Source organism: Panthera leo, chromosome A3, assembly GCF_018350215.1.
Source record: "Panthera leo isolate Ple1 chromosome A3, P.leo_Ple1_pat1.1, whole genome shotgun sequence".
Lineage (NCBI taxonomy): Eukaryota > Metazoa > Chordata > Mammalia > Carnivora > Felidae > Panthera > Panthera leo.
The window spans coordinates 82,410,909-82,482,534 of NC_056681.1; the positions used below are offsets into that span (position 1 = coordinate 82,410,909).

Sequence of the window (71,626 nt, forward strand, 5' to 3'; positions counted from 1 at the left end):
GAGTACGGGAGGCTCCCTCCAAACTGGATATTCAGATGCTGGGTAGCCAATAGGAACTCCATGACAGTCCATCCTTAAGTCTGCCCAATGCAACCATCTCTCCTACAACAACAACAAAGGCACTCATCCTCTCTGCAAAAGACGACAGCTCAGTCTCATGAATTATTTTATCTGCCCCCAAGTCCACATCTGTAGGTGATGATCCATTTTTCCCCTTTCAGGGGATTTCAGGTGGTTCCTCAAAGGTAAGATTACTTGTCAAGCAAAAACAAAAGATGCTCAACAGAAAATTACAAAATGTCAGAGCTGAAAAGAACCTTGGGAGTCATCCATCCTACCCCCTCTTATTGATGAGTAAACCATACAGGGTAGAAAATGATAAAGGCCATAGGAAAGGTACACACCAAGTGCTGCAAATTTCAAAGGAGGGGCAGTGCAGGTCTCCTTGAAATTAAGGGGAGGCTTGATGAAGGTAGGGGGACCTAAGCTCGGACCTGACACACAGTGGGTGGACTATCCTGGTCTTTTGCTAAATTCTGAAGTACTTTTCTGCTCATAGTCTGCTTCTCTTAAATTCCTCCAGCCATAACTTACTTGGCTTTTTGAGATCTTACTCGTTTGGCCGTGATTTTTTTCCACATTCCCTTCATTCGGATTTTGGTGTCCTTGACCTGGTTGCCTATTTGGACTTGGCCCGGTTCTCTTTCCAGCTACGTGTCTTGGCTGGAAAACACCTGAGTCTCAGTCCCTGGGATTAGGTGACTCCCCCAGAAGTCTTAGGAGATTCAGAGAAGTCCAAGGGTCACAAACGCAAATGCCTTCTGATTTCAAGCAGGTAACAAATGTGTGAAGTGGCTGGCTGTTCATTAATACACAAGTGGTGCTCACGGGATTTAAATTTTTATTGAAAACCAAAAGCAAATAAAATTAATGTGCTGCCCAAACAAAACCATCTGTAGGCTAGTTTCTGCTTTTGCTGTCAAAAGTTCCTGACTCTTGGTTCAGACAAAACCTGTAGCTATCAGGGCAGGTTCAGGAAAACCCAACAAGTCTTTATGTCCTAAACTGCCTGCGGCCCAGGAGTTCCGTGATAAGGAATTTATTACGCTGTCCACAGCTGAGGTTCAGACATTTACAGACCTGTTTTATAAATTAGTGAGGCATTCAATGTAACCCATATTGCCGAAAGTGCTGTTGATGCAAAAGGATCAGAAAGGAGGAACAAGTCTATGGGTTACAATGTGACCCCTTCCCTACCCCACGGTGGTAGTTCCTCTAAGCCCCAGGATTCCGCTGGGCAGTAGACGCTAGAGAGCTGGGTCATTAGACTCCTAAGTCTCACTGCTGACGAGGGTGATGCATCATAGCCTTCCACAATCAGGATCTCACTTCCCCTCGGACTTCATCACCGATTTCCTATCAGACCGGGCTGCTCCCAGAGCCTCTGAGTGTCTGCCGGCCCATTATCCAACCCTTCCCACACTTTCCGAGCCTGCCTAGGTCCCACCTCACTGCTGAAGCTGTCCCCATCCACTCGTCCTGGACACTGCCCTCCCAACCCCGCGCGCTGGTGCCCGGTGGCACCTTTTGGGCCAGGGTCACACGCCTGCGTGTTAAGATGCGAATGCGAACACGCACAGAAAAAAAACTTTGAGACCGCCCCCTCCCCCCCCCGCCCCGCCCCGAGGCGGCGCTCCAGAAACAGAGCCGCGTGCCCTGCGCAAAAATGAATGAATGAACACGTGACTCAGGGTGCGACCTACACGCGGGGAAAGAGCACCCTTCCACACACCTCCAAGACTTCATGCACCCGCAGGACCTGACTCGCCCAAAACAGGCGAACCTGACCCCTGAGCGCGGAAGGCGAGGGAAGAAGGTTGCACGAAAATCAGGCTTCCCACAGGCCAGAACGGCACGAGGGGCGGGCTCTTTTTCGAACAGGTCGCATATTGGTTGAGCCTCCAGCCTTAGGGCTGGGATTGGCCGCGACGCGCCAAAGGATGCCTCCGCGCGGAGATGGGGCGGTCCCGAAGGGCGTGGCCGGGGCTCGGTCCCGCCCCGGGCGTAGCGGGCTCAGGCGTGAGGGCCTCGGTCTCCACCTGGGACCCCCGCGTCGGGGCCGCAGCGTCGTGTTGCTGGCGCCGCAGGCCCGGTCAGGGAGTCCGAAGCGCTTGAGGCAAGGTAGGCAGCTTCCCGCACGGGGGTCGGGGTTCTGCAGCTCCCGCCCGCCCGGACCCTCTGCCCAGCGGTCGCTCCAGGTCTGCGAGGCCGGGCTGGGCGCGTCGCCGGGCCCCGAGTACCCCGCCGGGAAGGGCACAAAGGCTCCCTGGCGGGGGGGGGGGGGCAGGGGGCAGGGGCGCCTCTTGCCTTCGCCTCCATCTTGCAGGCGGCCCGGCGGGTGCGGGGCGCGGCGGCAGGAGGCCCGGGTTGGAAAAGCCTGAGCTCGGTGAGGCCGAGCCGAGGGGGCGCGCGTGTCCACGTATCCTCCGGTCCGAGCAGCTGCGCGTCTGGTTGGCCCCGGGCGAATTCACTTTCCCTCGCGGCCTCTCCCGGGCGTGTGCTGTTTACCCTGTGCGCTCGCCGGGGCCCGGGGAGTAAGGGGCTCGCGCTGCTCCGGTCGGGGCTAACGCCGAGACCCTCTGTCACTAGCTCACGGCCCTTCCCACGAGAAAGATGGAGACGAATGATGCTTTCTTCGTGCCGTGAATGCAGCAGCCCCCGGCTGCCGAGGGGAAAGCGCAAAATGTCTTGCTTTTTTGCCTAGAAAGGCCACCCTTTTCGGCTGTCATCACTAGAAGTGTTCTCAGCAGCCTGGAGGCACATGCTCAGGCCCTTTGTAATTATTTGGTTGGGTTCGGTGTATTGTTTGTAATAAAAATCAGCGGAAACCTGCCAGTGCGGGAGCAGATTGGACCTCACTGGGAATTCCTCGGGGGGTGGGGAGTGGGGCCTGCACGATATGCTGTATTCATAAATACCCTAACAGCTCCCAGATCTAGGGTGGGAAGGATGTTGTTAAAATGCCAGGCAAAATGTACTAGATCAGTTTGCCTAGGGTTTGGTTAAAAGAAGTACAGGTCACCACTTCTCATCCTGTTGCCTCCATCACCTGGGTCAATGCTAGACCACTCAGTACTGAAAAGAGCAAAGAACTCCGTTTCACCTCTTCTGAAAAGCTTTTAAAGCTCTTCCCCACCCCACAGCTAATAATCTCTTGTTCCTTTAGGCTACCTTCTATTGCCTCTTTTTTTTACAAGCGTCAAGTTGTGTGGTTTCCTCAGCTCCTCGCACAGTGCTTGGAACAGAGAAGGCACTCAGTGGACGAAGCCAAAAGAAAACAGAAAAACAGCAGTGTAGCCAAAAGTTGGCAAAGCAAAAATTTTCATTCCTTTAATTTGTTGGACCAGTTATTATTACTGGTTAGGGAAGCTGTTGACTTCTGGCTCTCTTAAGTCAAATCAGGCTTTATCTGCCAAGTTACTAACTCTGGATACATTATTTAACTTCTCTGTGCCTCAGCTTCCTTATCTGTAAGATAGGAGTTATAATAGTACCTGCTCCATGGGTTCTGAGGATTAAATAAGATATTGACATAGGGGTGCCTGGGTGGCTCAGTTGGTTGAGCGTCCAACTCTTGGTTTCAGCCCAGGTCATGATCCCAGGGCCCTTGGTCGAGCTGTGCCTAGGGCTCCACAGTGAGTGTGGAGCCTGCTTAATATTCTCTCTTTCCCTCTGCCCCTCCCAGGGTTCCTGTGCTCTTCCCTCTCTCTCAAAAAATAGTACAAAAAAAAAAAAAAAAAAAGATACTGATATAAAGTGCTTAGCATAGTTCATGGCTCAAAGAAAACGTTCAGGAGCAGTTAGCAGTTGTTAGGATAAAAATAAACAGATACTTCAATAGATTTACTAGAATTAAGTATCTATATAGTACTTGACCCTTCAGGGTCTCTCTGCCTTTTAGTCCTTATCTGTGGCTTGATTTTAAAAAGTCCTTAAGCCTTTCGTGATTTTCCCCCCATAGCAAAAGTATTCCATAGGAGACTGTTATTCATTTAGAGCCTTACCACCCACTACAGATTGATGAAGTGCCAGATAATAACTTGGCCAAGTACTGCAGTAGGAGCTGATACACTCTTAATGTGGTCTGATACCCAGAATGGTCCTGTAAGAGCAGAGGAGTAAAACAGATGGGGCCTATTGTGGCTAACAGGAAATCTTCAGGATGATTGCTTCAGCCAGAATGGCAGAGCTTGTGGAGATGGACTTGGGGTGGCTTCTTTTCTTAGAACTTTGTTCACATGAAGAAACTGTCTCCTGTCTTTGAAGTTGTTCACAAACACTGTGAAAAGTGGAAGAAGCCTTCTCATTGGCTTTAGACCTGTTTGCCAGACCTAGAGGTGGCAGATACAACCCCTAGGGGCTATTGCCTCACTTCCAGGTTTTCCTGTACCACCTTCTGGGGGCAGGAAGCAGGCCAAGTTGTACATTTCCTTTCAGCTGGAGGTCCCCTTGAACTGTGTTGATTTCTCTTAAATTATTTGGAGTCATCAAGACAAATGCTGTCTCTTTTTCACTTGTAACTATCACAGGAGAATTCTGGTCTCTGATTCTGTTTTTAATGTAGGCATAATGAATCTTGAATCTTTTCTAGGGAATACGGTTCTTTCTGGATATGCCTTTCCAGCTGTAACATACTTATAATTAGCTATTATATTAAAAACCTGCCACAGATGTGAACTTTTTCTAGTGTCCTATTGCAAAGACTTTAAGGACATGGATCATAAATTTCCTTCCCAAGTGTACCTGGCATAAGATAGGCAATCACTGGGGCACCTCGTTGGCTCAGTCAGTAGAGCATGCAACTCTCGATCTTGGGGTTGTAAGTTCGAGCCCCACATTTGGTGTAGAGATTACTTGAAAATAAAGCCTTAAAAAAAAAAAAAAAAAAAAGAGAAGCACTCAGTGAATGGTTACAAAGCCACTGTAGTGGTTCCTTTCCAGCCTGCTGAAACAGGCTTACTGATTAACCTGGTGCTCCTGAAACATTACTAATCGCTTGAGATCTTGCTCAAATGCAAATTCTGATTCCAAGACTCTGGGGTGGAACTTTAACATCTACATTCCCAACAAGCTCTGAGGTGATGCACATACTGCTCATCTGTAGACCACACTTTGTAGAAGAAAGGTACTAACATAAGTACTTGCATTTGGTTTTTAGAAGTATTGCTAAAAACAGATTATGTTTCCTTATGGGCTTGGATTTACGATCTTTTTTTTTCTATTATGTTATTCTATTTTTAACAATTCTATTTTAATTTTTAACTTTATTTATTTATTTTTATTTTAGAGCATGCAAGTGGGGGAGGAGGCAGAGGGAGACAAAGAATCTCAAGCAAGCTCCACACTCGGTGTGGAGCCTGAGCTCTAACTCACAACTGTGAGATCATGACCTGAGCCAAAATCAAGAGTTGGAGGATGCCCAATCGATTGAGCCACCCAGGCGCCCGTTTTTAACAGTTGTTATATTTTGTTCCAAAAAATGATTCGAGAAGTCATTCCAAGGTACTTTCAGTATAACAAGATTTTTCAATAAAAGTAATTGAGGCAGATAGGTTGAAAGAAAAGTAGGAGGAAGTCAGGGGTGAGAATAGTATAAAAGGTGAGTGCCTTTCTGTCCTAAGCTTTTTGCTTGAGGAGGATTGCAGATTTGGCCCTGAGCTTCCTAGTAGTCAATGCAAAGAGGAAAATTTTATCAGTTTTGCCAATACCTATGAAGTGAAAACAAACTGGCTGTTCAGTGAAACAGTTGTTTTTGTTACTGAGACCAGAGAATTCTCCAGTGGTTTCTCCAAAAGAGGATCCTTTGGTACAGTGAGTGACATTGTTATCAGTCTTCATACATGTGACCTGACTACCTCACAGAAAATGCCCAGGACAGTAAAAGCAGTGGCCTCTGGAGCTGCAACCCTGTATGCCAGGGCCAGCTTCCTTAGACAGCAGGAGAGATTTTTGTTACAGGAAAGCTGGTTTTCTGCCTGCTCTATGGTGGGAATAGAGGATACGGTTGTTAACATGTTGAGTCCTCCACATCCTTGTAGTTTTTTTGAGTTTTGTTGGATGGGGACAGTTTGCAGAGGAGGCCAGAGAGCTTGCGTTCCAGTGGACAGGAGGCTGGGAGCTCAGCCAAGCTCCTTGTAGGTGTGGTAGTTGCATCTCTTTTGAGGCCTTCTGAAGACCTGCTTGATGAGTTAGAAGACTGGCCTTGCTGCACGGCTATCTGGTGGTCCCAGTCAGCCTGTGAGTGAGCGAGTGAGAAAGTGAGGGGAGCAGCCTGGCCACAGCCCTCCCACCAAATTGATTTAGAGGGAGCCAGTGGCTCCTCCTCAGGCCCTGGAGGACTGTCTCTAACTCTAAGCAGAACAGAGGGAAGTCGCCCTAGGAGGAAAAAGAAAGGGGCTGCTGGTGCCCGAGCATCCTGAGGATGGCATCAGCCCATTACCAATCACGGGAAACACGTTTACCCTCCATAGCTTTGAACCTCTTCTTCCTTTTCACTTGGCTTGAACCTTCAAAGGAGGTGGACGCGGCGCTCAGGGTGACCTGCCCCACAGGGAAAGACAGGGTCGGTGTGGAGGACTAAGGGACTTGGGGTCTTCAGCAGCCAGGGAAGGAGCAGGTAGAATGGCGGTTGCTCTTGGCTGTTGACCTCCCAGTCTCAAACCTGTGGCTCAAAGCCACAGCATTCCTGGCACCCACCCCGCTCTGAGGCAGGCCCTGGCCTCTTGTGACTGCCCCTTTTGTTGGCCTCCCCCACATATATATTTACCCCCAACATGGTGCTTCCCACGCCTGGATTGGCTTCTGCCTTTAAGCTTCTTTCTCCCATAAATTAGTTCCCCCAGAAGCTTTCCAGCAACCTGACGATGTTGGATCCTACCTTGCCCCCTCCCCTGTTCCTTGTGGGCAGTTTTATGTTTTTAGGGAAAGAGCAATAGTACTAAGAGCCTCTTTGTCTGGTTCTCTGGCCAGATTCTGCCGCAATGTGTGCATGGCATTTGCCGCCTATACCTGTGGCCTCCTGTGAAAACACAAGGAGTTTGAAGCCTTTGGCCCCTAAACTGGTAGGGCTTGCTCTGTCAAGTAATACGTAGTCTGCGTGGCTGGTACAGGTGGCTGGCTGTGTGCTTGGGTACAGAGATGGGCCTTGCCTGTACACAGCTTCCCTGGCAAAGTTGGTATAAATCAGATTATCTCAGAGGGAGGTTGTGATTTAATGAGTCCTGGAGATAGTCTTTTTTTTTTTTTTTTTGGCAGGTAGTCCTTTTTTGATTGGAGGAGGATTGATCCCTGGTTGACCATTCCTCTCTCAGAATGGTTTAGTTAAGAGAGGGGCATCATCCCTCCCCCTAATTCCCAGCCCTCCTTTGTCCATCCTGGATGGGAGTGAGTGGGAGGAAGGCCTGGCAGCTGTGACAGGGCTGCACGAGAAGGGTCAGATGTCCAGGCTTACAGAGTCAGCGTTGCCACATACGTGACGTATGAGCGTATTTTTACTGTAGGGCAAGCGGATGCCAAGCCTACATCACTCCTAATTATATATATCTGGTAGGTCATATGGCCTGTGCCGGAGACTAATGAAGAATTTTAATAGAGTCCAGGTGGTTGCTACACTATCCTGAAGCTTATGTGGTTTGTCTCTTGGTTTGGCCAAGGACAGGGCAGTTCTGGGACGTACAGATTTTTCAGATGGAGGGTTGAATTCATTGTTCGTTGTCTATGCTCCGAGGGCTCCAGGCACTCATTCCAACCTTGTGGTTCTTCCCTGGTAGGGAGGAGGCCGGCTAGCTCGCAGGAACTCTGTAAGATACGTTATCTCTGAGCAAGGAGGCCCCCCACAGAGTAAGTAGTAGGTTTTGTAAAGCTGTTGACCTGGGAGACAGTGTTGGTTCAACACCACAAGTCATATTCATGGTCCAGAGCAGACCATTTTGAAATGGTCTTTGAAATGGGTGCTTTGAAAAGGAGTTAAGCTGCTTCTCATTGGAAGTGTCTAAGTGGAACCCCTACCTCCGTCCTCACCCCAGAAAGTTAGAAGAAATGATGTGTAATGAAGCTATAGAAATGAGGGCTGGACCTTCATGCAGTATTACAGCTGCCCACCTGGCAAGCGTGGATGGAGTTGAGGCTCAGAAATCTAGAACTTGTGCATTTTCTAGGCCACTTCATCATGTTTGATGTTTTAAAAATGCCTTTGCTTCCAACAGTCATCACTTTCAGTTTTCCCTGATTATTTCTATCCCGGTTGACTTCTACTTTTGTATTCTGTAGCATCTTATATACAACTTGAAATGCACTCTTACAGACTTTGAAATCTTTTCTTTCACATGTATCTGTCTCCTCATAACTTGTGGAGCCAAGGGGAGAGCATGATTTGGTAGGCAGATTAATAAGTAAGATTAGGAAAAGACTGTTTATCCAGACTGAGGAAATAAACCTGCCTTTTATGCAGTACTGTTTCCATGAAAATCATTCAGTCTCAGACCATCTTACCTGGTTGCTCAAGGGCCTCTGGCGACAGTGTTAACCTAGTTCAGGTTTGTCTGTACACTTGAAAGTTACCTAGGGTGTCTTCTAAGTAGCTTATAATTCTAGCTCACCACTCCCAACCCCCAGAATAAATGGATAGCTTCTTTTTGAATAATGAGGTCCAGACAGGACAAATTAAAACTACATCATCAAAACAAAGACCGATCATTTGCACCCTTTTTTTGCCCCAGCATCATCTTATTTCAGCCCTCGTTGCAAGACCACACCCTTTTGGTGGAGGGAGAATTAGCCACCCATCAGGCCTGACTCTAGCCATTGAGAGAGTTTCTAGGAATGGAGCAACAGTAGAAGTTGGGGGCTACAGGTTAGATTTTCCCAGTTCATGGTCTCCACGTATTTCTCTAGTTGTGAAAACAGAATTTGCCTGTCAACAGCTTCATGTGTAGTTTTTTAACTAGCCACAAGGTGAGGATGTGGCTCCATGAACATGTTGCAGCAGGACTTGGTCACTCATCTCTTTGTCCTGTCATTCTCTTCCTTCCTTCATGTACTTTTCTGCTTTGTAACTTGTTGCCTTTGATGGTTCAGAAAGAGCTTGGGTTCTGGAGTCACACAGTCCTGGATTTAAATCTCTCTGAGCCTTGGTCTCCCCCTCTGTGAGGGAAGATAAGAGGACCTGCCTCCCGTGGGAAACTCACTCTGGCATGCTGCTGGTTGGGGTATAAATTGATGCCATGCCTTAGAGGGCCACTTGGTAACGTATGCTGAGGTATGTGCAGGTACCCTTCGCCTCAGCAGCTTTTCTTCTGGATGTTTCTGCTGTGCACGTGCTAGCATGCATGCAAGAGATGTGTGCCCTTGATGGTTCTGTTTGGTCAGTTGTTCGTTGAAGCATGGGTTGTAATAAGGAAAGATTGGAAATAATCCCAGTATTCACAGATAAAGGGACAGTGACACTTTTAAGGTGGACTATGGTACTGGGCAGTGACGTCAAAGAAAGAGGAAGCTCTCTGGGTATTGTTGAGAACAGATGTCCAAGATACTGTGTGTGTGTGTGTGTGTGTGTGTGTGTGTGTTTTAGAGGGAAAAAAGGAAAGAAAGCGTTCTGAACAGGGTGTCCTGTACAGTGCTACTTTTATGAAAAGAGGGAGAAGGGTGAAATAGATTGTTGTGTTTGCATGTACATCAAGAGCTCAGTGAGAGACCTATGTACAGAATCAATGAGACTGTTTACCTGTTTTTATGGGAGTATCTAGTAGTAAATATTTTGCTTGAGTTATATGAGAAATTGGCTGCTTTTTCTCTCTCTGTTGGACTCCTTTGTTGCCTGTAAGGTGACTTGTTACACTGATTCTGTGCCCTACACTCCCCCCATGACACTGTTGGCACCAGCTGACCCACAGCACACTCCGTGTGCCAGGCAGTGTCTTAATGCCCTGCATCATGCAGGAGCTTGTTACAGTGAGGAATGGGGACAAGGACAGAAGGAGACTTATATCTGCAGTGCATTTTATATTTCATCCACAGATTACCTGTCAAAAAAATTGTTCTGCCCCATGCAGCGGTTGTGAGAAGAGAGTCAATGTGAATTGTGTGCTCTGCTTTAGAGTCACCTCCGAATGGGTCTGGAGCCTCGTGTGCCCAGGCAAGCAGAGTAGGACCCTTTTCCAGTACCGGGCGGGGTGTTCTGAAGACATAACTGTGCCCCGCCTGGTTTCCCCGGTGTGCAAGCTGAGCAGGATGAGCCCCAGTCTTCAGCCTCCGCCTTCCCCGCTCCTCCTGGCACCTCCTCTTGCTATCACTGCTTCTCCTGGTCTCTGAGGAAACAAGGCTATTTTTGTCCAGGTTCTAGCTTTGAGGTTCACCCAGTGCATTCCAGGTGACCGCCAAAATCCTGGGCACTTTTGCTTCCCTTGTTCCCCTTCCAAATCTTCTGGGAGTCGTTCCCTCCTTCCAGCTTTTTGGCCTGGCCCCGTCCACCGGTGCCCCCAGGGGCAGTTGTTGCGTATACTGTTAGGCTGAGGGGAGCTAGTCTCTGTCTGTAATCCCTGAAGCTCTTACTGGAACAGGCCTATTTCACTTTCAGCTCCCAGATTGTTCCGTCTTCCCTCCGTGAGTGCTCGCCCAGGTTGTCCCTCACCTGCCTGCCCGCCAGCCGGCCCAGGGCTCTCACTGTCATATGCATGCATGCTTTGTGGCCATTACCACTGTCACCCACCTGGATTTCCCTCAGTGCGAGTTAATCATAACCCGAGCTAGTGGGAGAAGAGCTGCTGCTTGCTCTCTCTCTGGCAGGAATAAATCGCTACCTGCTCCACCGCCTGGGATGTGGTTTCTGTGCTTTGAGAGAGGGTCCTGCCTCCTCTGCCAGGCAAAAGCAGGCACTGTATGAAGACCCTGGGCTCAGCCAAGGCCCGAGCCTGCCCTGACTTGCTGTTCCCTATGGCAGAGCGGTCAGAGCCAGGCCAGAGCTGCCTGCTGATGGGAGTATTGCAGCAAAAGAACTGTCGTGGGGCTGGCCCAGGGAGGGCCCAGGCCAGGCCCCTTACCCCAGTGGCACTAGGCCAAAGGGACGGGGACGAAAATGTGGATTTAAGCCTGGTCTCTGATTTGGACCTGTATTGACCCTCCTGGGCACCTGGTGCTGGGGCTGGTACAGGCCATATAAAAGCAGAGGACAAAATGGTTTGCTCCTGCATCCCCTTTGGAAGGCTCTGGGGCCAAGGAAAAGCCAGACCTGTGTTCTCTTCAGAGGAAATAGACACCATTTGTTCTTTCTTTTCTTTGGCCAAAACAGGGAGAGAGGGAGGGAGGAAAGAGGTTGTCCTTAATTTTCTTTTTTTAATGAAATATAGTTGACATATTAGTTTTAGGTATACAACATAGTGATTCAACAATTGTATACTTAACAAAATGCTTACCACAATAAGTGGATAAGTATGGTCACCATACAACATTATTTCAGTATATAGATTATATTACAATATTATAGACTATATTCCCTATGCTGTGCTTTTCATCCCTGTGACTTACTTACTTTATGACTGGAAGTCTGTACTTCTTAATCCCCTTTATCTATTTCACCCATCAACCCCACCCGCCGCCTCTCTGGCCGCCACTAGTTCTCTATATTTATGAGTCTGTTTCTTTTTGTTGTTGTTTTGTTTTTTAGACTCCACATATAAATGAAAACATATGGTATTTGTCTTTCTCTGAGTTCTTTCACTTAGCATAATACCCTCTAGGTCCATCCATGTTGTCATAAATGGCACAGTCTCATTCTTTGTTTATGGCTGAATATTCTTGGTAATATTCCATTGTATGTATGCACCATATCTTCTCTGTCCATTCACTATGGATGGACACTTAAGTTGTTTCTGTGTAATGCTGCAATAAACATGGGGGTGCATGCATCTTTTCAAATTAATGTTTTCAGTTTTCCTCAGTAAATATCCAGAAGTGGAATAACTGGGTCATCTAGTACTTCTATTTTTGGTTTTTTGAGGAGCCTCCATACTGTTTTCCCCAGTGGCTGCCCCAGTTTCAATAATTTACATACACTGCACAAGGGTTCCCTTTTCTTCACCTTGTTGCCAACACTTGTTATTTCTTGTCCTTTTTGTTCTAGCTGTTCTGACTGGTGTGAGGTGATGTGTCATGGTTGTTTTTTGTTTTTTTTTTTAATGTTTTGTTTATTTATTTTGAGAAGGAGAGAGAGGATCCCTAGCAGGCTCCTTGGTGTCCGTGCAGAGCCCAACAGGGGGCTCCATCTCAGGAACCATGAGATCATGACCTGAGCCGAAATCAAGCCAGATGCTTAACTGACTGAGCCACCCAGGCCGCCCTGTCATGGCGGTTTTGCTGTGCATTTCTCTGATTAGTGATGTTGAGCATCTTTTCATGAGTCCATTTACCATCTGTGTCTTTTTTGGAAAAATCTCTATTCAGGTCCTCTACCCATTTTTTAAATCACATTATTTGGTTTTTTGGTATTGAGCTGTATGAGTTCTTTATATATTTGGATATTAAACCCTTATAGGATACATGATTTGCAAATATCTTCTCCCATTCAGTAGGTTACCTTTTCTTTTTGTTGGTGGTTTCCTTCACTGTGCAAATGTCTGTCTTAATCATTAAAAAGCAAGGTTTCCTGGACACAGATGCAGAAAATACATCTTTTTTTTTTTCTTTCCCATTTTGTAGAGAGCTGAAGGCCTCAGGGGAACACTGACCTAGTGACATCTCAATGGCTTTGGGAGAAGAAAAGGCGGAGGTGGAGGCCCCCGCAGACACCAAGGCCCTGTCCTATGGGCAGTGGAGCTGCAGGGAGCAGGAAGTGGACACCCCAGGGCTCACGAGCGGGGAGCAGGAGCAGCCACCACACCTGGAAGCTGAGGGAGGGCTTGCATCCCCGGCGTGGGGAACAGAGAGGCTACCTGCCCCTGCCTGCTGTGACAGGGCTGGCCCCAGCCCCTCTGGAGCCTACCAGCCACAGGCCAACAACACCAGAAGGGAGCCAGTAGCTGGTAGATCTCAGCCTGCTCTTGGTTGCCTGCTTCCTTCTGCTGGCCCGGGGACTGGAGACCTTTTGCACTCTGTGGAAAGCCAGGTAGGTGATAAGGCAAATGGGACTTTAGATTTAACTAATGTGGTCATTTGGCAGTATGTTCTAGCATTCTTCTCACCCTCTTACCTGCTTTCCCAGCTTCTGTACAAGGTGGGGACTTAAGGGAGTCTGGGTGTGATGATTTCTGATTTACAGGCTCACCTGGAGAGTTGGGCCCTGGGGACTCTGTCCACAGTGTCTCCTGTTCCTCAAAAGTGTGACTGGTGACCTTGTGAAGACTGGGGATGCTATGGCCAAGATCTGTTGCCCAGAGGGCTAGACCACGGGGCCGTGTCTTGTTTCTGACTTGGTGATCTGAAGTCTTCAGGGGGAGCCCTGAGGAGACTTGGGTCCAGGGCTGTGGGCTCCGAGACTGGATCCCCTGGGACCCAAGGAACCTGGCAGAGGCTTGGAGCCCCCGTAGTAGGCGGCACCGTCCTTGGGGAAGAATTTCTTGTGCCTCCCTGACTGCAGGGAAGCCTTGCCTAGTACGAGTCACATGGATCAAGGAGTCCTCCTTGACTCTGTGACCTCAGACGTATCACCAAGTCTTTCAGGCCCTCAGAAAGGTGAGGGCCTTGGGAAGGTGACCTGAATGATCTGTCCCTTCCGGCTCTGGCATCCTATTATGTTCTGCTTGCCAAGGCCTTCCACAGAATGGCTTTGATCTTGTTAGTATCACTCTGGCCTCGGCTGCTGAATACTGCCCCCATGCAGTTCTGTCCTGTGAGGATGCTCTGAGTATGCCTGTCTGGGAGAAAACAGAAACTGGACCCATCTGCCTGGGAACCAGGGGTGGTGGGAAGTTCAGGGCACCCGTGAGAGATTCAGTGAGGCAGGAAGCACATAAGCAAACATAGAAATGGGCTATTTTGTGAGCTTACTAAAAATGGGCTGCTTGTTGTAGTACCTGTTGTTTGTTGAGCTCTTACCCTGTGCTTTTCACACGTGAGCTCCTTTCATCCTCGTGTCCTGAGGAAGTGGTACCGTTACCATCCCCGTTTTACAGATGAGGGAAGTGAGGCCCAAAGTCATACATCTGGAAGGTGGAAGTTAGGGGTTGGCATCGAGTCTGTCTGGTTCCAAAGCCCACGCCTTTAACTGGTGTGCTATCCCGCCTCCCCCGGGGCAGGTTCTTCACTGAGCAGATTAAAAACTCAGAGGGAAGAGGCCGAAACGCGTGACTCGCTTTGCCAGCATTCAGTTCCCGCAGGTGTGAGCGGAGCAGGGTGTGGCCTGGTGGATCCCTGCCCGTTGGTTTGGATGTGTTTCCTTCACACAGTCAGAGGTTTCTTCTGCCCGGGATGCGCTTCTCAGAAGTTAGGTGGCGGGCTCTGTAGCACGACAGAGCTGTCGGAGTTGCACCTGCTCTCTGCTTGCATGGAGGCCAGAGGGCGAGATCGGTTTGGGGAGGGCAGTCTGCTTCCCGGAGCACGCAGAGTTTCCGTGCCGGAAACTAGCCGCACGCTGTCCGGTTCTTGCATCGGATAGCAGACTCTAATTTCAAGACCTTTCCTGAATATCGTCTAGGCCCCCAAGGAACATTCCAAAGTTGTCCTTTAAGAACGAAATTTGGTTTGCTTGCTTTTACTTGACTGCTTTTTCTTCCCTCTGTCATTACAGATGGAGGAGACCAGGCTTTCTGCCTCAGAGGAGCTACCTCAGACTCTTACTGTTCCCAGAGCCACAGGTCTCTGCTCAGGACATGATGCTGATACCGAAGATGACCCGTCCCCAGTTGAGTCGCCACGGGCGCTGGACCTCAGCCAGCAGCCTCACAGCTCAGGTTTCCCTTTCCCGACAAGATGGAGGTCTGTGGTGAGCCAAGGGACGGCTGTTCCTCAGTTCTCCAGCCGCAGCGTCTCTGCCTCCTCCCCGGGCAGCAGTCTCCAGGGTCACCAGGAGAAGGCGGAACCTCAGAGTTGCTCCATTGCCAAGGTCTCATCCTCCCTGGAGCTGGCCATGCCCCACTCAGCCCCCTCTGTGGGGTCAGTGCCACGGCTCCAGTGGTCACCACAGCCTGCGTCCTCTGGGGTTGATGCTCCTGGGCTGGGGAGGAGGCGCCTCTCCTTCCAGGCCGAGTACTGGGCCTGTGTGCTTCCAGACTCCTTACCTCCTTCCCCCGACCGCCACTCCCCACTCTGGAACCCGAATAAAGAGTACGAAGACCTGCTGGACTATACTTACCCACTCAGGCCCAAGCCTCACCTCCCAAAGCACCTTGACAGCCACATGCTGGCTGACCCTGTGCTGCAGGACTCAGGTGTAGACCTGGATAGCTTTTCTGTTTCCCCCGCGAGCACCCTGAAGTCACCCACTAATGGCTCCCAGAATTGCCCATCAGCAGAGGCCTCTGCCCTGCCATTCTCTAGGCCCGGAGAGCCAAGCCTTAGGCGGTGGTCCTCTGGCATACCCCAGAAGCAGGGCAGTGTGGGGTTGGCGTCTTGTAACCAGCTCACATCTACCCCCAGAGCCCCGGGCGGTAGGGATGCTCCTTGGGAGAGCAGAGAGCCAGCCCCGAGGGGTGCGAAGGACTGGCTACCCATGGGCAAGCACCCTGAGGCGGGCTCTCCCCAGCGGAGGACATGGGAGAGAGGGTGGCCCTTGCCCAGGACAGAGAGAGAGAAGGGAGCCAGCCAGGGTGTCTGGCACCCTGCCTGCACAGAATCTGGATGGAAACCAGAAGAGGAGGTGGAAAGTGATGACGAGTATCTCGCCCTGCCCGCTCGGCTGACGCAGGTTTCTAGTTTAGTTTCACATCTAGGTTCCATCCCCACCTTGGTAACCCTGCCCACGGGGGCTGCCGAAGGGCAGACCTCCCTCGACGTGTCAGACAGCGATGGGCCAGCTTCCCTCCCGTCGGACTCTAGCCAAAGCCAGCTTCCTTCTGAGGCTGCCCTCAGAGGGTCCAGGGGCCCTGAGGGCCAGAACCACCGTTTGCTCTGCTCCTTCATCCATGCAAGGGGCTCTGCAGGGGAAGGCGGTCTGGGGAACAGCCAGGCCCTGGGAGTCTCCTCTGGACCCCTGAGAGCACACTCTTCTTTGCCAGCTGTGTGGGATCGGCATGCGTTCTTAGACCTAGATGCTGCAGGGCAGCCTCCTGGGAAAGGAGAGCCCGGAAAAGAATCACTCGTGCAGTGTGTGAAGGTAAACTCCACGTTCAAGAGGCTTTGCCTAGAGGGAGCTCTTCTGCCAGTGCACGGGGAATCAAATTTAGTGACCTTGAGCACTTACATGTGCCAGGCACTGTGCTGTGCCTTAGTTTACTTGATTCTCACACCTCTGCCCGATAAGGACTATTGTTGTCATTTCACAGTTGGGAGAAAGGCCTTGAAGGGGTAGGTAACTTGCCCACCCAAGGGCTGGAGCCTAAGTTTAACCATTACTCCTGGCTGCTTCCTAGAGCTCTTGACCTTGAGGATTAAGAGGTATTCTGCACGAAAAAGGTCCGGGCTCGATTGTCTGAACTAAACAATGGTAAATGACTTTCTTGACTGCAGGACTCCTCAGAGCTTCAGTTTGATAAAGTGGTGGCACTTCGGAGTTAGAGTCACTTCATGTACTGTTTCCTAAGACATTTTGATCACCAAACCTCTTGTGGACTCATGACTCTCTGGAGATAGAATTAATACCCTGTGGAATGAGGTCGTCAGCATCAGGCAGATCTGAATTTCAATCATAACACTGCCATATTTGGAATTTCAGCTTAGTCTTTTGAGTTTGCTCATTTGTAAAATGTGGAGCCTTGCCTCTCAGGGATGTTGTATGGATTACAATGAAACTTTTTTTTTTTTTAATGTTTATTTTAGAGACACAGAGTGCAAGTGGGGGAGGGGCAGAGAGAGGGAGACAGAATCCCAAGCAGGCTCCAGGCTCTGAGCGCTCAGAGCCCCATGCAGGGCTCGAACTCACGAACTGCAAGATCATGACCTGAGCTGAAGTCGGATGCTTAACCGACTGAGCCATCCAGGCGCCCCTACGTGAAATAATTCTTGTTGAGGGCTTTGTATAGTCCCTGACACTAGGACGTTCAGGTATGTGGCTCTCTGCACATGGAGAGTCCCACATACGGCCTTGTGTCCTGGGTGAGCGCATGGACACTGCACACACACAGCAGCACAGGTGGCTGGAAAACCTTGAACCAATGAGCCAATGCAGATGTTTCCATTTGTCCCGTGAAGCAGGTAGGACAAATGTTAGCATGTGCCTCTTTTGTGATAAAAGACTGAAATACTGCGAGGCAAAGTGCTTGGCTCATAGCCTCCCTAGGGTGAGTGGCCAGCAGGAGTCTAGGAGCCAGGTGCCCTGGGCATTGTGGGAACAGAACAGGGACGAGCAGTTGTAATTCACTTGGTTTCCTGCCGTAGGTTCAAGTTAGTCGCGATTATAGTCATTTATCTTCTGTTTTCCTCAGGGACAGTTAACAAAGTTAGCACTGGTGCTCACTCGAGAATTGGTTTCCGTGGTTGGCATGCTTTTGGGCCATTCCCTGTCCACGGCCCCTCCCCTTAGCTGCTCTCTTCTCACGTGCAGAGCAGGCTTTTCTCAGCCTGTCATTTTTGCTGTCACGAAGGCTGAGGGGAGACAGCCAAGGTGGGGCTCTTCATATTGCGCTGGCAGAGGTCTGGAGTCCGGGTGGGAACAGGTTGGGGGGGAGGGAGAGGAGTGACCCCTCAAGTGAGGGAACGCTCCAGCAAAGTGCAGTCTTTCTCCTAGAATCCCTTGGATTGCAAATGTAAACAGCAGTTTGGTCAGTAACACCATGTGTTCTTTTATTTGCCTACAGACATTCTGCTGTCAGCTGGAAGAGCTGATCCGCTGGCTGTATAACATAGCAGATGTTACCGACCACCTGATTCCATCCAAGTCCAATCTTACAGGTCTCAAGTCTTCTCTGCAGCTTTACCGGGTAATACGTGGTCCTGGCTTCTTAGCCACCAGAGTGGTGGCTAAGTACTTGATTACAAAGTAAAAGCTCAAATAACTGATACTCGGTATGTTACGGCACAATTGACTGTTCTACCTGAAATCTAATCAGAGGTCCTTTCCAAATTCTTTTTGTTGAAAAACTGCAAAATGTAGTTCTCTCCCAGGCCAAGAAGAGTTTGGAGAAAATCTATTCATCCTCTGTCTAATATCCTTAGGGATGATTTGTAATGTAATTTTCCAAATGTCTCAGGGATTAAGTATAGATCTGCACTAGTCACGGAGTCACCAGTCACATGTGGCTCTTCAGATGAAGGAGAATTAAAGATTCCTATTTCTGTTACACTAGATACAACCACAAGTGTCTGGGCATCACATTTGTCTAGTGACTACCATATTGAGCAATGCAGATAGAACATTTCCATCATCACAGAAAGTTCTTTTGGAAAGCACTGACTGGAATTTGCTTCTGTGTGTTTTGTTTTGGGGTTTTTTGGTTTTGGGGGTTTTTTGCCTCTTTTTCATTAAGGTTCTGTTATTTTTAACGTCTCTGTGTGTTCTGGTTCATTTGACTTTAGATCAGGTGTATCTGGAATGATAGTTTGTGCCTGTTCTAGAATAATTATCAACAGGTTCCCCCTTCATTCTCAGAAGTGTTCTGAATTGGAGGATCAATTCTACAGTTATGCAAAGTATAACATTAACCTTGACTGAACTACCCAGAGGCCCGTAGCACTGTCTGGTTGGCCAAGCATTTTTAACCTCTTCTGAAGGAGCAGAGGTAGTTAGGAATTGTGGTCTGAGCCTGATGCTAGTCTCGAAAGGGTTTTCTGAGACAGTTCTTTGAATTTCTGTAACCTAATCAAGTGCCTTCAGAGGAAGATGTTATTGACCCTTGCCTCAGCCAGAGTAGCACCCACCCAGCCCCCGGCACATCCTGGCGGGAGGGAGGATAGGCCTTTGGTGTTCCAGCTTGGAGCCGAGTAAAATTTAGGGAGGGGCCTCGACTGGGTAGCCAGCTGTCCTGCCTTAGTGGGAGTGCTACTTCCTGCTGTGTGGAGAGAGGTGGCCCTGAGTTCCTTGCCCAGAGTGTGCTGGAGGGAGGAGGAGAAGGCTGAGTGTGACAGCGCCCTCTGCGCGCAGCTCCTGAGTGTGCTTGTGTAGCTGAGCAGGGCTCACCCCTTGGGGGTCCAGGGGCAGTACCGCTGTGGGGAGAGGAAACTGCCTGGAAGTTGCCCTCAGAATTATCTGGGTGGTCTCTCCAGAGTGCCTCGGCCCCATCCCCGTCAGAGCAAGTGCCAAGTAGAACAAGTCCATTCCCTCCATTGTATCCCTCACTATCCTTCTCTGCCTCACCTTCCAGGCTGGCCAGAGCAGCTGTCTTGTTTTGTGGGTAGAACTGAGATTTGAGCTGGGAGTTAACCCTCACAAGTCAGTGAAGACTGTCCCTCTTGTGTCACCACACAGCTGTGTCATAAAGCACGACAGCTCTGTCAGCCCCTTCCCCACACAGAATGGTGCAGGACTCATGAATATGTATGAGCTGCCTTGACCCCCCCCCCCCCCCCCCCCCGCTTAGATAGCTCATACAAGCAAGTGTGTGTGTGTCCACATGTTGTTACTGTGACTCTGTCTCACTCTCTGTCTTAACACGGTAGGTTTATGGCAGCATATAAACTAGAGAATACTAAAGAATAAAATAATTAGCATAGGTATTAGGGCAAAAGAAAACTAAAGAATATGGTTAAATCCAAGAGTAAAATGATAACTTGAGAATGTGAACCACCAAGTTCTGTACCCTGTACTAAAGGTTGTCATGGATTTGACTTTACACGTCTTAGCGTTAAAGGAACATCAAAACAGTCGGCTATAATAACACTTGGTACCCATGAGGAGAAAAAAAGTCAGCTACTTGGGAGACTCACAGCTTCCCTGATGCCTTCCCCAAGGTCTGCACAGAGTAGGACGTTCCGGGAAGAAATGGGTCGAGGCACCTCTTACGTGGCTCTCACTTCCCAGGTCCGTTAGAATAGAAGACATTGTGTTTTGAGAATCCCATAGTGAGTTGTGAGTTTAAAGAAAACCCAGTGAGGTATAACAAAAAGAACCCCTGCCCCCCAAGCTGTTCATGAACCAGGCTCTGCCAGGGAAAAGAAAACTCTTTTGTCAGACTGTAAACAAAAGAAAAGATTGACTCTCTATTTATTTTGGGTTCAAAGAATCAAAGAAGGGAGAGTTAAATTAATGTACTGTTTACTTGGGGAATTCTGAAGATCGAGTGGGTTTGTCTTCCAGGTGAGAGGGGAATAGAACTACCTTTGCAGAGGATCATTTTGAGTAAGTTTTATAGAACAATAGTAACGAAGCTTTTTTTCTTTATTTTCTCATATGCTTTAAGCAATTTAAGAAAGATATAGATGAACACCAGTCCCTGACTGAGAGTGTCTTACAGAAAGGGGAGATTCTTCTTCAGTGCCTGTTGGATAACACCCCAGGTGAGATGCTTGAAGATTTGAATTGAGCCCGCGCTCCATCCCTTGGCAGCAGGTCCAGGGAGCCACACTGTCACTGGTAAAGACCCCCCTCCCCCCAACTGCCATAGATTCCTGTGGCTGCGGCCCTCCCACTGTCGTTGCCCCACGGCCACAGGGTGAACCAGTCACGGTCAGAAAGGTAAGTTGAGTAGAAGGCCTGGAGCCTGCAAGAGTGACACACTTTTACCTTTTCCTGGTAGTGACCTGCACAGGAGTGCTGGTTTTAATCCAGCGGTCTTTGGTTCTCTGTTAGGATATACACAGTAGGGAGCCCTCAGGGGTTCCGTTCCTATCCCAGCACAGGCTGGACCCCTCTCTGGTTATCTGCTTTGTGTTCTGCCTTGAAGGAGACTTGTTTCAGCATCTGAGAGCAGCCAGTCTGTTCTAAGGGAGCAGACTAAGGGAAGAAGTGAATTGATGAGAGAAAGGGACAGGTGGATAGTGGTATACCAAGTAAGCTCAAGTTCATTCTGTAGGATGGGCTCCCCACTTAGGAAAATGTGAGGTCACAGACATTAAGAGTATGCCTAAGCCTGCAGGGTGCAAGGATTTACAGTCGGCCTTGCCCTTGCTGAGGGCAGATGGGAGGGGGAGGATGAGGTGGGGAATGCTAGCTTTAAAGCAGAGAACTGATGGATTGCCAAAGCAGCCCCTCATTTCCTAGAAGACTAAACAACCAAGAGCTAAAAGAGCCCATGTAGATTATGCCTCAGTTTTGGAGTGAGGTGTGGTTTATCCCGGGAACAGACCACATTGTCAAAGCTGGGCGGGGCCCTCGGGCTCGAGAGGCAGTGAGGTGGCACTGTCCTGACCAGCAGCAGTGGGTGCGTGTTAGGCAGGCGGTATAGGGCGGTTTCTCGACCTGGGCATTATCAACATCCTGGGCCACATGATACTTTCTTTGTGAGGAGGGTTGTCCTGTGTGTTGCGATGTTTGGCAACATCCCTGGCCTTCGGCCATTATATACCAGTAGCACCTCCTCTCCAGTTGTGACAACCCAAAGTATCTCCAGACATTTCTTCCCCTGGGGAGAAAAATGACCAGGGTTGAAAGCTGTGAACAGGCAGAAGGGTTTCAATGGGACAGGGAACTACTGAAGGATTTCTGGCGGGGATTATCCAGTGTGAATTATGTGAGCCCTTGGCAATCCCCTGCCCTCAGGAGGCCTTTGTTTTGGCTCTTGCACTAGGGTTTTTTGGGTTTTACGGGGGCAGAATTCAGTACGTCAGCCTGCTCTGCTGCATGTAGTTACATCAGCATCGTGCTGAACACCGTGTGCCAGGCACTGTGAAGTAGTTAATGTACCAATTTTTTTTTCCCATTTAATCCCAGCCTCGTGAGATAGGTACTCTTCTTACTCTCACCTCGGAGTTGTGAATTTGCCTGAGACCACACAAGGAGTGGCAGCCTGGCTCAAACCCCTTTCTGCCGACTCCCCCGCTGCTGTGTCTGGAAGTGCAGGGGCCTGAGCAGGAAGGGAAAGCCCTCCATACCAGGAAACTCTCCCAGAGGCCGCATGGAACAGTGGGCCTCTTAAAGAACTACAGGTTCTTTGACCTTCATTTAAAAACCAATCCAGTAATAGTTCTCGGTGCTTAATCTGTAATAACATTTCACTTTGCCCTTGTCTCAAAAGGAGTCTAAAGGTATTTTACTGCCAAAGTAAGGCATTTGGGGTTTCTGTGATTTTCAGATACATGCGCAGGCTCTTTAAGACTGACACACTGCCCCTCCCGTCCTTGGCTTGGACTAATGAGGAACTTTGGTGTCGTGTGAACATCACAAGTTCCCCTAGAGGTGCACAGGGTTTCTCCAGCTATGTGCAGGACTGCTTAGCTCTCTGTGGGGCGCACCTCCAGAGTCCGTAGAGCCTGGGCACAAGCACTCCTACCCAGTTTCACGGCCTGCTTCCTTCTGCAATCACCAGTGCAACTGTAGGGACAAGAACCAAACTAACTCCCCCTCCGAAATGTCCATCTCAGCCTCCTGCCGAGGCCTCCCTGTGGGCAGCTGGCTTTTCGCTGCGCTTAGGCTCAGTGCTTGGGTGCCTGTGTCGCCAGTCCTTTCTGGAGCCCACACTCCTTAGCAGTGACGATTCAGGCTCCTGTGTGTATGTGTTCAATTAAAACAGGAAAGTCTTACTGGGAAAGATTACTTCATTCTTACTCCCAGCTTTCCTTTTACTTGGCCCCAACCAAATACTCTAACATCCTAAAATAAATGTTTAGAAAAAAAAAATAAAGGTCCCCGAATTCTGACAAACACACAGGAGGACTGAGCAAAGGTCCGGAGGGGAAAATCCAGCCCAGTCGCTCTTATAGACGAGCTGTACCGTGCACCCTGGCCGCACTCCTCTGCCGGGCCTCGCCAGGACGGCACTCCGCCCAGATGACACGGCACTCATGTGGCTTCCCCGGGGGCCTGATCTCGGCACAGCGAGCCTATGTCCCTTCTCCTGCCACCCGTCTGCCAGCATCCCCTGCAGATACGCAGCTTCCCCTTTCCCTTCCGCTGCTGGCAGATGTTGCAGCTGTAGCAGGAAACCAGAGAGAGTGTTAACACAGCTGATAAAGGCTCAGGAAGCTAAAGCAGCCTTTGTGTTTCACAAAGGAAATAAGGTTTCTCAAAGAAAAACAAGCCTGCTGTGTGTGATGCACTCTGAACCTAGCCTATCCCTTCCGCAAATGAACACTTGGCCTGTAGGAGGAAATCTTGGCCTTACTAACCTCTTGTCTTAGCCTGCTTTCAGGTAATTTTGTTTTGAAGTCTGTTCACTTAGGGCCCACAAAAGGTTCACGAGCATTCCCAAATACGTTCCCAGACTAGCTGCATACATGCCAAGTAACAGTTCCCCAGCCAGTAGAAGCTGTTAGGAACCTGGCAGCGGGGCCCAGTGTCCTAATCTTGGCATATTGTTTCGTCTCATTTAAGCCTCCTGCCCCGTAGGGTCTGGGTGTGCCCTGTGTCTTAACTCTAAAGGTCAGATGATGATAACCAGTCACCAGAGCACCCTGTTTCTGTGCCTTTTGGTGAATTACGTAAATCCAGAGTGAAGCCAGTGAGATTCTTTGCTCCGCTTTAATCATAAGTTCACAACACAGATTCTCCAGCACAACAAACACCAGTCCCTAGAGAGTCACCGTTAAAAAGAGTGGACATCCTGAAACTATTGCCACGTTCCTGTTTTGTGTAAAACACTGCACCCTTATATATGATTCTTCCAAAACACACATGTTGGGTGTTGGGGTTTTTTTTTTTTTTGTTTTTTTTTGGCCTAAATGCTTTGAACCTCATTTGTTAGTGTTAAAGGATGTCCTCGGGAGGATCTCAAAGCAGCCCAGTGAGCTGGAGAGCCATGCAGATCGCCTGTATGATGCCATCTTAGCTTCCCTGGACATGCTGGCCGGCTGCACCCTCATCCCTGACAACACGCCAGTGGCGCACAGGAGCACCGACGTGAAGGGGATTAGTCTGGTGAGTAGGCAACCCGAGAGAAGAAAACGTGTCCACTGGACCCCAGTGCCAGGTGAGGGTACAGAGCTCCTGCTCTAAAGGTTGGCTGTCTCTTGGAAGACTGTTGAACCAAGAGTGACTGAAACAATGAGATGCTAGAAGACCCAGACGCTGAAAAAGGGAGATGCTGCCATTGCCAGGAAGAAGGTTGGGGGTCTTCCTGTGGGAAGCTGGCTCACTGAGGTGCTTTCCATTAACTCCGTTTCATCCCCACTGCCCACTAAGGACTAGGGTGCCCCATGCTCGCACTTCCGTGGCAGTCCCTTCACCTCCAACCCCTCAAAGACAACAGTGGCAGAACTCCTCTGTGCCTACTTTTTTATATGTGTGCGTCTCCAGTAGAGGGCCATTCTCAGGCTGCCTGTTCTGGAGGCTCTTCTGGCCCATCTTCAAGCAACTTACTGATAAATCCTCACCCCTCCCTTCCCAACAATGATCTCTGCAAACTCCCTTCTAAAAAGGGCTAGGGGATAGGTGGGGTAACGTGCCTTGGAGACTTAACAGTACAACTTTCTTTTCATCTTTGGGAAAGTCCAACAGGGAATGATAGGGAAAAGGAGCTGAGAGCAGAGGGGGTTCGTGCCCATTGTGGGGCCGCCACTGCCCAACCTGCTTTCCCTGAAACTTCCTCTCCTGCAACCAAAATGTGGTGCGTCACTCACAGACCTTCTAGGTAAGACTTCACTGTGAAAGTAAAGGATAAAATCCAGGTGTGTCCACTTGGGACAGGGAGGCCCTGTACTTGCATCAAGGAAATCTGAGCAACAGTCATTGTAGTTCTAAAATGAACACAGTGCCTGCGGGTGTCCTTTCTTCCTCTGCTGCATTCTGCCTGTAAAAATGTTTCTCTTTCTCTTTCAGGCATCTTCTAAGGCAGAGATGTAATCTGTCGGCTAAAACCTGGCTGGTGGGAAGCTTTCAGGAAGCCCTTGTAAGAGCCATTTATAACGCTGAAATCACAGGGGGAACTTAACTCTAATGTAACTAGTTTTAAAATGCCTTTCTCTTCCCTGAAGTAAGGGCTATTGAGTTCCTATCTTTATTTAAAATGAATCCTTCCAAACTAAGGTTTTCCTTTTGGTGCTTCTCAACAAAAGCATGTGGCTTTGCAGTTTTTGATAAAATAATGCTAATAAGGCTTACAGGCCTTTCATCCCCTTCAATCCAGCTAAAAAGAGCAGAGCTCCTAAAATAGTCTACCTGATACAAAGGTCATTTAAAGAAGGTTCGTTTGAGAGAGAAGGTACCAAATACGTGGAATTCTCAGGCATACCAGAAGACCCAGGAGACTGAAAAAACTGAATGGTTGGCCAGGAACTTGAGTCTTTTCATAAACTTAAGCTTAGGTTTATAAATCCCCCTTGAAGATTTTAGAAGAGACTTTAAGTCTCCAAATCAATAGTTCTCAAATTATTTTGGGTTGTTAGGACACCTTTTAAGTTCTCTTAGGGGCCTAGTAATGCTCCGTCTGCCTGCCTAAGATCTTAAAGGAAAACGTGTCAGACAGAGGGAACTGCTACTGAGCTTTGCAAGACTATGGACCTGATTATCCACACCTAAAGGGCACCTCTAGGAGGACGCATCTATCCACGCATTCCTACTCTGTCTTGGAAGAACAGTCCAAGATCAGGGAAGAAAAGGGCGTGCAGTCAGTAGGGAAGGAAAAAAGGGAAATGTTTGGTTGCATGATCTGTAACTTGATTGGGAAAAAAAGAAATCTATGGATCAACCATTTAAAGCATCAATTGTAAAGCTTTTTAAAGCAAAACGATCAGCTATTGCTGGCAACCAATTCTGCAAAAAATCAAAACAAAACAAAAAAACAACCTTTAAAACATTTCTCTTGTGCCATGAATGAACACGGAAGAAAGCATGTCTGTCCCCCCCCCCCCCCCCCGTATCTGTAGCGTTACGGTGGGCTAGGACTTATGGAAAGGATTTTTTGCACTTAAACATCTTTCTTCAAACTCCTTCCAGATTCTCATTTGAGGAGGGTTCTTTTAAGAAAGGAAGAGCTTATGTTTATAAAAAATGCATAGATCATTTTAAATCTAAAGGTGACATTAGAACAATTATTCTCACGAGATTTCTGATACTCCTCAGAACAGAACATTTAATACAAAATTACCTTCTTTAAAAGAAATTCAGGCCTTTAATCTTGGTTCCATAGTGAGATTTAAGAAGATAAAACCCCTCCAGAGCAAATAATTCTATATGTAAAATTTCCTTAGGAACGACAGGTATGTCTAATGGCCTTTGTTCTTTTACTTTTTTTTAATGTTTATTTATTTTTGAGAGAAGGACCGAGTATATGTGCAGGGGAGGTGCAGAGAGAGAATCCCAAGCAAGCTCCGCACCGTCAGAGCTGGACGTGGGCCTTGATCTCATGAACTGAGCCAAACCAGGTGCCCCTAATGGCCTCTGTTCTTGAATTGATCTATTTTCTCTTCTCTTTGTGGCTAAAATTGGTACGTGCCTTTCTACTGAGTGTTACGGGATAGCCCTGAGGCATTAAACCCACTTATTTGCTAGTATATGAGAGACAGTTTCTATTAGGTTCACCAAAAAACCTAAGATGACAACCCTACAGAAACAGACTGGCCAACGATACAGCAACTGAATGCTGAGTATGCCATTCTGTTCCCATCCAGCCTAGTAATTACCAGCTTCACCTGACAGGAATTTTCAGAGTATTTTATTTCGGAATAACCCGTTTCCCAGGAAAGTATTACTTTACTTAGAAATAGGATCTAAGATACTTTTGTTTATCTCCTTTGAAATAAGGTGTGACTGAAGATACTCGGGACCTGGCTATGAATGCCACTGAAGAGTATCAACAGAACCGTGAATTATGTCTTTAGCAGTGCTTATAAGCAGTTTAAGACCACCTTGAAGACTCAGGTTGAAATCGTTTCATCCCAGGAAGGTGCTGCCAGCAGCATTTCCATGGGCAAACGTGGCGGGGTCAGACTCGCAGAGAGCCCGGCTGGCCACTGCACCGACTGCAGTTGGTACACATGAGCCTGAAGGACAGCGTTAGCTTGCACTGACATAGCCATAGTTACCTGTTGTAAACTTTCCTAGTAGTCCCTTTAAATCAGTAGAATTGAAGTCCACGGGCAAGTGGTAGTACTAAGAGCTGGACTGGCGGTTTCGAGCCCTGGGTTCGTGTTGCAGCTCCGTGGCTAGGCTCATCTGCAGATAGGAGACAGTATCAATACAGGGGCTGTTTTTCAGCTTAACTGGGGACATAAAGTAGGGCTGACCTAAAAGATGCTGCAGTGGCAGCATGCATGCTAAAGGCAATTTCAGTCGCAAGTCAAAGAACGGGACATTTTGCTCAGGCCAGAATGGCTATCGTTCTGCAAGGACTTCCCAGAGATGGCAACCAATCAGGCTTAGAACACTTCCCTTACTCCCATAGCTAATTCATGGAAGCCACTGACATTAAAATATGACAAGTGGGAATTCCCCTTATTAAATGAACAAATTATTACTTGAAGCGTTTGTACTCGGAGACATCTTGCGGGAAGCCCAGTCTTGACTGCTGTGGGGGAAAGAACACTAGATTTTCAGACCTAAATAAGTATGTAAATATGCTTACATCTTAAAATAAGTTCATGTAATGTTTCTTGCTAGCTCACCAGTAAGCTGACAGTTGGAACAGCTTGCTGTATAAACTGAAGTGCACAGCATCACACTAACATTTGTATTCTTCATCTGTTCTAGGAAATAGCTTCTGAATTCTTTCCCCCTCTATACGGTATCAGTAAGGCAAAAAACAAACTTCCGAAAAAAAACACAACTTCACCCACATAACTGTTGGTAACTTGAGGGATTTTTCAGTTGCCTTATGCGAGGATGAATAGATCCAACAAGCACATCTATAATACAAAGTAAACTATGATTTTATTGTGAAATTCTCAGATGGAAAATTAAATTGAATATTCTGTCCATTTCATTTTACAATAATCTTACCACTTATTTTTGTACCATGTATTTCAATTGCCTGTTCAGTGAAAATAAAGAAACCTATCATTTTTGGCTTGTTTTTAGTTAAAATTTTATCACTGGATTAAAGATCCCACCGTAAAATGTGTTGCCAACAGCCACATCCCAAGCGCCTAACAATGTTTTGGCTGCTATTTCAACCCCAAGGAAACCATCTCTGACTTTACCACCTCAAAATGCCATCGTTAGCAAAAGATTTTTGTTCCCCACAATAAAAACAAACCTTAGGCTCTTTAACAAAATTTTTCACATGTGCAAAATTCCACTGAAATAAATACATTGTTTTCATTTATCATTCCCACCCTGCATTTGTGTTCTTGGTTAATTTTTAGGGATATGATTCCTAAAATTAGGGCAATCAATAGTAAATTTCCTGCTTTCTACTTTAATGCTTTAACTCTCCTCCAACCTAAATTATACAGTTGTGGAGGATAAGATAGTTGACATCTGACTCAGAGCACTGAAGAAACAGTATCAGCACACAACATTAGTCTGATCACTTGCCAGTTAGGAAAAATGTGCTGCTTTTCACCTCTACCGCAGAAGAATTAACAAAAATGTTGATCGATGAAGCCGTTTCAAATGGTTTTCGAGAAGGATCAGAGATAAGAGACTAGACAGCATACATTCTAAACTTGTTTTCCATATAATTTAGTCTCCCTGAACCACTAAGCCTGGTTAAATCCCTATACAGCACAGAAGCCTCCCTAGGTCATTTACTGGATATATTATCTGAAAAGCATATTGGATGCTGCTCTAAGATAGGTCTACAGTGCCCTGGTTGCACACACAAATGGCTGTTTTGAGTATAATGCAAGGCTCTATTTCCCTTTAACCATAAGAATTAAAACAATACTTATCACCATACAGTTTGATATTACTTCCAATAAGTACAATATTTATTAAACATATCTTCAGTTGTTTTGTTACATAGTGTGCAACAAATTACAATATTCTGCAGCCACAAATTATATGCAGAGTATGAAGAAACTATTAATCAGATAGTGTAATCTTTCCGTTTATAACTCTACAAGGAAAAACTAGCAAATCAGATCTTACATATAACATCTCACTAAACTTTATGCATGGAAAGTGACAGACACTGGTTGTGCTGTTTGATACAAAATGGCTGAACTTCATCTTCAGAAGACTAAACCTGACATCTAAACATGCCAATATAAACATCAAAACAAAATATATTCTAACCAACCACGGGAAACAGTCTGGTATCAGGAAAGCAACAAGGATTACACACATTATTTTATAAACCAGCACACAAAGGTTTAAAACAGTTCTGAAAATGAAGTTAGCTGTCTTGAGTCAAGGGAATAAAAAAAAAGTCAGTATTGACCATTTACAATCTCTGACCTTTGTGGAGACGGTAAGAATCTGTTGTAGTGCAGCTACATACAGTACAATTCAGGCAATTTTGTTTTTTTCACTTGGGTTCAGATTGCAAATTCATTGCTGTGAGAGAAGGGCGGAGGCAAATTTTAGCAGCAACCTCCACCTGACTGCTTGACCGGAGTGCTCTGAATTTTAACATTGGACTTCTCTGCACCACCAGCTGTTGCTCCAGGACCCATTCGCTTTTTAATCTCAGCTGCCATCGTCATGAAAGACTGTTCTACATTCGTTGCATTCTTAGCACTGGTTTCCAAAAATGGAATTCCAAGGGAATCCGCAAATTCCTAAGAGAATAGTAAGGTTTAATTAACACAAAGTTTCTTCCACTTAGTGCATTTCTGTCATCTGAAGCGGGGAGTGAAGGAAGGACTAAGTTTGCTGAATCCGAAAAGACACTACGCGAACTGCCATTATCAGCATATGCTACTGCACGTATTTTATTATTTTTTTAAAGTTTTTATTTACTTTGAGAGAAGGCAAGTGTGGCAGGGGCAGACAGAGGAGGACAAAGAGAATCCCGAGCAGGTTCTGCGCTATCAGTGCAGAGCCTGACACGGGACTCAATTTCACAAAACATGAGATCACGACCTGAGCAGAAATCAAGAGTTGGGTGCTTAACCGACTGAGCCACCAGATAGATGCCTCTCCAGTGCACGTATTTTAAAAGCTGTAAATGGTCGTGGCTGTTGTGGGACTCCATACCCATACATAAATAATTCAAACTGAACACCTTCAAATGCAGTTTGAAAAACCAAACTTGAAACATACCTTTGCTGTTGTGTAGTCTACTACTTTCTTTGTGGTCAGATCGCACTTGTTCCCTACCAACAACTTGTTGACGTTTTCACTGGCATAACGGTCTATTTCCTGCAGCCACTGTTTAACATTATTGAAGGACTCCTAAGAAGACAGACATTTTTAAGAATGATCATACAGTCTGGACACAACTGCTCTAAATAAGCACGTAAAAACAGAAGTGTCTTTCCCGGCCTGAGGAGAAGTAGACAAGTCTAGCTACAAAACAGTAACTAAAGTGCTGGGAAGAAAGTGAAGTGATATATTACAATGACTATACATATATGCATAAGACATTAGAATGTGAAAGCTTAAAGGAGGGAAATACAGTTCACCATTAAACTGCAGTCAGATCTGTTTTGGAATAAACAACTTAAAAGCACCTATAAAATCTTGTGTTTTGACATTTGATCAAATTTTAGTTTATGAACAAGAGAGCCTACCTGAAGTATTAATACTAGAGATGTCAAAAGGTATTATTAAATAAATGAGTCCAAGGTAAAGATGCTTGTTTCCTTTCCCACAAACCTATTTAGGGGAGGGAGATTTTCTTATTTAAGTATTTCATGGTAATGACTAGAGACATTTTTAATTAGCACTTCTTTGTTTTCCTGTTGATACTACTCCCCCAATATTTCTAATGGCATGGACTCTATAAAGTCTATGATTCTAGTTATCTCCTAATTAGCTATGATTTCATAGTTGAGATGAGACTTAACATTTGACGCAAGAAAAACAAATCCTAATTTTCAAAGTTTATTTTTCATACTTTGAGAGAAAAAAAAGACCCTGAAATTTTCTTTTTGATCAAAAGAACAATGATGGCCCTCAGACCACATTATTCACACCTTCTCTACACCCTCCTTCCTACCTTCTTGTAACAACTAATTTTTAGATCCTCATGGTCCTCTTAAAAGAATCGTCCTCTAGCTCATCCTATTTCTGAACCACCTGCAGACACAGAGATCTCTAATCTTGCTTTTGGCAACTCTGAGAGGTCTAAATTACTAGCAAATTGCTGCTAAGTAATTAGTAATTGCTAAAACCAAGAACACAGTATACACCAAACAATCCACAGCTCCCTATGAACTCTTGTCAAAATGATCAGTTATTAGTCCATAATAAATATAAACAGAGTCCCTTGCAAGCAAATGTAAAACCAATTACTAAGTTTTCTATTTGCTAAAGGAAAATACAAAATTTTGGTCAATTTATTAGTATAACAGAGGGGAGAAAAGTAACAATATACCTGTTGTTCTTTTTTAAAGTACTGCTTTAAAATAAGTATTTTTTAATGTTTATTTTATTTTTGAGAGAGGGAAAGAGTGGGGGGAAGGGGCGACAGAAGATCCAAAGCAGGCTGCATACTGACAGCTGAGAGAGCCTGATGTGGGGCTCGAGCTCATGAACTGTGAGATTATGATCTGAGCTAAAGTCAGACACTCAACCAACCGAGCTACCCAGGTGCCTCTAAAATAAATGTTTTTTATGTGACTCATTTATTTGGGAGTGGACAAAGTATTCTGCGCTATAAATAATACTGATGCCAAATACACAAAGTAAAAGAATCTGGTATTTATCCAATAGTAACCTCCTACTTTGTCACTGTAACACGACTTCCTCCTGGAACTTACCTGATCTGTCACATCATACACAACTATGATGCCATGGGCTCCTCTGTAATAACTGGAGGTGATTGTTCGAAATCTTTCTTGGCCTGCCGTGTCCCACTATTATAAAACAATCAAGAAATCCAAACAGTTCCATTAAATAAGAGGTGGGGAAAGGGCAGGAAGGAGAACAGTTTCGTTTATGCAGCTTTGGAGATTATCAAGATTTGACATGGGAACGTTAACCCTCAATGCTCACACTACTAGATTGCACGGTAATTGCCAAATACCTGAAGGTTCAGGATGAAAAGGTTGTGCCAATACTTCAGCTTGTGGTAATGCTCCCGATGAGTTCTTTGAGTCACAGACTATGTCATTCTCTTGATATTCCTTCCTACAGCCTTAGCACTGTGCAAGGCATTTAGTATGAAGGCAGACAGGTTGACCTGATTAGGAAAGCTAGTAGCCTAACACCTCTTGAACAGTATACTCTCACAAATAAGACAAAATCACTTGTTAGGACATTTTACCTTCATGGAAAAGCACTGAAAGGACCTAATTCAGATAACTACTAGTCACGATAGCACTTTAACCATCTCAGGAAGATACTATCTCAGTCCTGGGAAAAACAATGTAAAGAAGATGATTCTAAATACTTTTAGAAAACTCATTTTAAGAGCCATTTGCCACACTTCAACCATATAGGCTCAAACAATGAAAACAAATGCTTATGTTGTTACATTAAGATTCTGGGTTTAAAAGACTAATTGTTAAAAATATCAAGAGGCAAACTCAATGGTTAGATTTTAAAAGCCTTGGTTTTAAGAAAAACAGTAAGTTTGTTTGAATTGCTCCTAGTCAATGACATCTTCTTAAAATATGTGTGTAATCAGAATAGCTACCTACCCCACTAAAAGCACCTGGTAAAAATAACACCTTGACTGATGGGGAAATAGCAAAATGGGAATTGTTACCATTGAAAACAAAAACCAAAAACGGGCTTGATGCCTAAAGCAAGTGGAGATTAACATGCAACAGCCTTTAAATTAAGGGAGGGAACTGTAAAGTTTTGGATCATATAGCTCATGAGTTTTACACTGATCTCCATTAGTGTCTTAAATGGCAAAACTAAAGGTTCAGGAGCACTCAGTGAAATCACTTCCTTTTTTTAAGAGCCAGCCCAAACAGGGCTGTTGAAAACAAGTTACAATTTTGGGGAAATGTGAACACAGCTCGGATATTAAGAGAATATTATGGCAGTAGTGTCAATTTTGTTAGATGTGAAAGTGGTGAAAATAGTAAAACAGAGATGCATACTCAAGTATTTTTGGAGTAAAATATGATGTCTGTAATTTACTTTAGCATGCTCCAGTAAGAAAAAGAAAGAAAAAAAAAAAAAGATGTTAAAACTGTTAATCTAAGGCAAACCAAAAAAAGTCACCACAGCTTCATTACCTTTTTTGTCCAAAGTACTAAGCTGGAGCGTGCAGAAGACTATGTAGATATGCTGTGTAAGTAAGGAGGCTCAAAGTCTTTCAGGATATCCATGGAGAAACAAGAACTTTGGAGTCACACCAACCTGACCTCCAATCTAGGTTCCTGGTTATTTAACACTAGGGAAAGTCACTTAACAGTTTCCTCATCTACAGATCACCTTATAGAACTGCTAAAAGGTTTAAATGAACTGATGTTTATAAACTGCCTAGCCTGACTATAGAAGCTGCTCAACAAAATCTTAGCTCCCTTTTCCACCAGCCCTTTCACTAACATAGCAAAGTTAGACAAGAAAAGGAAGAAATTGTTTCTGAATAAATGCTAACAAATAACTGTGACTGGTGAAGCAATGACGTCCAAAGAGTAAAATTTCTGCTCTCCTTGCCACTCTGAAAACTCCTGAGTTTTCATCCTAACAGTACCTACCGTCCTCTCTAATTGATCACCCTTAGTATATAATTCTCATAACCCCTCATAATCACAGGGTAACTGATTTTTCCATGTTTGTCTCTCCCACTGAAATGGAATCTCCTCCTATGGAGCTCTGTTTCCTTCATCTCTGTAACCTCGTATCTATTTTTGAATGGATTAATTATGAGGAAAGGGCAGGAGTCCTGAAGTGCAGGAGAGGGGGGAAAAAAATTCAGAGTCCAAATCAAAAGAAAACTTAGCCCATGTAGCCCACACTGGCTAGACTCTTATCTCATATTTGATTTTAGGAATCATACCTTAATAAAAGGCACTTCTATCATGCAAGAGTGATCCAAATTGTGAAAGGTTCTGGAAGCATGCTTCCAGAAAGGAATGACTGACTTCAGAGGTAGAAGGTTGTGATAAGACCAATCTAAAGAGCGCAGGTTGCCAACAGAAAACAAATTAATCGTGTTTAGGCAGCTCCAAAAGGCAGAGGAGTAAGAGAAATTAAAGGAAATTGGCTTTAGCTCAACATAAAGAAACAATCAGAAGTTATTTATAAACAGAACTAGCTGCTTCCCAGAAGTGTTCAAAAAAAAAGGGCACCAGAGAGCAAAAGGAAATTCCTACTGAAGATGAAAGGAAGACTGAATGACCTGTAAGATGCCTTCTAGCCCAGTAAAATCATAATAAATGAATGTTTCACAAATAGATATTCAAAGCTTACCGAGACCAGTGATCATACATGACATAATCATTTCACACCAGTAATTAAAGGCTTGAGTACTTCTTTTTTGAAACAGTCTTTGTGCTACCAAGTATAAAGTCGGCACTCCACATACAATGGGAAAAATCAATATAGAAGGTAATCTGTTCACTGGTTGAAAGTATTTAAAGCTATTGCTATCAAAGGCAGATAAGAAAAGGGAGCAACTAAAAAAACAAGAAGGAATCAAACATCCATTTATTTGGGTATGTCACATCACCAGTAACATTTACATAATGCCCTTCACAAAGGCCTTTCGCACACATTATTGTATCCACATACACAGAGCTACTGGGTCTGGTTCTCACAACTACCTTACGAGTTAGTAAATCAAGTATCATCATGGTCATAGAAGAGGGAAGTCCCAGTTTGAAAAAGGTTGAAGTGAGTTAAATACACGACTGACTAGTAAATACCAGAACGAAGACAATAAATCCAAGTTTTCTTTCTGACTCCAAATCCAGAAAACCAGCAGTCACTGGTTTTCTACACCAACACCAAAAGATACTCAGAAATTAACGTTTTTAAAGACCACTGATGTGTACACTGGCAGTACCCAGACCCATACAAAGCTGATATAACTGAACTACCACAACTGCCTACTTTTAATTCGGGGTTGGGGATGGAAGGATGGATAAGCGGACTAGGATGCCACAAGGGCACCAAATACTGAAAAAAGGGAGCAGTGAGTCACTCGGTTCTGCCAGTAACTGTGGGCAAGTCATTAAATCCCTTGGCGTTAATTTTCTGAGCTATGAAACATGTTAGAAAAGCTAAGTTCCTTTCCAATAAAATTGTTTCTACAGAGTTGGTACATATAAACTAATAAATACAAAAGAACTAAATAAAACTCATCTAAGCCACATATGAAGACCCTCTCCTACGTTTCTTTTAATGTTCCACAGTATTCAGCACGGTAAGGCATCAGAAAATACTCAAACTACTTTCACTATTAGGACAAGGTAAACTTCAACTTAGACCCCCCTTCCTTCCGCCCCCTGATAAAAACACAAGAAAAAGAACTAGGACCAAGTCTGACTTAAAACTTATTTCTCTGCTTTATGAACAGAAAATTCAATTAGGAAGGTAATCTTAGAGAAAACGTTTTTAACCTAAACAATTCTGATTCTCCCACTCTACCACAGGTACATGAGATTCTGAAGATCATAACAAATACATTCTAAATTTACCAAAATAATTTCCAAAACAAATTCTAGTCTAAAAATGACTTACTATTTGAAGCTTGATTGTTTTCCCATCTAACTCTATAGTTCTTATTTTGAAATCCACACCAATTGTGCTGATGTAGCTTTCTGTATATGTATCATCCTAAAGGGAAAAAAAGTTAATAAAATTAATGTTCAATAAAGTAAATAAGAAAATACAATTTCAACTTTTATCTATAAAGTTGATAAAGTTTATAAAGCATAACATGTTGAGAACAGCTACTCCATCCCAATACTCAGTTTGCGTTCTGATTACAATGCACTATTTAATAGTTTCTTCTTGGGATTTTCTTAGTAGCTGTTCTTTAATTTTATCAAACATCTGTTTGCAAATTCTTTACATACATCATATAGAAAAAGGTTTCATATTTTTAATGATTACAAGTGATTTTTCTAGTTGTTAATCAGCAGAACACTCATTCCCCTCCATGACCCTCCATCCAATATATTCGCCACAAAGGAAGGAGGTCCTTCTCTTCTTCCATTTTTGTAGAAGTCAATTTTATTTCCTAGTTATGACTTTTAAAAGCTTGTGCAACCATCACCGTTATTTAATTGCGGAACATTTTTATCACCCCAAGAGGAAACCCTGTCCCAGTAAGCAGTCACTCTTCATTTCCTCCTCTCCCCCAGACCCCAGAAACCACTACTAAACCACTTTATGTCCCTGTGGCTTTGTGTATTCTGGACATTCATGTGAGTGGAATCATGTATATGTGGCTTTTTATGTCTAGCTTCCTTCACTCAGGATAAAGTTTTCAAGGTTCATTCATGTTCTAGCATGTACCAGTACTTTATTCCTTTCTATGGCTGAGCATAGTTCATTGTATGGATATAAGCCATTTTGTCATCCATCGATCAGTTGATGGACATTTGGGTTGTTTCCACATTTTGGCTATTACGAATAATGTTGCTTTATGAACACCTATGCACAAGTTTTTGCGTGAACAATGTTTAACTCAATAAACTTTTAAAATTAACACCTATTTTTCTCAAGTATCTGCCATGACATTTTATTTAGAATGGAAACAAAACTTTTTTTTTTCTCTTTAACTGAAAATGTTTGTGAAAAGATATGTGAAAGGAGAGATCAAGCTATCACCACCTAAACCCACTGAAGAATCTTAGCAAGCACAAGGTAACTCCTCTGAAGTATTCTGCCAACAAAGATGGGCCTAAATCTATTAAGAGCAGCCCTGTCAAACAGAACTTTCTTTGATGATGGAAAGGTTCTACAAACTGCTAGTCAATACAGTTACCACTAAGCTAATGGAGAACAAGGAACTGAATTGTAAATTTTATGCATATTTAATTAATTTAAATTCAAGTGACTACATGGGGCTCATAGCTACCATAAAAACAGCATGGTTCTGGGGCTTCCAATTACTGTAACAAGAAGGATAAAGGAACAAGTTTTAAGACACCACAAAAAAGCAAAGTGACAAATCTAAAATGTTGGAAAATCTATGTGACAACTACCCAGGTTCTGCAAAAAGTAAAAGACATAAATAAAAAAGGAGGTTGGAACAACTTAGATGAAGCAGCAAACGACCAAATGGAATGTATAGAACATGCTTGAATCCGGATTCAAACCAACTGTGACACCACATTTCTGAGACAATCTGGGATATTTATTCATTTTGTAAGCTCACAATGGCAGTGTTACTTTATAAAATGTCCAGTTTTTCATTAAGATTTTATTTTTAAGTAATTTCCACACCCAATGTGGGGCTCCAACTCACAACCCCGAGATCAAGAGTTGCATGCTCCACCAAGGTGAGCCAGCCAGGTGCCCCGCAAAATGTCCAGTTTTTAGACATGCACGGTTTGTGAGATCAAGCCCTACATCAGGCTCACACTGACAATATGGAGCCTCCTTGGGATTCTCTCTTCCCTCTCTCTGCCCCTCCCCAGCTCGTGCACACTCTCTCAAAATGAACAAACGTTTTAAAAATCTTATTTGTTTTTAATTGATTGTCTAATAAACATCAGATACTGCAGAAAGTGGACAGAGAACAAAATGAGCGCAATGAACATTCACTTAGCACTCCTACATGATAGATGCTTTGTTGGAAATACTTACGAATGCTTTGTTAGAATTCTTATAAATCCCTACATGTGCCTTATTTGCATGCCTCTGAGCCACTGCACATGTTCTTCCTTCTGTCCAAATTTTCAACATCTCTCTCTGCATACCTCCTAATCCCCAGTCCCCGGGTCACAATTTTTATTCGTTCTTCAATTCTGAGCTCAGGCAATACTGACTGCCAAAACATTCCTCAACTTCCTTGGCCAATTCTTAGAGTTTCTTCCCTCTGTGCTCCCATAGCTTATTATACATTTTTTTTTAAGTTTATTTGGAGAGTGAGCGAGTGTGCAAGAGCAGGGGAGGGGCAGAGAGAGAATCCCAAGCAGGCTCCGCACTGTCAGTGCAGAGCCCGATGCAGAGCTCAAACTCACAAACTGCAGAGACCATGACCTGAGCCGAAATCAAGAATCAGATACTTAACCAACTGAGCCGCCCAGGTGTCCCTGTACATTTCTTTTATTATACGTTTTGCAGCTCATCTGTATTCTAGGGGCCCAGGAATCAGTATTCTCTTAAATGCTTAAATGCTACCATGTAGGTGGGTAGTACTGAAACCCATGGCTTAGATCAACAGGCATCCCAGAGAGGATTTTCTTTGAAACAGACACCTCAGGCTATAACCATTTTCATCAAGAGATGCCAGATTCTTCCCACATACCCAGGATTGCTGATTTACTATTATGGATGATTCCTGATTTTAATATTTGCCAATTTAATAAAAAGTACTACCTAATTTTAAAGTCTTTACAAATAAAATTGAACTTTTGTCAATTTTTATTTCTTCTTTTGTGAACTGCTCACTCATGTTATTTGCCCATATTCCCATTATGACAAATATCCTTTTCATACTAATATGTACATTTGCTTTATATATTGAGAATATCCCCTCATGTGTATTTTTTTGCTAGTATCACTGGTTTTTTAACACTTTTAAGTGCTTGATATTAATTTTAATGCAATCAAATTAATAATCTTTTCTTTCCTGATTTGTTTCCATATTAGGAAATATTTTCACACAAGCTAAAGAGCCACCTATGTTCTATTCTAGTAGTTCCTTAGAATAAAACATAGGTGGCTCTTTAGCTTGGTTCCTTGGTTTCATTAACTGTTTTATATGTATATACACATATACATATATACATATATATATAACATATATTTTAAGTGGTATTAATACTGTCAATCAGAAAAGTCAAGTATGACATGCTGTCAAGTTCACAGTGAATTTCAACTTTTCTAAACTTCTAATTTTCCCCTGAAAGCTTAAATTTCCTTACATACAGCAAATGCTATCAGTTATTTTCCTTGAAATGACAGTCTCAGTACATTGGAGAAAATGTCTGCCCAATACCACCAAATTCTACATAACTACAGTTTGTCAGCTGTTCTTTCAAATAAGAAACAAGTGAAAAGAAAAAGAAAAAAGGAGCTAGTTCAGCTCACAACTCAAACAACTATACAAGCGTTTTTATTTTCCTCAAGACAACCAACATACTTCAGTCTGCAGTTCAAGTGCTTTATATTTCTCCTCATTTTTTCACACAGAATATTTAAAAAAGAATACTCAAGGGTCAAGACTTTTAAAAATTAATCATTTTCACTGTTTTCATCAAAGACACTCTTAAGTGAAAATCACCCCCTGACCCCCCTGCCGCCCCGCCATCCCATGAGTAAATACAAGTAAATACTTTGACTAGAGTACAGTTTGGCACTTAGCACTGCCTTGATGTGGTGCTAAGGCACCAGAGGTTTAACCCACCACTGCATTTGCATCATCAGAGCAAATGTCAACACGGTGAAAAAGGCAAATGTCTTTTGTCTTAATACTAAGTAAATACTTACTTAGTAAATACTAATGGCTTAGTATTATTAAGATAAAAGTTTTAATCTCATGGACCCTCTGAGAAAGTCTTGATGATCCCCAGGGGTCTTTGGACCGTACTCTGAGAACCAATGACCTAAATAGTGAGAAGGAAAACATGCTAAATTTGAAGGCAGTTGATAAAGACTATGGAAGACTGTGGATTCTATTCAGTAGGTTCAAAGTTACATATCTGTTTGTGAAGTGTAGCATACAGACTATGCCATCGTCAAGAAAAAGAAAAAAGAAAAAAAAAAGTGTACCAGGCCCTGCTCTTTCTTTTATCCTACTAAAATTTTACTTGAAGATTCATTTTTCATCAAGTCACTTAAACACAAGCCAACTATTTGAACTCTACCAAGAGCGTTAGACATTCTAACTTTATAATCACACTTTGCTGAATTTCTTTTAAAATCAAGAGCCTAAGAGTCCAACATATCACTGGGAATGTATACTTGGAGACTTTCAAATATATAAATTCTGGAAGAACTACTTTATTCTGAATAAAATTGTTTAATCTTTTGACTACCTAGAAAACACAGCATAAACTTCTTTAAAGGCATTTCAATTTCAACTTACTGCAAACCTAAGGAGGAGGCAAGACTTTCCAACCCCAGAGTCGCCAATCAGAAGTAACTTGAATAAATAATCACTGCAAAAAAAAAAAAGAAAATCACATTAATAAAATGCATACCGCACTGTAGGCTCTACAACCAAAATATAAGCCAAGAATAATAGCTCACTTGAGGACTCCTGAAAAGCCCGTGAATGGCTTCAGAAGCCAAAACTGCAACCAAAAGCAAAAGCCCTTTTCATGAATCACTGAATAGGACACAATTCTATAAAAGTAAGACAGGCAATGCCACCCGTGATCTCTATCAGTGAACTTCTACTTCCAAGGAAAGAATGAAAGGAAATATAATTTCCTTTATTTATGAAACATAAATCTCTCCTTCAAATTCCAAGATCAGATCATTATTTCTTAGCAATCCTCCAAAGAAGGGGTTTTTATGTTCCTTTCCTAACATCCGCCTGGAATTCTACCCTTAAAAAAAAAAAAAGAGAATCATTTAACTTCTGAAACCTGTATTAAAAATATTTTAGACTAGAGACACCTGGGTGGCTCAACTGGTTAGGCATCTGACTCCTGGTTTTGGCTCAGGCCATGATCTCATGGTTTGTGAGTTCGAGCCCCACTTCAGGCTCTGCACTATCAGTGCTTGGGAGTCTCCCTCTCCTTCTCTCTGCCCCTCCCCTGCTCTCTCTCAAAATAAATAAATAAACTTTAAAAAAATAAAAGTATTTTAGATGAGACTGGTAAAATCAAATGCTGCTTCTGTCAACACACTTTACCAACATTCTAAGTTTGATATTTAAAGCATTCTTCAGAAAATGCTGAAAGCTAGGTTCTATTTATATGAAACTGACAGGACTAACTAAAAAACCAGCCCCAGGGATTCCTTCACGGAGCAGGATTCCTTCCTGGACCAGATGGCCTCCATACTGCCCAGTCCCTCATATCTCCTTTCTAACTCGGACTACTTCTGTGTTCCTTTAAGAATTACAAAAAAAAAAAAAAAATCCAGAATTTGTAGATTTTTTTAAAGAAAATCTATGCATAATTTTCAGTTTTGTCCTTTGTGATTTTAAAAGATGATACTTACAAAGGGAAACAAAAGCAAAAATGAACTATTGGGACCTCATCAAAATAAAACCTTCTGCACAGCGAAGGAAACAATCAGCAAAACTAAAAGGCAACCGACAGAATGGGAAGATATTTGCAAACGATGTATCAGATAAAGGGTCAGTATCCAAAATCTACAAAGAACTTCTCAAACTCAACACCCAAAAAGCAAATAATCCAGTGAAGAAATGGGCAAAAGACATGAATAGACACTTCTCCAAAGAAGACATCCAGATGGCCAACTGACACATGAAAAACTGCTCAACATCACTCATCATCAGGGAAATACAAATCAAAAACACAATGAGATACCACCTCACACCTGTCAGAATGGCTAACATTAACAACTCAGGCAACAACAGATGTTGGCGAGGATGTGGAGAAAGAGGATCTCTTTTGCACTGCTGGTGGCAATGCAAACTGGTGCGGCCACTCTGGAAAACAGTATGGAGGTTCCTCAAAAAATTAAAAATAGAACTACCCTATGACCCAGCAATTGCACTACTAGGTATTTATCCAAAAGATACAGAAGTGCTGTTTCGAAGGGGCACACACACCCCAATGTTTATAGCAGCACTATCAACGATAGCCAAAGTATGGAAAGATCCCAAATGTCCATCGATGGATGAATGGATAAAGAGGTGGTGTATGTATGGTGGTATGTATATATATAATACACAATGGAGTATTACTGGGCAATCAATAAGAATGAAATCTTGCCATTTGCAACTACGTGGATGGAACGAGAGGGTATTATGCTAAGCGAAATCAGTCAGTCAAAGAAAGACAAATATCATATGACTGCACTCATTTGAGGACTTTAAGAAACAAAACAGATGAACACAAGGGAAAGGAAGCAAAAATAATATAAAAACAGGGAGGGGGACAAAACATAAGAGACTCTTAAATATGGAGAACAAATGGTTACTAGAAGGGCTGTTGGAGGGGGATGGGCTAAACGGGTAAGGGGCATTAAGAAATCTACTCCCGAAATCATTGTCGCGCTATATGCTAACATGGATGTAAATTTAAAAAATAAAATTTTAAAAAATGATACACTTAAAGTGAAACCCAAATATCACAATTTAAATTTAGATTACAATTATTTAAATGTAAGCAATATGTAAAACGTTCAGAAATGATTATCTCTGTAGATATCCATCAACTGCTACCTAGGTTTACACAGTGATTATGTATTACCTAAAATGTTTTTCTAGTTTTACCAAGTTATCATAGTACACTTATTGTCCCTAATTATATCTGAAAAAAAAAAATTAAAAAAAATCCAAAGTGCCCTACTCAGCAACAAAATAAAATTCATAGAAGGAAACAAGAAGCTCTTAAGTCATAAAGGGGATTTAAGCACAGGATGAACTAATAAATAATTAACATCCTTTCCAGTTTGAGATCCTAAAGAAAAAAGGAGGGGAAGGGAATAATGACTGTAAAATTTACCCATAATAAATAATACTGAACTGACGTTAGTACTACTGACATCCTGCTTAGACCAAATAAAATTTTTTTAAGTTTATTTATTTTTAGAGAGAGAGAGACAGAGCATGCGCACATGCGTGCACAAGCAGGGGACGGGCAGAGAGAGAGAGAGAGAGAGAGAGAGAGAGAGAGAGAGAGAGAATGAGAATGAATGAATCACAAACAGGCTCCGCACAGTCAATGCAGAGCCCAACATGGGGCTCAAAACCACAAACTGCAAGATCATGCATGACCTGAGCTGAAATCAAGAGTCGGATGCTTAACTGACGGAGCCACCCAGGCGCCCAAGACCAAATAAATTCTTAAGAATGATGAACATTAGCAATGAGTACATGTTAACAATTTACATTGCAGTTAGCAAGAATAATCACACCACTGATACTACTTTACTTAGCTTTTAACAGAAATTTAGACACAACAAATGCCCTGAAATCACCAATCTCCCAGAGCACAGTGCCAGGCATCCAGTGAACACTCAATTAACACCCCCTGAATCAGCTGTATTGGACCCTGTTACAATAAAAGACAGCACTGGGCCACAAATGTTGCCTGAATACTGTTCACTACCTTAAAGATCAACCTTCTCTATTTCAGCATAAACATAAGGCTGGAAAAAAACAAGAATGCTTCCTAAGTGTGTTACAAATTACATTATGGTTAAAAGAAATTAACAGTTAATTTTCTAAAAATCAACTTTTTCAATTATCACATTCTTTTTAACTTTTACAGTGTTATTTTAAAACAGTTAATTTATGAGTTTCTGATAATTTACAGTTCACAGCTATTATAAATAATATGAACAGTTGAGCACTCTTCTCTGCAATGAGCTAATCACTGGAAAAAGTAAAAACTTTTTCCAGTTTTACTAACATGACAAGAGACTTGGAGGAGAATGGCAAACAAAATCAAACTCACAAACTTCTTCCTCTTACTGAATACACATACCTGGAGAGTGCGATCAATAGCACGTTACTTGCATTGGAACACTTAAAATTACCTACTACTGTAGTAGCTTATTTCTAAATTATTAATATACCAAATGTTCAAGAGAATTCAGAGATTCGAGACTGCTTAAAGATATTTCTCTAACTATAATTTACAAAACAGAACACAGTAAAAATGATGACAAAAACACAAAAATCTATAACTAGAAAGCACGAGGTGACAATTCTGGTATAGAGTCAAGAACAGTTTAGCAAATGTGTTTTCATTTATTCCCCAAGAATTTGGATTTTCAGTTTACAATATAATTTTGACCAGAGTGCAAAAAAAATAGATTATTCTAGTTCAGAAATCTATAGAGTTACAAAATCACCACATTCTTCTAAATTAGATTCTCTAATTTCAGTTCAGGTCATGACCTCATGGTCCTGAGATCAAGTCCCTCTGGTTCCTGGTTGGCTCCACATTGGGCGTGGGACCCTGCTTAAGATTCTCTCTCTCCCTTTGCCCCTCCCCTGCTCAGACACTCACTCTCACTCTCTCTCTCAAAAAAAAGAAAATCCATTTCCTTAATTCCCTTCATTTCACAGACATACCTGTGAGTATGAAGATAAACTAACTTACTCATCTGTATATCCAAAAATCTGGCATTGTACCTTTTACAAAGCATGTGCTAAGAGACCAGAGAACATTTTAAATTTGCATTTTTAATCAGGTCTCTTTTGTTGTGAGACACAACTAAAGAAGATCTATGGCCATCCTTGATTAACATTTTGGCAAAATCCTAGGGGTAAAAAATGGATGGGGACACGGCATGTTAAAAGGACACAGGAACCAACAGAAAGTTCTCTCACTGGCCAAGGAAGAATAACCTGAACCACAAAATAAACCATGTATTGGGTTATAGGCCAATGAATAAAATAAACAACCATGAGTTCATACTGGTATCAATTATTAAATAAATAACTGGGAGATCAATCTTCCTTATAGGAGTCCAAATAATACATGTAGAAGGAATAAGAGAAGTAGAAAATCATCAATAGATCACCACAGTAATAACTGCTGCAGGCAAAATCCAACAATGAATTCTAAAATTTGGGGGTGAAACTTTAAGGAGAAACAGGATATATACATGGCCTCAAAGTATGTCCCCTCAAATATTTATTACTGTGGTGGCTTTAACTTTGCCCACAAATTCTTCGAATACTCCTCCATCTAGAAGATGGACTTAATTCCCTTCTGTTGAGTGTGCGCTCTTCAAGACTGCTTTCTAAGAGTATGGAAAGGGAAATATAGTAACTTCACAATGGAGGAACCAGACAGACACCACCTTAACTGATTAAGGTGAATATCATCAGTAAGAAGTCACGCTGATTTCATGTACCTTCTGATACAATGTGATGAGTAGAGTACTCCGCCTCTAAGGTATCTTCTCAAAGTCCATAACCCCAGTTTAATCATGAGAAAACATCAGACAAATTAAAACTGAAGGACATTCTACAAAATATCTAATAGCACTCTTCGAAAGTGTGAAGATCATGAAAAACAGGAGACTGAGAAAAACACAGACTGAAGAAGGCTAACATGTATAACAAGTAAATACAACATGGTATCCTGGACTGGATTCTATAATAGAAAATGGACATTAAGAGAAAAACTGGAGAAACTACAATAAAAGTCGGTAGTTTAGTTAATAATGTACCAATGTTAATTTCTTTTTTTTTATAATTTTTTTAACTTTTATTTATTTTTGAGACAGAGAGAGACAGAACATGAACGGGGGAGGGTCAGAGAGAGAGGGAGACACAGAATCCAAAGCAGGCTCCAGGCTCTGAGCTGTTGGCTCCAGGCTCTGAGCTGTTAGCACAGAGGCCGACGCGGGGCTCGAACTCATGGACCACAAGATCATGACCTGAGCCAAAGTCAGAAGCTCAACCGACTGAGCCACCCAGGTGCCCCCAATGTTAATTTCTTAATTTTGATAAATGTACTTTGGTATGCAAGATGTTAATATTAGGGGAGGCTAAGTGAAGGATATACAGGAATCCTCTGTACTATTCTTACAACTCTTCTATAAATATATTTCAAAACAAAAAGATTTTTAAAAAACCACAAAGTAGGGGCGCTTGGATGGCTCAGTTGGTTAAGCGTCCGGCTTCAGCTCAGATTATGATCTCAGTTTGTGAGTTCAAGGCCCACACTGGGCTCTGCTGTCAACACAAAGCCCACTTCAGATACTCCGTCTCCCCTCTCTGCCCCTCCCCTGTGCGCGCTCTCTTTCTCTCTCTCTCTCTCTCTCAAAAATAAACATTAAAAAATAACATAATAAAAAAATAAAAACAGGATAAATACAAAGATGGAAGGAGTAAAATATTTTTTGAAAAAACACTAAGCATGAGGACATTAGTGAAATGGGCACAGAATAACAATCTCTTTGAAAAGCTATCTCCTGGGGCACCTGGGTGGCTCAGTCGATCATGCATCCAACTTTAGCTCAGGTCATGATCTCACGGTTTGTGCGGCTGGTTTGTGGGTTTGAGCCCCGTGTCAGGCTCTCTGCTGACAGCTTGGGGCCTGGAGCCTGCTTCAGATTCTGTTTCTCCCCCTCTCTCTGTTTCTCCTGTGGTCACACTCTGTCTCTCTCTCTCTCTCTCAAAAATAAACATTTAAAAAAAATTTTTTTAAGAAAAAGAAAAGCTAGCTGTTATTTTTTAAACATAAGAGAGACATATTTTGTGTTTTCTCAAGTTAAATCAACAAATCAGAAATCTTGCTGGAATCTACAAAATAAAGACTTAAAAGCTGCTTTTGAGGCACAAGTATTAGAGAAAACTCTTGAACTGCTTGAACTTATATTAACATGAGCAAAGATTACATTTTAATTTAAACAGGAGTAATTCAGTGAGAAAGCAAAGACAGTTAAGGTAGACTGACAGATTAAGGCTGGATAGAAAGAGACAGATTCAGGGAAATAAACAGCCTTTTTAACAAATGGGTGGTGGGGCATCAAAGATAACGGTGATTGAAAAAAAAAATTCTTTCACTATCTCCTGTAAGTCAATTCATGGTCTACTTCAGCAATATTGGAAATTCTCTATTTCCATTATTTATGATCTGAATATAATCTTGATACCTCTGCCATTTTTGCATGCAAGCACTAACAGATAATTTTCTGTATTTTTAAAAAAGTCTCTATCGTGAGAACATGATTATACTTTAAACAAGTTACAAACTTTGGTTCAAAATTCTACTTAGGTAAAGTGGTTTCCTTCTCATGAAGTTACCACACTGTACATAAAATGCGTAGTAAGGGATGAATCCACTTATGTCTGAATCTAAAATGCCACTGGGAGGGGTGCCTGGGTGGCTCAGCTGGTTAAGCTTATGTCATGATCTTGCCATTCCCAAGTTCCAGCCCCGAGTCAGGCTCTGTGCTGACAGCTCAAAGCCCAGAGCCTGCTTCAGTTTCGGTGTCTCCCTCTCTCTCTGCCCCACCCCCACTCATGCTCTCTCTGTCTCTGAAAAATAAATAAACATTAATAATAAAAATAAAATAAAATAAAATGCTACTGGGAATTCTAAAACCTGTAGAGACTGTTTATGTGAAACACTTGTGAAAAGATTACATTTTGTTTAGTATAATTCATTTCCCACTTTTGTTTTTAAAAAATGTTCACATACATAAAAGATTTGGGAGAAAATGGACACTTCTAAATTTTAGGATTACAACTGATATCTTCTTTACTTTTTTCACAGTCTGCAATAAATACATATTACTCTTGGGGCGCCTGGGTGGCGCAGTCGGTTAACCGTCCGACTTCAGCCAGGTCACGATCTCGCGGTCCGTGAGTTCGAGCCCCGCATCAGGCTCTGGGCTGATGGCTCGGAGCCTGGAGCCTGTTTCCAATTCTGTGTCTCCCTCTCTCTCTCTGCCCCTCCCCCATTCATGCTCTGTCTCTCTCTGTCCCAAAAATAAATAAAAAACGTTGAAAAAAAAAAATTAAAAAAAAAAAATACATATTACTCTTATAACAAAAAACAAATTATTTGAGAGGAAGAAAAGTTTTAACCAGAGGTTTTTTCCAAAGACTTAACACCTCTGCAAGTTCATCCAGCATTACTACCATAACATAAATGATTTCTAAATAGGTAGAGCAGAGTCAAGATAGCACTGGCACATTCCCAATATAGCCACAAGTATATGAAGTCAATTTTTTGGATTAAATAAGAATAAACATTTTTCTTGTATGAAATAAAATTTAGATTACCAAACACAGGTCATATGTAAGAGAAAGCTGACTGACATTAACACAACTTTCAATATTCCACCCTCTGGAAACATACCAAGGAAGAAAAGACAAAAGCAAAACAATTGGCTATAATATAAAGTCGTTTTTATCCACACAGTACTCCCAAAATACAAACTTCATGTCACCTATATCTTAGAAAAGGCCTACTATTTTTAAAAGTTAAGTGGAAAGTAAATGTGTTTTTCATCCAGAGCAAATTCCCTTGCATGAAAGGAATGTTATTCTACCTTTTTTTATAAATGTCATACTTGAAAATAACCTAAGCTCACATAAAAAATTTAAAACAAAATTAGGACTATGATATTATGACACAGTGGCCAAATTTTAATTCACTATTAAACTATACACTGTTCTATTAGACTCTAGGGTAAGGAATGATTAATAAAAACTTGGGCTGCAGTTAACTGTGTCTGACATCAACTTTTCTTCTTCACTTTTTTTTTTTTAATGTTTTATTTTTGAGAGAGAGCGCGCGCGCGCACACGCACGCTTGAGCAGGGAAGGGGGAGGACAGAATCTGAAGCAGGCTCTGTGCTGACAGCAGAGAGCTCCATGTGGGACTAGAACCCAAGAACTGTGAGATCATGACCTGAGCCGAAGTCGGACGTTGAACAAACTGAACCACCCAGGTGCTCCCCTTCACTCATTTTAAGTATGCTCCACAGAAAACAATTCAAAATTGACCATCAGGCTGGAGAAAAGAGGTAAAAACTTTTAGTTCCTTCACATATTTCCATTGTTTGAATTTTATAAAGCACATATTACTTTGAAGACTAAACTACATAAAAAACAAAACAGGGGCACCAGGGTCCGACTCTTGTTTTCAGCTGGATCATGATCTCATAGTCTGGGAATTCAAGCCCTGCACTGGGTTCTGCACTGACAGTGCGTTGTCTGCTTAGGACTCTTTCTTTCTCTCTCTCTCTCAATAAATAAACAAACAAACTTAAAAACAATAAAAAATAAATTTTCAGCTATGGACAAAAGCACTGTCAAAGTAATCATCAAGTATCTCAGAGTACAACAGTCTTTCTTCCAAATTTAACGAAATACCCAAGCAATTTTTTAAAAATTGTCCCCATGAGCTATTCATAAAAGTACACGTTTTTCTTTGATATTTAGAGACAATAAATTAATTTTCCAGGTTCCATTTCAGCTCAGTTTAGAAGTGTTCCAAAAATTCAAAGTTGGAATTCTGAAAATGAAGGAAACTTTGGTAGCTCTAAACAAAGCGGCAAGTCATACAAGAGGACAAAAAAAGTAGATAGGTCTTACAACCTATGTAACCAGTATTTGCTGAAAAATATGCCAGGGAGGAGATGTAAATATCCTCTACTTCTTTTACCTTTCAAAGCCTGCACGGGTTTTAGAGCTGGAACGACCTGTATTTGATTTCAAGCTCCACCCTCTACCTTAGGTTTCTTGTCAGATTTAGAAAAAAATGCCTCTAAAACCTGTAGCACAGTATCTGGCACATTACAGAAGCACAATAAGTGGCAATTATTATTTTTCCTTCCTCCCTCCAAACCGCTAGGTAACCTGACGAAAACCTTTAAGAGCTTTGACAAAAACTTTAAAGCTATTTATCCAAACCCTCTGTTCAGATGATGGTGACAAAATACCACAGGAATTTACTAGTATAATCTAAAATAAAGGTTTAAAAATTACCAACTAACAGTTATAAGTACTATGATCACACCAGTCACAACTCCCAAAGCCTAGCACACACAACATAGTAACATGGCCTGCAGCAAGGGTGCCCTCTCCAGCAAAAGAAAGGCAGTTCTCTGCTCCACTTGCTTTACTCACAGAAACACATCCATGACTTCCAAGGCCCCAAGTATAAATATTCAAGAATAGTCATGAGGGTAGAAAAACTGAGAATGGATACAGTAATTGACTTCAAGCCTAAGGAAGCTTTAAATATCAACCCAAGATGTGAAAGAGAAAGTCAAAGACCATAATATGTACCTCGTAACATGTATTTCACAAACCTTTAACATTTTTAAAAAGACCTCTCTAATCATAAATTTTAAAAGACACTGACCACAAAAATGTTAGTCGCCTAATTAACTGGCTCAAATTTTAAATTTCTAGAGTTAACCACACACAGTAAGTTGGAAACCGCATACTAGGACTGTGAAATCACAGGCCCTTGAGTTAAAATTCCAATTCTGCTGCTTATTGAATGCCCTTAGGCAAGCCATTAAACTCTCCTCTGCCTTTGTTTCCACATCTATAAACCTAGGACACTATTTCTTCACAGGACTGAAGGAAAGAATATACATAAATAAAATTTCTGGCTATTGATGACAACTCAAATTGTTAGCTCTTGACTACATCCCAAGACTAGCATCAAGGGTTCTGGAGAGTCCTCCTCAGTACTCTGTTACTCTCCAGCTAAATAAAACATAAGTAAAACTTCCTGTTAATGATAGAAATCATAGGCCCTTTCTCTAAATCTTCTGTATCACCTATTCTGCCATGCTATTTTTTAAAAGTATCACAAGATTTAATCTGTGATAATACTGTGATTCCAATTATACTTGTTTGAGCATGAGCCATTTTTTTTTTTTTTAAAGTTAACTTATTTATTTTGCGAAAGTGAAAAGCATGGATTGGGGAGGGGAAGAGAGAGAGAATCCCAAGGAGGCTCCATGCCACCAGCACAGAGCCTGACACACAGCCTCCATCCCACGAAGAGATCATGACCAGAGCCGAGATCAAGAGCGGGACACTTAACCGATGCTTAACCTACTGAGCCACCCAGGTGCCCCCATGAGTCATCTTCTTAACAAATTGGTATGCACCTGCGAGCAGAGTCCATCTTTCACAATCAAACCCCCCCCCCCCAATCCCCTGCCCCAACTCCTAGCATATTCTAACTAATGACAGAGAAAGGGCTGGCTGTTTTCTTTACCAAGCTTTCTTGTAAGGTTGAAATTACCCCTGTGTGTGTGTGCATGCATATACACACACACACACATAGGTATGCATTTACTAGAAGATTTTTTTTAAATTTGTATTAAGAAAATTGTTAAAGTAGACAAAAACAGACTAATTGGGTGATGAGTAATCATGTGTGAGAAAAGCTTTAAAACTGAAACCACTGGCCATTTATAGTCTAATATCCCTTATTAGAATATACATGTCAAATAACATCTATAGCACTGTACAGTTTACTCTTGAGACTCAGAACTGAGGTGGTACTAATCACATTTTATAGAGAAAGAAACAGGCTAAAAACGCATAAATGACTTGCAGAGGTAAGTGTCAATCTGAACTTAAACCTAGGGTTTGTAACTCCAAATGCTGTTTTTTATCACACCATATTCCTTCAGTGATGTATTTTACATACTCAGATGATAAAAACCTTAAGTCATACATATAAAACCTATCAGAAGGAGTCAAACGATTATGAACTAGTACACAGGACCTGACCAAATACAAAGTAAAGTGTGATTCACTGCTTAAATTAACTTAGAACATTTGTGTTGGTAGAAAATAAGTCAGCTTGGCTCAAAAAAGCATGGTAAATTTTACAATTCAGACTTCATTAGCTTTAGTAAGTGATGAATCCAATTGGTCTTTATGAAGACAGGTGCTAGCCACCAATCTACAAATAAAACACTAAATGATTATCCAGTGTGTATTTCACAAAGTGGCTTCAAATGTCCTTTTATAAACCTAGCTATTCGACTATTTGTATAAGTTTCATCAAACACTTAAGACTATATCACACTTGGCTAGGCATTATCCTAACTATATCCTTTACTGAGGTAGTAAAGATACTACAGAAATGATCTATTGTTCTTAATGCAAACACTAATGTTCTGTGAACTTCATGTGCCTGTTTCAAGGCTCTTGGAAACAACTCATATTAGTAATTCAATGAGAAACAGAAAGGTAGCATTTTAAAAAAAAGAGAAGAAAAGCACAGAATAGTTCACGAAAATAAAGCATACCCAAATAAATCTCACATTTTAAAGCTAATTAGCTCAATACCAGACTTTAAATTAAACTGAGTATAAACAGCATGCACTTTTATGCAAAATGTTGTAAGTATGTATGCACAAAGGGAGCATGTCCACAGATTTCATCAAATGCTCCTAGGGGTACATGACCATAATAAATGGGTTAAGAAAAACTGCTTTATATTTACCCAAAGAATACAAGAACACTAATTCAAAGGGATACATGTACACCTATGTTTATAGCAACACTATTTACCAGAACCAAGATATGAAAGCAGCCCAGTGTCCATCGATTGATCCAAGGACAAAAAAGATGTGGGGTGTGTGTGTGTATATACACAATGGAATATTATTCAGACATAAAAAAGAATGAAATCTTCCCATTTGCAACAACATGGATGGAGCTAAAGCATATGATGCTAAGGGAAGTAAGTCAGAGAAAGACAAATACCTTACTTCACTCATATTTGAAATGTAAGAAACAAAACAAAAGGGGAAAAAAATGAGAAACAAATCAAGAAACAGGCTCTCAGTTATAGAGAACTGATGGTTACCACAGAGGAGGGTGATGGAGCGTGGCTTAAATAAGCATGGGGATTAAGGAGTGAATTTGTGGTGATGAGCACCAGGTGATGTATGGAAGTGCTGAACTGTTGCAGGTGTAATTGTACACCTGAAACTAATATAACAATATATGTTAACTGGAATTAAAAAACAAAACAAAAAAAGAATAACTGCCCTAAATCAAGTTATTGGAAAATATCTATAGGCAGAGTGAAAAAAACAAAGAATAATTCCATTTAAGTACTATTGTTATTCAAAGGAAATATATTCAGACAAGTTGAATCTATCACTGTTCATAGAAAACTTCAATTACATAATTTATGTAATTGCTCACTAGTTTGAAGCACAGACTGCAAAAAAAATGCCCCCGAAGCCAGGTGGCTGGCACATAGTAAGCACTCGTTAAATAGTAGCTTCTGTTAAAAAAAAAAAAAAGATGTTTCCAAAGAATGGTCCCCCTTATAAACAAAGGCGTTTACATGAACACCACCTGTCAGAATTAGGAAATCTACAAACAGGGAACAGTGTAAACTTAATCAGAACCTATCACAGCCTTGGATTTAATAAAGCAGAGCGCTCCTAGCAACTGAGCCAACCAGTCACAAAACTACCAAGGAAAACTTCATTTCCTACTCCTCCTCTGTACCCCATTTCTCAACAAACCAACACTTGTTCTCTCGCTCCTCAGGACTATTATTTTTTTCCAAATATCACCCCACATTACCCTTTTATTATCTGAAACACTCACAGAGCAGTTTGAAAGAAAAGCCAAGACCTAGGTGTTCTTCCCTAAATAGTATTCTAGACATCAAAAAAGCAATCTCAGCTCCACCTTCTACAGGAAAAGAGAGGAGTAGTCTGACCATGCCTCTCTCCTTGGTGGGGGAAGGGGGGAGGCATTTTGCCTCTTTTACTGAAACTCCAAAGTTGGGCTCAGACAGTGGTAAAAAGCTGATAAGCTACATATCTAAAATACCTCATGCATTGGCATTCTATATCCATTTTTAGTTTATTTTCATCTTAAAACACTCAAAGTATTTTTTAGCAAACCTTAAATCTCAGAAACCTTAAAAAGCATTTTACTTGACCTTAAATATTTTCATACATTAGAAACAGACAAGAATAGATAACATTAGCAAAAAAAAAAAAAAAAGCTATTAATTATCAAAAATGAAACTTTACTACAATGGCAAATAGTAAAACTATCCTAAACATATAGTCAAAAGTTGCCAAGGAAAGAAATACATGCACACAAAGGATTGCTAGTAGGATGTGAATATAACAAAATGGTAGCACATAGATAAATTACTAAGACTGCTTTCAGAATAAAAAAGACTGAAATATCCAAGAAACAAAATTAGAAAGCAAAATTCTCTTTAAAAGTCAACTAAAGAGTTTTCAAGAGAACACTGGATTCTGAAGCTCTTTCATCTTTTAATATTTTTTAAAAATTTTTATTTGGAATATGTAAGAAACTGTCAAAAATTCTCATTTTAACTTAATGATAAAAAAAAATATTAAATGCCAAATTTCAGTTCTCTTCAAATGACCTGACAAGATCATATATTCACACAAAACTCTTAAGATTCATGCTGTAGATTCTACATAGCTGCCGGAAACACACTCCCCCAAAAAATCACACATGCTGATTCTCTACAGAAATTAAGAAAGTATATTCTGGATGGTGAGAATACTGGTTATTTTTCTTCTTTAAACTTTTCTGAATTTTTCAAACCATTACCAACACCACCCAAAACTCATCAAGACAACCAAAAAAAGGCAACTTACTTTAATTGATTTCTTTTCTAATAAAAAAAGTTCTAAAAAAAAAGTGTATGAAAGCCAATTATGACATACTTATTGTCAGATAACAAAACATATTAAGTTGCTTTTACTTTCAAACTCTTATGTTAAAAGTGCAGGCAGAAAAAAAAAAGAAAGAAAGCAAAAGGCAAATGTTCATTAAGTCTACTATTATTAGTCTCCTGTTAGAAGAGCAAAGTTTGAAAGACTGATTAAATCCTGAGCCATGATCTCAAACATCATTCGGAAGCCGTGTTAAAACATAAACAAGGCATTTACTATAAAACTTTTTTTTTAAATGTTTATTTATTTTTGAGACAGAGAGAGACAGAGCATGAGTGGGGGAGGGGCAGAGAGAGAGGGAAACACAGAATCCGAAGCAGGCTCCAGGCTCTGAGCTGTCAGCACAGAGCCTGATGCGGGGCTCGAACTCACGGACCATGAGATCGTGACCTGAGCTGAAGTCGGACGCTTAACCGACTGAGCCACCCAGGGTCCCCACTATAAAATTTTTCTACATTAAAGAACTACAGGTGATCCAAGAAGACGACTATAGTCCTTCCTATTGTAGTTAATTGGTATATCCATGATAAGTACCCACACTTTATTCTTAACACACTCCTTACAGATGAAGTAGCCAAAATGGTTTTCTTGACATTAAAAAATCCACCAAAAGCTTATGGATTAGAAAAAAATGTTTCTGGTATGACAATAATGCTAAGTATTTCTTAACCAGTATGCTGAAATAATCACTGCCTGCTTCACCACCTAGCTCAAAAAATCTTCAGATCTCCAGAAAAAAGAAGGATTTGATCTTTTCACCTACTTTTCCCACTATTCAGATTCCACTTCCAGTTGCTTTTTCTTTTTGTTTGTACTTGAAATTCACAAATCAGTCATTACCCTTAATTTCTGCCATAAAGATAACCCAGGATTGTCATTTCTCCCATATTAGCCAAATAATGTAGAAAGTAGTCAAAGGGACAGCTTAAAATTTAATCTTTGGCTGCTATATTTCTCATTCTCCTCCTCCCAAACCAAGTTTACAACTAAAAGATCATAAAGTAATATAAGTAATATAAGATTGCAATAGGCAATCTTATATGTTGATCAATAATCTAAAAAAAACCCTGTTCCTTCTGAGAGAACCAAATTTTTTCTTTTATCAAGAACCCATTTTCATTTTATCAAATTCAGTGGCACCCATGAAGCAGATTTTAAAAGTTTCTAAAAGGAATAAGATAAATTAGATGATAAACCAAAAACAAGGAATATTTAGAGAGCACTTTTAAACATTATCTAGCGTTCTACCCTTTCACATCAACATATGTGTATGCCAAAATACACACGTATTGTAACGTATATTATACCTAACATATACGGCTATAAGTATAAGCTGTTAAGACAACACCATAGAATTGTGAAAGCACTCACCCATTAAAAGTTTTAATTTAAGAAAAAATAAAAGATTTTAAAGTTTAGAACAGGTACTAAAGTAAATAGACTTATAAGAATTTTTGTTCTTTTCTCTATTTTCCGATTTTTCATTAACTACTTTTATGATGGTTAACTTCATTAAAGACAAAAAGAAAAAACGCAAGTCACATTGTTAAAAATCTGCTTGCTGCTTGCCCTTGTGACCTTCCCTAATAAAATACCCATCACCTCCTCTCCAAGTAATTTTCACTAATGCTCTTCAAAGGTTTTCCCAACTCCTATTTTATTAGACACAGTCTAGACTAGAAGTATTAATTGGCCAGTTACGGGCATACTCAATAGCAGAAAAAGTATAAAAATGACTTCTGGGTTTGATCCTGTTGAGATCATTAATCTAACGGATGGTTTGGCACTTACTTACGAATTACTATCATTGCCATTTATTAACCATTTTTCTTTCTTCTCCCTTGAAAAATCCTCCCCACTCCCTGGAGCTTCTCTAAATCTACTGCTAATAATTCTCTCACAAGCCTCTTTTCTATGAATTCTTCCTGAACCCAACTGCCCAACCACAACCCTCCACCCTCCTGTGAACTCTTGTTGTTCCTATCCATGCTGCACATCTGGAATGAACTCTACTGGCATTTACCAAACCATTTTCTATATTCCATTATACACTCCTTAAGGGTAAGGATTATATTCCTAAATCCTAGCACTACTAGAATGTCACACATGATAATGACATGACACACACCACCTGGAGTGCTCTTCTTTTGCATACACTTGAATCTCACAACTACCCTGATAGGAATACTGACTGCTATCCTATTTTATAGAAGGAGAAACAAATTCAGAGGCCAAATAATTTGTCATGGTTCTGTTAAACTAATCTTCAAAATCTATTTATAGTACTAAATATATTCAGCAAATAGAAGGAACTCCCCTAATGGACAAGGTTTACAGGTCTCCATAAAGTGACAAATCCATGTACTTTATTGTTGCCAGGAAAACCACCAAATTAGGATCCTCAAGTTCAACTCTCCCTAAATGTGCAAAACCAACTGTGTCCTAGGAGTCTGATAAAGAAATTAAAAACTGCCAACATAGCAAACATGGCACTATGGGAACACGATCCTCAATTTCTTAAAGTATGTAAAATGTTAATGAAATAGAATGGCTTCTGTTTAGTGCAAAAGGGGACATTTCAGCATCAAACCACCGTATTACAAAACTTGAAGTCAGAATGCATTTTGCAAGAACCATGTGACACACACATGACAGTCAGCTAAACTGATGGGTAGACCTTTTAGGGGAACTGTTTAGCACTAACTGACCAAAGCAGCAAATAAAGTCAACTTTTAAAATACTGACTTTTGCTTAAAAAAAAAAAAATTCCCTCTCTACCCCAAAGCCTTCTGATGCTGAAGAACACCAATTAAATCTCCTCCATTCATTAATTTATATATGTAAGCTGAAGGAGGACTTTTTTTTTTTTAAGGGCCATTAAAGAGAGCCCAAAGAAGTCTTCCCAAGAAAAGTGAACACCAGTTCCCAGGAAAGGTGCCAGGTGTGTCACATATGCTGTGGTGACTTCTTGAGTAAGAAAAAGAAATGCATTAACTTTTCATGACACGTCATGGAACCTCATTCCCTATCTTCGAGCATTCAAGAAGGTAATCCAAAACCTACAGATCATAGAGCCCATTCGTTTCTCTTTCAACTTGACAGCAGTCTTCCTTTAGTTTGATAACATCAGAAAAATGTTCCTACGTCTTAATTGTTTTTCTTTTCTCGACCTACACAAGACAAAATGACTTGAGTGTCCTCTTAAAAAAAAAAAAAAAAAAAAAAAAAAAAAAAAAAAAAAAAGGCAATGGGCCCCGTGAGTTCTTGAAGAACCCCAGGGAATAAGTTAAAAAAACAAAACTAAACTAAAAATGTAAAATAAAATCTCTTCTCACCATCTACTCATTCCCCTCAATCCCACGCAGTGGGAAAAGCATCCATATTACCTGCAGCCTGGCCGGGAGAGTGAAAGAAAGAGCCAACAAGCTCAAGATTTACAAGTAAAGCAGGTTTCCACCCTGACGATTCTGACAGCTCCGCAGAGTGCGGGCGCAGGGTCTGACAGTGCCCTCTAGGACAGCTCTCCCAGTCTATCCTCTCCCCCCTTAAAAATAAGTCTTCCTTCAAAAGTCACTGCCTCTGCGAGAAACTACCCCTTCCCGCCGCCCCACCACCGACTCCCAAACTCCCCAACCCCCTCAAAAGACTATTCCTCTGCACCGGCCCGGCACTGAGGGCCTCCAACCAGACCCGGTCCAGGCCCGGGCGGCTCACCCCTCCGACCCGACCCCTCCCCCCGGCCACCCCTCTTCCGTCAGACAATGGGGCCCGACTCCGGGCCACCAGCATCTCCTGCCTTACCACCCTCACCTCACCCTGGCCGAGGCCCTCACTCCCGCCTCAGCCCTCTTCGCCCCTCTTAAGCTTTTCCAAGCAGGCCCACGGACCCAGCCGACCGGTGCTCTCCGGCACTCACTATTCGGGATTCATGCTGGACATGTCACTGCAGCTGCCGCCGCCGCCACCGCCGCCCTTGCTGCTGCAGCCGCCGCCCTGACTCTCCGCGCCACGGGTAATCGAGGGAAAGGAATGAGATAGGCTGTTCCGGGAGAGCAAACGTCTTCCCCCACTCCGTCCCCTAAGAACACAATCAGCAGCCGCCGCCACTCAGCTATCGCTTCCACCCAAAATGGCCGCTGGCGAACCAGGAAATAGGAAAGCCTTAGACCGAGGGGTCTTTACACAGCCCAAAGGGCGGCCGCACCGCGTGGGACGCCGGGAAAGAGAGTTCGAACCCACAGCGGGAGCTGGAGATGGACGGTGCGGTGTGTCAACCAGGACTCAACTTCCCGCCACACCCCGCGCCTCTGGCGCATGCGTACTTGAGAGCTTGTCGCTCGCCCCATTCCCCACTCTCTCACCTCCCCACCCTCTTGCCCCTCCCTGGTCCCCGCCCCGCTGACTCGCTGGCTTGGACTTCGCTCGGACTCCCCCTAGCGGATTGGCTAAGACCGAGCGGCCCTGGTGATGTCATCAGTGAGACGTGGCAGCCGGACGAGTCAGCCCCCCAAGGGGGAGGGGGAGGGGAGGGACAGAGGGCGGTGCCGGCCAAGGCTGGAGGATGAGGGTGGGGGGTGATCTGGGGACTCCCAAAGGTGAGGAGAGAAGGGTAGAAACCAGAGGGACTGCTTTAGAGCGGAGGCTGCGAGGACGGGCAGGCTGGAGGATCTGCCTGGCGGGTCCGCCTGGCGGGTCCTTCCGCCTATGCGCCTTTTGCTGGCCTGACCAGCCTGAGGCTGGAGCTTTCCAGTTGATCCCAGGACGTCCGCGTTAAGGACGGAAGAGGAATTGAGGGGCCTCTGTTCACAACTTCGGGCCTCTGGAGAACACGGAGCCGTTCTTTCAGTTCACTTCCTCACTCACCCAACCTTACTGGGTCTGTTTATCGTCTAGTGTTGGTTGCAGACACTATTTTCTTTTTTCATTTCTTACCATTTCCTTTACACCCCGGCTCTGATCACCTCAGCCTGGATGTTACAGTAGCCTCCAAGTGGACTGCCTCTATCTCTTCTTTGTCCCAGACATTTGCAAACGCAGCCAGATTTATCTTCCTGAAACAGCAGTTCCATAACAAACCCTTAATTTTCAATGGTTCCACTTTTCGTGGATGCGATGCAGCCCAAAGTCAGCCAGAAATTCAAGGTCTTCCTGCTCTGGCCCAAGGCTTGAGGTTGAACTGTAATTTTAGTTGTTATTTAATGCTGAGCTGTTCTGCAAGATAGAAAAATAATAAGCGATGGAAACATGCAATTCATCACTACATAATGCCTAGAAACTCTGGGAGTAATATTAACATTTTAAAAACCTAATAGTCTTAACTCTTCAATCAGCTCAGGAATTTAAATCTCCACTAAACTTTAACGTATTATCTTGGGTTATTTAATTGCAAAGGGCATAGTATAATACATTGTCCAAAGTTTATCTTCCAACTTGTTCTAAGAACCAAGAAAATTATCTCCCAAGAGCGATTGCAAAATCACTTTAAATTCCCATGACACCGTAATACAGAAGGAAGGCAGTTCTTATTATCCACTTACTAACTATACCCCTTAGCCCCAAAATTCTGCCATGTTGCCTCAGCTGACAACCTCATCAAATAGCACACTAGAGTTCCTTCACATCATACTGGCTTCAGAAATGAACATGGTGGCCACACCAGCAGAAAGAAGTACCTTGAGCTGATCAGTGATAGACCTAAAAAAAAAAAAAAAAAAAAAAAAAAAAAGTTTATTACCCTGGACTCTTGTCCTTTCTTGCTTATTGTGATTTCACAGAAGAACAACTGCAAAGAACTTATCCTGAACTAAAAATAGTTTTTAACCTGCCCCTTCCTTTGGAAGTATACCCCTAAACTTCCTTTAATTATCTATTTCCTTTCCCAACAAAGAGTTACTTCCTACTTACTTTTAACTTCAGTGAGAGAGTAGTTGTGAGAATTAAATAAAACAGTATAAAGCATATAACACTATGACTATGGGTTGCTTAGCATTACCTTTCTCCTTTAACTCCCTCGGAAGTTTTAAGTGCATGTGCTGTACACTAAGAACAAAACATCTCATATCTCAGTTATGATGGTGTGACATGCAAGGAGATCAGAGACAGCTTAGCCTGGGATTGGTGGGTGGTTGTTTCCTACCCACTAGCAAAACTTAGGTCACTTACATTAAGACTTCCTTGGGGCACCTGGGTGGCTCAGTTGGTTAAGTGTCCAACTTTGGCTCAGGTCATGATCTCATGGTTTGTGAGTTCGAGCCCCGCGTCGGGCTCCATGCTGACAGCTCAGAGCCTGGAGCCTGCTTTGGATTCTGTGTCTCCCTCTCTCTCTGACCCTTCCCTGCTCATGCTCTGTCGTTCTATCTTACAAAAATAAATAAACATTCAAAAAAATTAAAAAAAAAAAAAAGACTTCCTTCCCAAACTTAGAGTGTCTGTCTTGCTGATTCAAACTTCAATATATTTTATGTTTAGGTGTTTAACTGCTTTTGTAGCTCGGATTAAGAAGTCAGAATAATTCATTAAACTAGTGTGTACCCTGTCAACTGCCCCACTGCTGAATCAGAATTCTCCTAGGCCTATTTGTCCATTCTTTGGCTCATTCTTTTCTTCCTTTATTTTTTCTTTCCTTCCTTCCTTTCTTCTGGTCTTCCTTTCTTTCCCTTTTCTTCGCCTTTTCATTTATCAAATATTTGTGACCTGGCACATAATGAATGTGGTTTGGAACTTGTGCTTGGAACCATGAGCAATGCAAAGGTGAATGATTATAGCTCTCTGCCTGCAAGGCGATTACAACCCAGTGAAAGAAAGATGTGTACACAAATGAAGCCTATAGGGGGAAATGCTATTTAAATGATATAAGGTGCATAAGGACAAAAAAAACAGACCAGTGATTGCCAGGAACTAGGAATGGGAGGAGGGAATTGTCTATAAAGAAACACAGGAAACTTTTTGGTTTCACTAAAATACTCTATAACTTCATTGTGGTAATGGTAAGTTACTCAACTATGTATGCTTGTCAAAACTCATAGAAATATACACTTTAAAAGGGGTGAATTTTTCTGTGTATAAATTATATCTCAGTTATGAACCTGACTTTCAAAAAAACGATATGAGCTTAAAGTACAGAGGAAGGAAACAATTCTGACTCAGACTATTAGGAATGTTTTCATGAAGAAAGTGACATTTGAATCAGGCCTCGAAAAAAATAAAATACTGATTATTGGCAGAAATGGGGGAGAGGGAGCCATTTATCCTAGAATGACAAAAGAATGTGAGCATAACCCTAGAAGTGTGAAGATGCACATGTTTAAGAAATAGAAATCACAGTTTCCATGGTAGAAAAGGGAGGAGGTGTTTAGGTTAAAGCAAGTAATGGGGGCCCCCAAATGCCTGCTAAGGAGTTTCAACTTTGTTCAATAGGTCATGGAGAGAGCCAAGAAAAGTTCTGAGAAGGAAAGTGAAGTGATCAGCTCAGTTATTTATTTATTGTTTTTATTTATTATTTTTTTTCCAGCTCAGTGTTCTAAAAGGAGCACTTTGGAGTTCTGTGGAGACTGGAGATAGGGACATTAGTTGAAAGGTAATTAGATTCACTTAGGCAAGAGATGATGTGTCCTGACCTAGGGCAAATTGCATCCAGAATGGAAGGAGAGGAGACTCCAGAGAGAATAGAACCTGAAGGTGTGGAGGGAGGAGAGGAGCTAAAAGTGACTCAGAGACATCCAGTTTACCTGCCAGCATGTAAACCAAGGCCCCAATTAAAGCCAGAGAACAGAAGAGCGGGGCATTGGAGAGGGTGCAGGTGGAAGACTGGCAGTGCTATGCAGTTTGAGGGCAAAGTTAAAGCTGCCCTGGTGTAGAAGCGCTAGAATGACCAGGAATTGTTCCCCTTCTATATCAGCAAACACACACACACACACACACACACACACACACACACACACACACACACGATTGTCAAAGACAAAACCAGAAAACCGTAAAGACTCCACCAAAAAACTACTGGAATTGATAAATGAATTCAGTAAAGTCACGGGATCCAAAATCAATCTACAGAAATATAGTGCATTTCTATACACCAATAATGAAGCAGCAGAAAGTGAAATGAAAAAAAATAATCCCATTTACAATTGCAGCAAAAATAATGAAATATCTAGGAGTAAATTAACCAAAGAAGTGAACGATCTATACTCTGAAAGCTGTAAAACACTGATGAATGAAATTCAAGATGATGCAAAGAAATGGAAAGACATTCCATGCTCATGGATTGGAAGAAGAAATATTGTTAAAATGTCCACACCGCCCAAAGCAATCTACAGATTTAATGCAATCCCTATCAAAATACCAACATTTTTTCACATAACTAGAACACCCCTAAAATTTGTATGAAGCCACAGAAGATCCTGAATAGCCAAGGAAATCTTTTTTTAAAGCACTTTTTAAATAGAATTATTTTATTTTAATTTTATTTTAAGTAGGCTCATACCTAACGTGGAGCTTGAACTCACAAGCTTAAGAGTCACATGCTCTACCGACTGAGCCAGCCTGGTGCCCCAGCCAAAGCAATCTTGAAAAAGAATAACAAAGATGGAAGTATCACAATTCCAGACTTCAAGTTATATTACAAAGTGGTAGTGATATTTTTTAAAGATTTTATTTTTAAGTAATCTCTACACCCAACGTGGGGCTCAAATGCACAACCTTGAGATCAACAGTTGCATGCTCTTCTGACTGAGCAAGCCAAGTGCCCCACAAAGCAGCAGTAATTAAAACAGTATAGTTTTGGCATAAAAATAAACACATAGTTCAATGGAACAGAATAGAAAACCCAGAAATAAGCCCACAGTTAATCTTCAACAAAGCAAGAAAGAGTATCCAACGGGAAAAAGTGTCTTCAACAAATAGTGTTGGAAAAACTGGACAGCTATGTACAAAAGAATGAAACTGGACCACTTTCTTTTACCATACACAAAAATAAACTCAAAATGGATTAAGGACCTAAATATGAGACCTGAAACTATAAAAATCCTATAAGAGAGCACAGGCAGTAATTTTTCTGACCTTGGCTGTAAGCGACATTTTTCTAGATATGTCTCCTAAGGTAAGGGAAACAAAAGCAAAAATAAACTTTTGGGACTACATCAAAATAAATAGTTTCTCCACCATGAAGGCAACAATCAGCAAACCTAAAAGACAACCTACAGAATAGGAGAGATATTTGCAAATGATATATCTGATAAAGGGTTAGTATCCAAAATATATAAAGAACTGATACAACTCAACACCCCCCCAAAAAATAATCCAATTAAAAAATGGACAGGGGCGCCTGGGTGGCTCAGTCGGTTAAGCGGCCGACTTCGGCTCAGGTCATGATCTCGCGGTCCGTGAGTTCGAGCCCCGCGTCGGGCTCTGGGCTGACAGCTCAGAGCCTGGAGCCTATTTCAGATTCTGTGTCTCCCTCTCTCTGACTCTCCCCCGTTCATGCTCTGTCTCTCTCTGTCTCAAAAATAAATAAACATTAAAAAAAAAATGGACAGAAGACATGAACATACATTTCTCCAGAGAAGATATCCAGATGGCCAACAAACACATGAAAAGATGCTTAACATCACTCATCACCAGGGAAATGTAAATCAAAACCACAGTGAGCTACTACCTCACACCTGTCAAAATGGCTAAAATCAAAAACACAAGAAACAAATGTTGGTGAGGATGTGGAGAAAAAGGAACCCTCTTACCTGTTGGTGGAAATGCTAACTGGTGCAGCCACTGTGGAAACAGTATGGAGGTTCCTCAAACAATTAAAAATAGAATTACCATATGATCTGGTAATTCCACTGGATATTTACCGCAAAAATACAAAACACTAATTTAAAAGGATACATGCTCCTATGTTTACTGCAGCATTATTTACAATAGCCAAACTATAGAGGAAGCCCAACAGTCCACGACAGATGAATGGATAAAGAAGAGGTGGTATATCAGGGCACCTGGGTGTCTCTGTCAGTTAAGCATCTGACTCTTGATCTCAGCTCAGGCATTGAGTTCAAGCCCACCATTGGGTTCCGTGCTGGGCATGAAGTCTACCTTAAAAAAGAAAAGGAGAGATGGTATAAATATACAATGGGATATTATTCATCCATAAAAAGGAATGAAATCTTGCCATTTGCAACAAAATGAATGGAGCTAGAGAGTATAATGCTAAGCAAAATAAGTCACCCAGAGAAAGACAAATACCAAATGATCTCACTCATATATGAAATTTAAGAAACAAAACAAATGAGCAGAGGGAAGGGAGAGAGACAAACCAAGAAACAGACTTTTTTCTAAAGAAAATTTTTAAGTTTATTTATTTTTGAGAGAGTGAGAGAGAGAGCATGCACATATGTGAGAGAGGGGCAGAGAGAAAGAGGGAGAGAGACAATCCCAAGCAGGCTCCATGCTCTCAGCATGGAATCCAACAGAGGCCTGATCCCACAAACTGTGAGATCATGACCTGAGCCAAAACCAAGATTTGGACACTTAACTGACTAAGCCACCCAGGGGCCCCCAAGACTCTTAACTAGAGAGAACAAACTGATGGTTACCAGAGTGGAAGGAGGTTGGGGGATGGGTGAAACAAGTGATGGAGATTAAAGAGTACACTTATCATCAAGAGCACTGAGTAATGTATACACTTAAAAAAAACAAAACAAACAAACCAAAAAAAAAAGACAAAACTAGACAAAAGTTAAAGTGGTAAGAGGAATAGACTTCATCAATAACAACAATTGCAATAGTTGGAAAAAGGCCCAGTGTGAACTGAACTCACCATCACTAAAATAAAAGCTAGACTTTTTAAAGCTGGCATGTGCTAAGGAAAAGGCACTGGGAGGTGTTAACAGGGTTAACACATGTCTAGGGGTTAGTCCATGTGTCTAGGCCATCTGCGTTTGTTAACTGGCACTTATCCAGAAGACAAACTTTGTGCATCTTTATGACAGGAAGCAGCAGTGCAAATTAAAGCAAGGTCCTCAGTGCCCACTGGGCTGAGAGTGAGAGTTATCTCCTTGAATGTTTGCATTTCCAAGAGACAGGAAGCAAGGAAGGATTTATAATAGCAAGCTTTCTAAAGTGACTACTCTAAAAGGGGTTTTGGAGACCTCTCTCCCTGCCACCATGTTTTGCCTAGAACAAACAATAAATTCCTCAGGCAGCACTGAGCTTTCTCAGGCAGGCTTGGGTCATCCCAAAGACATGGCCTTCAGCAGTTAGAAACTATCCTGGTGTTTGTTCAAATCTCTTAGTGTATGGGAGCAGATAAAATCATTTATGCTGAGAGTCAGTCATTTTTATAAGCCAAGGTTGAGACCTGTTTGAGAAGAGGGCTCAAAGGAGCCTGACTAGAGTTTGGTCAAAGAGAGCCTTTGTCAAAGACAGAATCCTGCATTTAAGATGTCCAGTGATTGTGTAAGAAACATTTCTTTATGTCAGTGGCTCCAATGTACCACATTTGATCTGCAGGCAGCAATGGCGAAAAGTCTTAGGGGAAATTGCAAAGTTGGAAAATGTTTCCAGGACTTGAACTTCCCAGCTACCACCACCCCCTTCTTTCAGACACCCTCTTCCCATACCCAATCTTACCCCAAATATATACTCTCAATATACATTAAACTCATCCCTACTTCACTCTAAGGTGCTTCCCTCTTCTATTCCACCTTTCCACACCTATTACCTTAGGGGTGAGAGACTTTAGAAGTGAGGTTACTACTTCTTTACCTCTGCTTTGCTCCTCCAAAACAGAAGGGTGTTGAGGCCGTAGACTCTTGCATCCATATATCCTCCACCCCCCATATCGAGTTCCATTCTCCACCCTGAACAAGACTTTAAGTTGGGTGACATTGGACTGCACCATTTTGTTCCACTAAAATATAACAGGAATCAGAGAGCACTGGCAGAGGACAGAAACCTGGAGAACATTTAGTAAAGAAACCTTGATTCGTTTTAGACAAAAAACCTAAATTCGTGTGTGAGTTAATGACACAGCAGAAATAGAACCCATGTCTCCTGACTCCCATTCTCGTGCTCTTCACATTGCCCTTCACATTATTTGCTCAGACCCCTGGAGAGGAAGTGTCAAAGGGCACGAAAGAGAGACAATTGCCTCATAAAATCCAACCATCTTTTTAACACAATAGACGAATGAAAACCAAAATAGGACTCTACTCTGTTCCATATTTACTCTCTGGTACCCCCAACAGTGCTGAGAAAGTTCCCAGAAGCTAGTGCTATCTTCTACATATTCTTCTCTCAGAATGCTACGTATTCCTAAGGACCACCTGTAATCACACCCCTTTCTGGAAGCCTTCCCTGTCTACATCAACCTGAAGTAGATGACCTTCGTCTTCTCTTATCTACCTCAGCTCTTTTGTTAGTGCTCATGTCATACCTCATACAAAACTATCCAATTCAGAAGCCATGATCCACATATGGCTATTTAAATGAGTTAAAATTAAGTTAAAAATTCAGGTCAGTTCCTCAGTTGCATTATCCACATTTCAAGTACTAAACAGCCACAAGAGGCTAGTGGCTACCATATTAGACAATACACATTAAAGAGCATTTCCATCATTAGTTCTATTAGAACAGAAAGTTCTATTAGACAGCTCTATATACTATTATGATTTTTTTTGAGAGAGAGAGAGAGAGCACACATGCACACGTGGGGAGGGGCAGAGGGAGAGGGAGAGAGAAAATCTTGAGCAGGCTCCATACTCAGCGTGGAGCCTGATGCGGGGCTCAATCTCACAACTGTGAGACCAAGACCTGAACCAAACTCAAGAGTTGGATGCTCAATTGACTGAGCTCCCCAGATGCCCCTAGTTATAATTTTGTATGTATATATTTTATTTTCCCAGATAGACTATGAGCTCCTTGAGGGCGGGGACCACACCTTTATCAACTCTATATCCCTCCCCACCAGCATTTAGCACAGTGCCTTATACCTAAGAAATATCCAACATATTCATTGATTGGGTCCTCAGGAAAGAATTGGCTCATTAGTAAGCTCTAGGATTACTCAAATCTTTTTCTTTTATTCTCAACCAAAAATAAAGCTCAGTCCATCTTTCCATAAAGAAGAACAATGTGTCAAAGCCTAATAGATAAGAAACTCCAGTCCACACAGGCATGGTCAGCAGGAAGAAAGGGCAAAGGAAAGGACTGGCTAAAATGTGCTATGCCTGCCATAGATGTTGAACTCCAGACCTTCAACACTCCAAAAAGAACCTCTGTCTGCACAGCTAGTTCTCTGACTTCTACCTCCCATGGAGTTGTCCCCAATTTGGAATATTTTTCAGGTCAAGGTGCTGCCAAGGTCACCACAGTGTTCAGCAAATGGCAGGGCAGGGGCCACGCCACAGGTGTGTCAAATAATCAGATAAAAACAATTCCCTAAATAGGTCTCAGAACCATTACAGACGAGTGTAACACCTGTGACTAAGGGCTCGGTGCACCTATCTGAACCTGTTTCAGAGCTCACCTCTCACAGCCTGACCTTCCCCAGCTCTCACCTACCTATCTGATCTCAATCAGAGAGGCTTTTGGATTTAGTTACCGAAGGCTAATCTCTCCCAGAAATCCTCCAGCAAGCCAGAGCTGAACCACACTTGACTATATTCAGTCCAGTGTTTTCCTTCCCTATCATCTTCTGTTGTTTTCTGATTGTTCCAACTGTAATACTTATGTCCTGAGAGGAAAGACCTCATTGTCATCCTTGTCCCCTATATTTTTTTTAACAGTTTTTTTTTAACGTTTATTTATTTTTGAGACAGAGAGAGACAGAGCATTGTCCCCTATATTTTTTAAGATGATTAAAGGAAGGTGATGTTTGTGAAAACAACTGCTGTGGAAGACGCCTCAAAATTGTCTCCAAAGACACCTCAAAATTTGGGCATCTAGCCCTGAGCTATAGCTCCTTTTTCTCTTCCTCCAAGGAAGGTACATTTAAAAAAATTTTTTTTCAACGTTTTTTATTTATTTTTGGGACAGAGAGAGACAGAGCATGAACGGGGGAGGGGCAGAGAGAGAGGGAGACACAGAATCGGAAACAGGCTCCAGGCTCCGAGCCATCAGCCCAGAGCCCGACGCGGGGCTCGAACTCACAGACCACGAGATCGTGACCTGGCTGAAGTCGGACGCTTAACCGACTGCGCCACCCAGGCGCCCCAGGAAGGTACATTTTAGAGTCTTGTCCATTCTAATGGTACATTTTAAAGTCTCCTTTATCTCCATGAACTCTCTCCTGACCACCCAGGACATGATCCCTCTCTCCTCTGAACTCCCACCACCACACTGCTGAGCCCCTCAACACTCTGTTGGCATGAATATTGTTGCTTTCCATTAGGCATCTTGAGGATTTTTTTACTTGGTGCCTCCAGCGCTTAGCCCATAACAGATTTTCTATAAATAACTAGTGTTTGTTTATAAAATCAACAAATATATATATATTTTATTTTTTTATTTTAGAGAGAGAGAACGCATGAGTGGGCAAGAGGGGCAGAGGGAGAGAGAGAGACAGAGACAGAGACAGAATCTTAAGCAGGCTCCATACTCAGTGTGGACCCCCACATGGGGCTCGATCCCATGACCCTGGGATCATGACCTAAGCCAAATCCAAGATTGGACACAACCCATTAAGCCACCCTGGCACCCCCAAATCAAAAAATATGTTTTAATAAATAGTTAATTATATTAAACACACAGTCATCAGTCATCAGTCATCTTGCTCCATAATAGAATATATTCAGGACAAGGCTTTTCTTTTTCTTCTCTTTTCTTTTTTTAAGTAATTTCTGCACCCAACATGGGGCTTGAACTCACCGGCCCAAGATCAAGAATTACATGCTCTACCGACTGAACCAGCCAGGCATTCCAGGACAAAGATTTTAAAGTGCTCTTCAAAAAATATTCATATTTCAAAGCACTTTACATAGTGCCTAAGATGTTTTAAGCGCTAAGTAAATGTTGAGTGAGTGAAGCTTCTAAATAAGCCCTATAGAAAAGCAAGTCACAGTCTTCTGGTCACTTATATTCTTTTTTTTTTCTTTTTAATAATTTTTAAATGTTTTTTTAATTTTTTTAACATTTATTTATTATTGAGAGACAGAGAGAGATAGAGCATGAGCAGGGGAGGGGCAGAGAGAGGAGGAGACACAGAAACCGGAGCAGACTCCAGGCTGTCAGCACAGAGCCCAATGTTGGGCTCGAACCCACAAGCCACGAGATCATGACCTGAGCCAAAGTCGGACGCCCAACTGACTGAGCCACCCAGGCACCCCTTAATGTTTATTTTTGAGAGAGGGAGAGATAGAGCGTGAGCAGCAGTGAGGCAGAGAGAGGGAGACATAGAATCCCAAGCAGGCTTCAGGCTCTGAGCTGTCAGCACAGAGCCCCACCTGGGGCTCAAACCCACAAAGCACTAGATCATGACCTGAGCTGAAGTTGGACGCTTAACCAACTGAGCCACCCCGGCACCCCTGGTCACTTATATTCTAATATGTGTATAACAGTGATGGGCTTCGGGTGCCTGGCTGGCTCAGTTGGTTGAGCATCCAACTCTTGATTTCAGCTCAAGTCATGATCCCAGGGGCATGGGATGGAGCCTCACATTGGGCTTTGCACTGAGCATGAAGCCTGCCTAAGATTATTTCTCTCTCTTCTCTCTCTCTCCTTCTCTGCCCCTCTCCCTGTCTCCCCATCCCCTTTCTCTAAAAACAAACAAACAGGGATCGCTGGGTGGCTCAGTTTGTTGAGGATCCAGGTCTTGATTTTGGCTCAGCTCATGATCTCATGGTTTCAGAGATCTAGCCCCTCACCGGGCTCTGTGCTGACAGCACAGAACCTGCTTGGGATTCTCTCTGTCTCTCTCTGTCTGTCTCTCTCTCTCAAAATAAATAAATAAACATTAAAAAAATAAAAACAAACAAAAATCCAAACAACGCAGCGGTGGGCTTGTATCAGCAACACTACTGACTGACAAATATCAGCAATGGCTCTTCTTATGTCCCAGTGCTACTGCCAAGGCACCACCCATGAGTGTAATGCTCTCATCTTCACAGGATCACTCAGGTTCCAGTTGATGCTGTTTTAGGAGAGCATCTTTTTCCCTCTATTCATCTTAAGTTCATTGGTGATACCCTGTAAATTAAACTAATAAAAAAAACAAGATGAACAAGAGAAAAACAGAAGCTTATTAGCATGTGCATCATGCATACACATGGGAGCACTCAGAGATGAATAACTCAAATGGGTGTTTAGAACTTGGCTCTTACACGGGCGCCTGGGTGACTCAGTCAGTTGAGCATCTGATTCTTGATTTTGGTTCAGGTCATGATCTCATGGAGACTGCTTGGGATTCTCTCTCTCCCTCACCCATTGCCCCTCCCTTGCTCATGCATGCATCCTCTCTCTCTCTCTCTCTCTCTATCTCTCTCTCAATAATCTCAATCTCTCTCTCTCTCTCTCTCTCTCTCTCAATAAATAAATAAATAAATAAATATCTTGGCTCATACAGCATTTTAACATAAGAATAATACATTTCTAGAGAAGTGTATACAAAGGAAAAAGACTTTGAGTTTCTACTGGCAGCATATTGTGGGAAGGTAAATATTTGGGGAATGAATGGAAGACAAAGGCTAGTTAGTAAAGTTGGTTACATAGATTCCTCTGGTGTCATCTCTGGGCTAATAAGGGTCTAGAGTTGCCTCTGATGATTAAATCCTGTCCTTCCAGATAGAAAAACAAAAAAAGAGGGGTATATCTTTAGAAATTTATATCCTGCTTTTAGGCAAATAGGGGAGGACAGAGAGTTTTTCTTAGATCTGCTTCTTCTCAATTGCTTTCAGCTCAAAATAATCCTCATGCCAAAGTGGCATATTTTGGGGTGGCTTATTAGCTACCCCTCACTCTTCAATTAGCCAAACCACACTGACATATTATGGGCCACAAGGAACTCAT

The 71,626-nt window shown here is 42.5% G+C and overlaps 2 protein-coding genes across 8 annotated transcripts; one reads left to right on the forward strand and one right to left on the reverse strand.

The window, feature by feature from the left end:
- The first annotated feature begins 2,073 nt into the window (after positions 1-2,073).
- On the forward strand, positions 2,074-26,445 carry CEP68 (centrosomal protein 68). Of its 5 annotated transcripts, XM_042932471.1 has the most exons (8): positions 2,074-2,181; positions 12,751-13,156; positions 14,777-16,300; positions 17,940-18,062; positions 20,478-20,574; positions 23,916-24,088; positions 24,989-25,058; positions 26,429-26,445. In XM_042932471.1, exons 2-7 carry the CDS (start codon positions 12,794-12,796, stop codon positions 25,010-25,012), a joined length of 2,304 nt encoding a protein of 767 aa, XP_042788405.1. In that variant the 5' UTR covers positions 2,074-2,181; positions 12,751-12,793; the 3' UTR covers positions 25,013-25,058; positions 26,429-26,445. The 5 variants fall into 5 exon arrangements, 3 of the variants coding, with proteins under 3 accessions (XP_042788405.1, XP_042788403.1, XP_042788402.1); XR_006200715.1 differs by lacking the exon at positions 26,429-26,445 and having other exon boundaries at positions 23,916-24,800; positions 24,989-25,194; XM_042932469.1 differs by lacking the exon at positions 26,429-26,445 and having other exon boundaries at positions 24,989-25,194.
- On the reverse strand, positions 20,655-58,874 carry RAB1A (RAB1A, member RAS oncogene family). 3 transcript variants are annotated; one of them, XR_006200717.1, is made up of 9 exons: positions 58,551-58,874; positions 40,380-40,452; positions 35,858-35,953; positions 31,975-32,070; positions 30,314-30,445; positions 29,507-29,829; positions 27,625-27,674; positions 27,193-27,322; positions 20,655-21,638 (listed from the first exon to the last, which is right to left on the reverse strand). XR_006200717.1 is itself a non-coding variant. In XM_042932472.1 (6 exons), the coding sequence occupies exons 1-6, from the start codon at positions 58,571-58,573 to the stop codon at positions 29,632-29,634; spliced, it is 618 nt and encodes a 205-aa protein (XP_042788406.1). In that variant the 5' UTR covers positions 58,574-58,874; the 3' UTR covers positions 29,016-29,631. The 3 variants fall into 3 exon arrangements, 1 of the variants encoding a protein (XP_042788406.1); XR_006200718.1 differs by lacking the exon at positions 27,625-27,674; XM_042932472.1 differs by lacking the exons at positions 20,655-21,638; positions 27,193-27,322; positions 27,625-27,674 and having other exon boundaries at positions 29,016-29,829.
- Between the last annotated feature and the right edge of the window lie 12,752 nt (positions 58,875-71,626).

Coding starts and splice junctions, on each gene's coding strand:
- CEP68 (XM_042932468.1), top strand. CDS start 12,794: ATGGCTTTGGGAGAAGAAAAGGCGGAGGTGGAGGCCCCCGCAGACACC. Junction 18,063..20,477: donor CTTCTCTGCAGCTTTACCGG/GTAATACGTGGT, acceptor ATATGCTTTAAG/CAATTTAAGAAAGATATAGA. Junction 20,575..23,915: donor CCTGTTGGATAACACCCCAG/GTGAGATGCTTG, acceptor CTCATTTGTTAG/TGTTAAAGGATGTCCTCGGG.
- RAB1A (XM_042932472.1), bottom strand. CDS start 58,573: ATGTCCAGCATGAATCCCGAATA. Junction 32,071..35,857: donor AAACAATCAAGCTTCAAATA/GTAAGTCATTTT, acceptor GTTTTATAATAG/TGGGACACGGCAGGCCAAGA. Junction 29,830..30,313: donor TAGACTACACAACAGCAAAG/GTATGTTTCAAG, acceptor CTATTCTCTTAG/GAATTTGCGGATTCCCTTGG.